The following is a 53,785-nucleotide window of genomic DNA, read 5'->3' on the forward strand; positions in this document are numbered from 1 at the left end:
GTGCTGGGGATTGAACTCAGGGGCACTGGACCACTGAGCCACATCCCAGCCCTATTTTGTATTTTATTTAGAGACAGGTCTCACTGGGTTGCTAAGTGCTTCACTTTTTGCTGAGGCTGGCTTTGAACTCCCAATCCTCCTGTCTCAGCCTCCTGAGCAGCTGGGATTTGGGGTGTGGGTGAACACACCCAGCTCTCATTCCCCCATCTCAACCCGGGTGGTGGGAGTCACCCCCGAGGCTCGCTCACCTACACCCCGGAGCCAAATCTCCAGCACTAACCCCCCTTTCTTCTTCTGTAATGGGCTCTGGCTCTGCTGCCCAGGTTGGCCTTGAATGCCTGGACTCCGGGGTCCTCCTGCCTCAGACTCCCAGGGGGCTGGGCCACAGCTGTGCCCTGTGAGTGGTCGACAGGGGGCCGTCCAGCTTCATCTTTCTGTCTCCTCAGGATGTCGGGACAGATGCTCCCTGGTCCCCTCCTGTCCCTGCCCTGGCTCGCTCCCTCTCTCCTCTGCTTGTCGCCCAGGCACTGTTCCCACCCAGGAATGAGGGCCAGGTGCTGGGTGCGGCTGGACGCCCAGGGCCCAGGCCTCGCACTGTCCACCTCTTTTGGTCCTGCAGCCTGGGAGCAGTGGATAGACCCTGCTGGACCCACAGGGCACAGTACCAGCTGCCATGCCAGCATCACGGAGATGCCTCCTATCCATGTGGGGGACGTTCATGTAAGTTGTGGGGAGAAAATCTGGCTGCAGAACTCTACAAGAATTCTGACGTGCAGGGAGGGGGCTCAGCCATGATCCCAGAGACCCGGGAGGCTGGGGCAGGAGGATCGTAGTTCAAGAGCAGCCTCAGCAGTCCTGCCGGGTGGGTCCTGTCTCAGAATTAAAAGACTGGGGCTGTGGCTCAGTGATGGAGTGCCCCTGGGTCCAGCCCAGCCCTTCAGTCCACAATGTGCTGATGCAGCTCAGAGTCCTGGAAGGAAGAGCCCTCCTCGGGTGGACGCTGACCCCGGGTCTGCTTCACCCTGCTCTCTCTGTCCTTCCCCTTAGTGTCCACGTTGCTGGGCCCTGAGGACATTCACAGCTTTCCCCATGTTCAGGAGCAGACACCTCCCTGGAGACCCCTTCAATGAGGAGGAAGGGGACTTGTGGAGGGCAGGCGTGGTCCTGGTCCCCAGGCCCCTGGCTCGTGGGAAGGCCCCGCCCCCCTCGTTCCCAGCTCTCACTGTTTATGTCTCCAAAGTGGGAGACGCAGAGCAGCCAGGACCAGGCCGCGAGACGGGCTTCATTCAGGGCTCTGGTGGCGGAGGCCAAGAGACTCGGTGTGCACCTGGACTCAGGGCACAGCTTGGCCAGTGGGGACTGACTGCCCAGGGGGTCAGTGAATGGAAAACTACTGCCAGGAACACGGAGGGTGAGGATCTGGCTAAAGCACCCAACAGGGTTCTTGCTGCAGGCCAGGTGACGAGGGTGATGGAGGAGGAGGACGAGGGAGGGGCTTCCCCACGCTGTCTCCAGGAAAACGAGGCCCTCCTCCCTGACCTCCAGGAAGAGCCTGCCCTGGGTAGGGGGCAGGAGCACAGTCGGGGTCCCAGAGCTGAGAGAGCCCACTCCCCGTCCCCTACCTGCTGTGGGACAGTCCCTCCAGCTCCCCATCCCAGCAATGCCGCCCACCCGAGTCTCGAAGTCCCAGGGGTGGTCACTTTCAGGGGCAGACGCAGGCTGCAGGACTCAGTCCCCCAAGAGCAAAGCTCATAATCTGGGCTCCAAGGAGGGTGAGATAAGGGGGCACAGGAGGCCTGGGGCAGGCGGAGACCTTTACCCTCTGACCTTTCCTGAGCCAACGTAAAAAGGCTGGGCCAGGACGGGGTTGCAGATGGGCTGGCAGGAATGGGGGTGTGGGCGGCCAGAACTCCCCTGAGTGCTGGGCCAGGCTGGGGGCAAGGACAGCGGGCAGGGCAGCTGCGGAGGGCACCGAGTGTCGAAGCCCCAGTGCCCTGCAGGCACCCAGGAGGGCAGCCATGTCAGGGATGGAGAAGCCCGTGGGTGGGGCCATGGGGGGAAGGATCAGGGGTTCCAGTGCCCCCTAAAGCAGGAGTAGAGTCCTGGAGAAGGGCCCAAGACAAAAGACTGACTCAGGGGGTTGACTGGAGGCAGGGGAGTTGTGGGGGGTGACCAGGACAGTGGGTGACAATGGAGAGAGCAGAGATTCCAGAGAAACGGGAGGGAAGCTCGTGGAGACGACTGGGCTGCTCAGGAGGAGGCCTCGGGCCAGTGCCAGGTGCCAGGAAGGTGAGGCAGAGGAGAGCCCCTGGACGGGAGTGAAGCCGCGGAGGATCGGGTCAGGGAGAGGGCTCTCGGTGGGCCTGGCACGCGCGTGTGCGTGTGCGTGTGTGTGTGTGTGTGTGTGTGTTAGGGGGTCTAGAGAGAGGGGAGAGGGGGCAGGAGGTGCCCATCCTGGAAACCACAGCCACACAAAGATCCAAGAAGAAGGCAGGACCCTGGGTATCCCAGGACGCGTACAGGCAGGAACGCTGAGGCCCAGGCCTGGCAGGAGCAGGCCTGCTGGTGCTGGGGACTGCCTGTTGGGAGGTGAGCTGGGGAGGTGACAGAGGGGCTGCAGAAGGACCACAGCACCTTGGACGTTGGCTTTGGGGGGCATGGGAGAGGCAATGTCCCCCCAGGGTGTCTGGCAGAAGCCTGTGTCTCAGAGCTTTTGGCAGTCCTCAGGAAGGGAGGCACCTGGGAGGAGGGTGGCACGGTGGCAGGGTGCAGGCTGGGCAACAGCAGGGAGCCGGGGCCCCCTCAGTGGGGCTACTCAATGGGTGTGCTGGAGGAGGCTCAAGGGGACAGAACAAGGCCCTGAGACCAGGGTGTGGCACAGAAAGGGTTAAAGGGGCACCTAGGGGATCACTTGGCCAGAGACCTCCTGGGTAGCTCACATTCCAGCGCCCCAGTAGCCCCCCACCTGCAAAGAAGGATTGGAGACAGATAATGTCGCCCAGGAGCCCGGTGGGGATAAGTAAAGGGTCACTCCCTCCAGAGAGTCAGGAAGGCCACCCAGACACAGCGGGGAGACCACAGGAAACACAGATGAAGCAAGAGGAAGGGGCCTGAGTCAGACACCCGCCAGTGCGCCCCCCTCCTCGCTGGCACACGTGTCCCTGCAGGGAGCTCAGACCTGCAGGCCATGTCAGCGGGGCGGGGATCAGCAGGGAGAGTCCACACCACAGCGCCCAGATCCACCAAGCAGGGTCCATGGGGTCGAGGACCTACAGGACTGGATGCGGGGGATTAAGGTTTGCAGGGCAAGGGTCCGCGGGGTCGCAGTCCAGATCAGGGCCTGTGCGGAGGGCCTGCTATCAGGGTCCAGCGACGTGGGTCTCAAGCGGAGAGTCAGCGGCGGAGAGGCCCTCGGGGTTGTGAGCAGGGTCTTAGGAGCGCGCTCCGGGGGCCTGGAGTCTGCGCTCGCCGCGCCTCCCGGCCGCCGGTCAGCAGCGCCGGTGCGCGGGCGGGGACCCTCGGCTGCCCCCACCCGGCGGCCGCTCCCGCCCCCGCCCCCTCCCCCTCCGCCGCCCAGTGTCACCGCCGGGAAGTTCGAGCGCAGCAGGCGCCGGGCGCGGGGCTGAGCCGGCGCGGACCCCGAGCGCGCAGCGGCAGGCGCCAGACCCGAGCGCGCGGAGGACCGAGGGAGCCTAGCGGCACCGCGCGGTGAGCACTGGGAGGCCCGAGGGCACGGCCCGGGCCGACCCCGCCGGGGCACGGGAGTGGGCGGGCGCCGCCAAGGCTCAGAGCTGGGCTCCGGGTCCTTGCCCACGTCGGACACCTCCTTTCCCAGCCCCGGGGATGCGCCCTCAGCTCTTGGACGGTCACCTGGTCCAGCACCGTCGGTTCAGGGGTCTCAATATTTGCTCTTGCACTCTTGTCCCTGGGACCGCGGCCTCGGGGACCTGGGTGCGGATGGCTGCGGGCCCTGGGACTTGCCCCTCCCTCCAGACCCTCATTCTTCCCCCCACGCGCGCCCTCGCAGCACCGAGGCGAGGCACAGGGTCCTAGGCAGCTCCGGCTTCCCACTGTGTCCTGTCCCTGCTCCCCAGGACTCCCCAGTAATACCCGGGTTTCCCAGGGTGGGTGAGGGGCACTGGAACCTGGCCCAGCTGTCCTTCCACTTGTGACTTTGACCCGCAGCCAGTGCAGGTCACTGCCCTGCTCCAGCCTCTCTGGAGTCCCCGTCCCTCTTCTGGGTCAGGGGGATTTATGCCCCACTCAGAACGGACTGACCCCTGTCCTCTTGGCGCCAGGCATCCTCTGAGGACCAGCCAGGGCTGTTTTGCTGTCCTTCTGTGTTGGGGACCTGGGGGCTGGGGGTGGATCTCAACACACTCTGGCCTGCATCCCAGGCTTGCCCTGTTGTCAACAGCAGTAAGCTGATCCCGCCCCCAGGCCGTGACCTTCCAGCCACTTGGGTTTCACAGAAACCTCCCACCTCCCACCTCCTTGGGGCTTGGAGGGTGCCTGAGAGACACCCTCCCTACCCCTTCGGATCCGGGGGCACCAAGGGCACTCCCTGCCTTCCTTGGTTAGTGGGCCATCCACTGGATCTGGGGTCCCTTGCCCCCCCCCAGTGGAAACTGGTGTGACATTGGCCTTGCCAGGAACACCTGAGTCATGTGTCTTGCTGGAACTGGCATGGGGGGTGTGCCAGCCCACAAGTAGTGGACCAGCCAGGTCAGACCCAGGTGGCTTGTGTGGCCAGATGTGTTTGCTGCGGAGGAGGTCACGAGGGGAGGAGCCTGCTGGCAGCTTCGGGTGTGCCAGCCATCAGACCCAACCCTCTGCCCCTTGAAGTCTGGGGCCGGCGACAGGCAAAAAGGAAGAAGGGTGGGTGCCGTCGGACCTGTCCTCTGTCACCCTTGCACCCTGCTCCGAGCCAAGGAGGGAATAAGGTGGAAAAAGGGCCAGGCCGGCCAATGTGAGTCCCGAGCGGCACCTCCATATCCCTGGCTGGTCCTGCCAGGTTCCTGCTCACTCACTCATTTGACAGATATCCATCACGGCCTGAAGAGCTGTCTCTGGGCACCCGTGTTGCCCCACAGTGGGGGCCTGGACAGGCTGTTCAGGTCCATCAGAGCTTCCCTGTAGGGGACAGCCCTCTGCCCTCTGGAGGTTGTCCAGCCTCGGGGACCCTAACTTGGGCAGCGTGATGATTTGCCCTTGGGCCCGAGCCCCACCTGCCTGTCCTCTTCCCTGGAGACCTCAGCCTCACACGGCTGGACATCAGCCACACCCGTCACCCCTTCCCAGAGCTGTCGCCCCCACGTCCTCACCACCCCGCGGTGGAGGACTGACCGCTTTTGTCCTCTCCCACATTCCTATCAGGGGTCCAGAGGAGGATTGCCTGGGCCTCTGATATTTTGAGGAGGGGTCTGGGGCTCTGATGCCCAGGGACCTGGGGCCAGGGAGTCCTTGAGCCCGCCTGGCCTGTGGCCTGGGACACTGAGCTTGTGTAGAGGGATGTCCTCAAGGGTCTCCAGCCCCACCTGCTTGACCTTCTGTGGGGTGGTCTGGGGGCATGGAGCATGCTCCTCCTGGGCAAGCTGCCGTGGAGAGAGGCAGGGGCCTCCGAGGGCCAGCACAGCCATGTCCCCTCGACTCTGCCTCTGAACCCTCCTTTACTCTGGGGCTCCTGGTGGCTTGAGCAGCCCCTGGAGTGGGCCAGCCACACTCTTTCCCACAGTCAGCTTCTCAGGTCCTCATAGCCCTGGGAGGTCAGCAAGAAGGGTGTCCCATGCTCCCATTTCCCAACAGGGATTGGGGGTGAATTTGGGTTCTGGGGGTCTTGGGGTCTCCTCCTTGGTTGTGTCCTTCTTCACTGGGGTGGGCCACCCTCCCTCAGTGCCCAGGCCACATCCTCCTATGCCCCCTGCCTGTCTCTCCACTGTCCATCCACCCTGGCCATCCCTGTCCTTTCCCTCTGCCCCACCAACATGCCCACCCATCAGCTCTCTTCCTCCAGGGCCTCAGTTGGAGCCCAGACACAGTGGTCAGGAGTCTTCAGATGGGAGGCCTGCTCTTGGCTGGACTGACCCCGCCCAGCTCAGTAGACTGGGCAGCAATAGCAGATGGGGTTGTTTGATCAGAACCAGAAGAGGAGACGTCCCCTTGGCGACCCCAGAGCAGGGGATACCCAAACTCCCCCTCCTCCTCCACCTACCTGCCGGCTGCCCTCTTCCCAGCAAGAGCCCTTCACTTGCAGGGCGCCACGGCCACACCTGTAATCCCAGCAGCTTGGGAGGCTGAGGCAGGAGGATCATGAGTTCAAAGCCAGCCTCAGCAACTTAGCCTCTAAGCACCTCAGCAAGACCCTCTCTCTAAATAAAATACAAAAAAAGGGGCTGGGGATGTGACTCAGAGGTTGAGGGCCCCTAAGTTCAAACCCCGGAACCAACTATAAATAAATTAATTTAAAAAAAGAGGGGTGGTTGGGGATTTAGCTCAGTGGCAGAGTGCTTGCCTAGCCCACAAGGCCCCGAGTTCGGTCCCCAGCCCTGCGGGGAGGGGAACAAAAGTGGGGCTGGGGCTGGGGCTCCGTGGCAGAGCACTGGCCTGGCATGTGTGAGGCACTGGGTTCGAGTCTCAGCACCACACATAGATAAACAAAATAAAGGTCCATTGACAACTAAAAAAAAAAAGAGCCCTTTACTCTGGGGATCTTTCATTTAATCCCGAGCCTGGATGGCTCCCCAGGGGTCAGGGACTGGGGACCTGCCACTCCTGGGTCCGTCCCTCCAGGCCCTGTGTGATCGAAGGCTGCAGCTGGGGTCAGGAGCCCCCAGCAGGCTGTGAGCCAACGCCGTGCTGCAGGATGGCTGAAGGGCAGGGCAGCCCTGTGGCCGAGCTGGCCCCAGCACTGGACTGGACTTACTGCAGAGAGTTAAAATCCAGGCTGCCCCCCTCAGCCGGGTGCCCAGGCCCACCTAGAACCCCTACCTTGGCCACAGCCGCACCCCTCTCCATCCCTACTCCCCTGTTCTTCCTCACTCTGACTTCCAATCAGCCATCTGTCTGTCCATCCCGCTGGACACTCCTCACTCCTTCCTGGAGTGCCCAGGAGAGGCCCGTCACGGCCTTCCGGCTTGCAGTGAGGCCCACCCAGCCCTGCAGACCCAGGGAGCTCCCCGCCTCTCCTGTGGGAGAGGGTCTGCTGCTTCCAGGCCCAGAGAAGCAGGGTGTCCCCTGGCCCCGTCACCGGCAGCGCTGATCTCAAAGGAATGTGCTGCCAGCCAGCCTGTGGTGCCCAGGGGACCCTGACGCCCAGCCTGAGCTTGGATGAGGGCCATGGGTCACATGGGCATGCTGGTCTTGGGTAAGGGGGCACGGGTGTGGCAGAGACCACCTGAGCATGTGCCCCCACACCGGACCCCTGGCCTGGGGAGGAGTGATGGAAGGCCTGGGCACCCCACCCTCCTGCTCGGCACCCCAAGCAGGGCAGGTTGCCTGGTGAGCCGGCTTTCCCAGGGGCTAAGAATAGGTGTGGGGTGGGGGCTGGTGGGGGCTGGGCCCGGCTGAGGCCACCAGGCTGAGGGAGGAAGTAGATGGCTAAGGGCCTGGTCCCCTCCATGAGCTCTGGGTGGCCACACAAGAGGGTGGGGGGTGGCTGCCACCCGCAAGCGGGAGGGCTCTGGAATTGTCGACGGACAGACGGCCTAGCGGGGTGGACAGTGACCTCCAGCTCCTCCGGCCCCTCACTGGCACAGGCCTCGTCGGCTCCCCGCTCTGTGTCCTCCACCTCAGCAGACTCGGAGGCTGCTTGTTGGGGGGCAGGACCCCGGGTCAGGCCTCTCCCTAGAACCCATTGCTCTGACCCTCTGCAGCTCAAGGGGACCTGTGAACACCCCCAAGGAGCCGGTTGTGCGGCCCCTGCCAGATGTGGGGGACAGCTACCCAGAGGCATGTCCCCCGTCCGGCCCTGGCGTCCCAACCTGCTGCTGCTGCTGCTGCTGGCCTGCCAGGTGAGGCTGCACAGCCTCTGCCCGGTGCGGCGGGCCCCAGTCTGCCCGGTGCTGACTGCCGCTGGTTCTCTGACTCTGTCCTTTCTGGCTGCTGTCCCCTGGTCCACCAGCCGCAGGCCCTCTCTGCCCAGGTAATGGACTTCTTGTTCGAGAAGTGGAAGCTCTACAGTGACCAGTGCCACCGCAACATGAGCCTGCTGCCTCCCCCAAATGGTGAGCCCCAGCTCCTGCCGGGCTGTGCAGCCTGGAGCTGGCTCCCGGGAAGGCGTCCTGGGTGCCCAGGTGGCCCACAAAGTGGGAAACAACAGAGAGGGCAGAGTGGCCCCAGGACTGGTGTGCTTCACTGTCCGAGCTGCTGCCACAGTGCCCCGAGCCCACAGAGGGCCGCCCGTGCTCAGGGGAGATGGCTGGCAAAGCCCCCAGACCAGGCAAGTGGGAGGGAGATGGTCAGATGCAGACACAGGCTGGTGGTCAGTCTGGTACAGGGAGAAACGGGGCCAGAGAGCACACCCTGGGGTCCTGCACTGTCAGATGAGGGACAGCAGCCTGTGGCAGCCGTAGGGTGGGCTCTGGATGGAATTGGGGTTCAGCCCCCAGGGGAAGGTGCTGGAGGAAGGTGGGGGAAAGGAGACCCAGTGTGGGTTTGGGACAGAGGTCTCTAAGGGAAGGTGCCCTGAGGGCCAGGCTGGACTGGAGACCAGGTGGGTGGGGAGGCAGAGAGCTGGGGAGGAGTCAGGGGTGGTCAGGTGAGGGAGGCCGAAGCTCTGGGCTGCAGACCTGGAGAGGAGAGAGGGAAGCTCAGGAGCTTCCAGGAGGCGGCGGCAGGGTCCTGGCCAGGCCCTCCAGGAGCCTCCCGCCCCTGCCAACCCGCCTCTGCAGACCTGGTCTGCAACAGGACCTTCGACAAGTACTCCTGCTGGCCAGACACCCCTCCCAATACCACGGCCAACATCTCCTGCCCCTGGTACCTGCCTTGGTATCACAAAGGTAACCTGAAAGGTCTGGGGGCGCTGGGGGGCTGGGCCTGGAGCTGGAGTGACCAGAGCCTGTCCCCCCAGTGCAGCACCGCCTGGTCTTCAAGAAGTGTGGGCCGGATGGGCAGTGGGTGCGTGGGCCTCGGGGACAGCCATGGCGCAACGCTTCCCAGTGCCAGATGGAGGACGAGGAGCTCGAGGGCCAGGTCAGCAGGGTGGGTGGGCACCGTGGGACCTGTCAGAGGCAGGGAGTGGCCCCCAGCCCTGAGCAGCCACTGTGGTTCACAGAAGGAGGTCGCCAAGATGTACAGCAGCTTCCAGGTGATGTACACCGTGGGCTACTCCCTGTCCCTGGGGGCCCTGCTGCTCGCCCTGGCCATCATGCTGGGCCTCAGGTACGCCGCCTCCTCCGTCCTGCGCAGGGCAGCCCCAGGGCAGGTGCCAGGCACTGATCCACTGTCCCTGCAGCAAACTCCACTGCACCCGCAACTACATCCACGTGAACCTGTTTGCATCCTTTGTGCTGAAGGCCAGCTCTGTGCTGGTCATCGACTGGCTGCTGAAGACCCGTTACAGCCAGAAGATCGGGGATGACCTCAGTGTCAGCATCTGGCTCAGCGATGGGGTGAGTGCCAGAGCAGACCAGCCTAGACTGCTGCCGCCTTGGGCAGGCAGGGTGCTGACAGCTGCCCACACTGGCCCTGCCCAGGCGGTGGCCGGCTGCCGTGTGGCCGCAGTGATCATGCAGTATGGCGTGGTGGCCAACTACTGCTGGCTGCTGGTGGAGGGCGTGTACCTGCACGGCCTGCTGGGCCTGGCCTCCTTCCCTGAGCGAAGCTTCTTCACCCTCTACCTGGGCATTGGCTGGGGTGAGTGAGGGAGTGGCTCTGTCCACTGGTGCTGGGATTGGGCGGGCCAGGCAGCACTGCAGGCCCACAACCGCTGCCCCCTACAGGTGCGCCCCTGCTGTTCATCATCCCCTGGGCGGTGGTCAAGTGTCTGTTTGAGAACATTCAGTGAGTAGGGGCCGGTGAAGGACGGGCCATGCAGCCGGGGCGGGCGGGGCGGCTGAGGGAGGTGTGGGAGGGGCTTCTGTGCAAACCTAGTGCCTGGGCAAGGGGTCACTGTGGCCTTTCCCCTTCCTTGTCCTGAGGTGGATCCCAGCAAAATCAGATGGGGGGGCTGAGAGACTTGGGGTGGGGGCTGTGTGCACCCCAGGTCGTGAGTGGCCACCCCGCAGGTGCTGGACCAGCAATACCAACATGGGCGTCTGGTGGATCTTGCGAGCCCCGGTCTTCCTGGCCATCCTGGTGAGGAAACGGGACACCTCTGTCCCAGCAGGAGGGGCTGCTGGCTGGGGCTCCCCAGTTCCCCCTTCCTTGGCCTTCTGGAGCCCTAGGAGAGGTAGCATCCGGCCTGCGAGGAAGTGGGGGCCCCGGCACTCTCCAGGACGCTGGCCTGGGCTGCCAGCAGGCTGCCTTCTTTGGCTGGGCTCCAGCCAGCCCAGGGCCACATGGCTGTGGGCCCACCTGCTGGGGCCCAGTGGGGACCACAGACCCTGGGTGGCCCTGACCTGGGCCCTCCTCCCAGATCAACTCCTTCATCTTTGTCCGCGTGGTCCACCTTCTCATCACCAAGCTTCAGGCCCGCCAGATGCACTACGCTGACTACAAGTTCCGGTGGGTGTGGGCAGTGGCCGGGGCGCACAGAGCTGCAGATGCCAGAGAGGGGGCACCAAGGCCCTGTGGGCTGACCTGGCTCTGGACAGCAGGCCGGGCACTCAAGGTCCACTCCTGCAGGCTGGCCAGATCCACCCTGACCCTCATCCCCCTGCTGGGGGTCCACGAAGTGGTCTTCGCCTTTGTGACCGATGAGCAGGCTCAGGGGGCCCTGCGCTCCGCCAAGCTCTTCTTTGACCTCTTCCTCAGCTCCTTCCAGGTGAGCCCCACGCCCCACCCTCCCCCTGCTCAGAGACCCGGGACAGGTTCCTGACCGCCCCTTCCTTCCAGGGCCTGCTGGTGGCTGTCCTCTACTGCTTCCTCAGCAAAGAGGTAGGTGGGGGCTCGGCCAGGGAGTGGCACGGGTGCCAGTGCCCCCCATATGCCCTTCCCTTCCTCCTGTGTTTGACTGAGATGGTTGCCAGGGCAGTGGGTGTCAGGACCCCAGAGTCCTCAGGGAGCACAAGCGTGGGGGTCTTCAGCCTCTGCAGGCCCTGGCTTTCCCTGTGGTGAGGGGGGGAGGGTGTGGGGGCCGAGGCTCAGGGACACCAGGTGGGACCCCTCCCCCAGGTACAGGCAGAGCTGCTGCAGCGCTGGCGGCGCTGGCACGAGGGCAGAGCGCTGCAGGACCCGCGACGCAGCAGCAGCCCCTCGGCCCCAGCTAGGCCTTGCCGTGGCCCCTCCTGCGAGAAGCTTCGACTTGTGAAGGGTGGCAGCAGCAATGGGGCTGGCCAGGACCCCTCTGCAGAGACCTCCTTGGCCTGTGGCCTCCCTGAGTTGGATGGGAGCCCCTTCTGAATCTCTGCTGGACTCAGGCACCAGACAGGGCATCACCGAACACCCCAGGACTGGACACCTGGCTGAGGCCAGAGGGGCAGGACAGCTGGACAGTGGCTGCCACTGTCCATGTCCCCCCTGCTGTCCCTGGGGCACAAGCCCAGTGGTGGGAAGTTGTGCATGAACTGCAGGCATGCCTGCCTGTTGGTCTGTCCTGTGCGTGTGGAAAGGTGTGTCCTCCAATAAAGAGCTGAGTAGTGGCTGGGTGGATCGCCAGGGCTCAGCTGGGAAGGCCCGAGTGCGTGTGGGCAGGGTGGATGGGCGCAGGGTGGATGGGCGCAGGCTGGTGCACTCCCTGGAGGGGCCCCTCTGATCCCTGTTCTACAGGGAGCTGGAAGGGTCCCCAGGGTGGCTAGCAGTGCCTGTCCTCCCATGCTGGATCAGGTCAGGGGCCCCCCTGGAGGCTTTGGCCTCACTCCCCCAACAGGTCACCATTCACCAGCAAAGGGATATGATGGGGCAGTGGGGGCTGAGGGAGGCCACAGGCACACAGCCTCACATGAACACCCAATTTACTCAGAGGGTGTCTTCCAAAAGCCTCTACCTGGAGACAGAAGGACCACGGACACTTGGCTCAGTCCTGCTCTTCCTGGAGCCCAACCTCTGCTCCTGAGCTTTAGCTACTTGGTGCGTCCTGGGCCACACAGTGTCTGCAGTGGAGAGAAATAGCTTCCCAATCACTGTGGGTCCAGGTGGAGGTAGCAGTAGGGTCTGCCCAACCTCTGCACAGCCCCTGTCACCTAGCAGATGCTCTGCCCACAACGGTCCAGGCCCATCCTGGGGTGGGTGGGCACACTCCCTGCCAGGTGGAGGTGGGGTGACACCAGCTAGAAAAGAGCTGTCCCAGGACTGGATGCAGGAAAGGCCTGGAAGTGCTTTGGGGTGGGAGGTCCAGATCAGGGGTGCACCCTGAGTCCAAGCTGAGGCACGGTGCAGAATGGTAAGTTTGCACCCATGAGTTTAGATGTGCCATCCAGGACCACGTTGCTGGGCAGAAGCAAGTCCAGAGTGGTAGCCCGTGAGGGGACTGGTCAGCCTCCGGGGTGGCCTACAGTGGGTACCATGATGCCTGGTGGTATGCATGCATGGGGTGGAGAAGGAGCCAGACAGGTGTCCCTGTTCCAAGGAGCTGGTGGAAGGTGGCCACTGGGCCCTGGGGGAGGAGTGCCACAGCCGCTGGAGCACCGGCTGGAGCCACTCAGGCAGAGCTGGGCTAATTGGAGCAGATGAAAGGACATGAGGCCTCTCAGGAAAGGTAAATAGAATGACCCGCCAGGCGGGGCCCTCCCAGGGAGGCCCTCTCCCCGCACCCTGCCTGCAGGCCTGAGGCCGGAGGGAAGTCAGAGGGCACAGACAGAGGCTGGTTTAGAAGTCGCTGTATCTGCTGGAGGCTTGAGGCACCTGACCTGAGGCTTTGGCCAGCTCTCATGCCAGGTGCCCAGGCCTGCGTCCTGACTCTCTGTGGAGCCCTAGTTGCCTATATGGGCACAAAGCCACACCGAGTTAGCACAGGAGGGGCAAATTCTCCTTCACGGCAGCTGAGCTCAGGGTTGGGGACTGCCTTGGGGGTAAGTTGCTCTCCTGGGGCCTCCTGACAGCCCTCCCTACCCCAAGTCCCTCCCCTTGTCCTCCTTCAACCCTGCCCCATCCCCATCCCCAAGGGAACTGGATGGAGCAGGCTGCTGGAGTCAAGGGTGGAGGTGGGGCCTGGCCAGGGCTGGACTCATCAACCAGTAAACACTGGTCCTGATGGGCAGTCCTGTAGATGGGCAGTGGAGGGACCCTCTCTCCAACACAGCCAGGTGCCCCCAGAGAAGAGGCCCCGCCCCTCTCATCTCTCAGTGCCCCCTGCCTCTCCTGCCCTGCTGCCCACTCCCTTCCTGCAGGGAGTCTGAAGGAGTGTGCCGCAGAGGGAGCTCCCAGGCTCCCCTGTGTGGGGCCAGGCAGCAGAAGCCCGCTCCCAGAGGGATGTGTGTGAGCGAGTCGTGTGTCCTGTGACCCCCTGGAATGGGCACTGCTGAGGAAGGGTGCACCTCAGCAGTCAGGATGGAACCTGGGGAGGGCACCTCCAGCCTGGCAGGAGGCCTGGGGGGACCTCTCGAGGACATGGAAGTGACTGAGCACACTCAGGGGAGAATTAAATGACAGGGCAGAGTTCAGAACTTATTAGGAACTCCAGGAAAACAGAGTTGGGCAGAAAATAGAAAACAAGTCTCATCTGTCCTACAGCTCAGTGCTGAGTACAAACAGGCCTAACTGAAGCACTGATGTAACTGAAGTTACGGGGAAGAGCTACACAGGGAAAGTGGAGGACAGCAAAAGCTCACATGTGTGGCCACATGTTCCTAGGGAGGGGGGACTGTAGCTCGGCAATAGAGCTTTGTTTGGGCCAGGCATTGGTGCCGCAGCCAGAACCACAAAAATAAATAAGTAAGCTTAGAAGAGAAAGAGGCAGGGGCTGTGGCTCAGGGGTTGAGCACTTGCCTAGCACCTGTGGGGCACTGAGTTCAATCTTCAGCAACACCTAAAAATAAAAAAAGGTGTTGTGTCCACCGAAAACTGAAAAATAAATATTAAAAAATTCTCTTTTCTATCTTTAAAAAATATTTAAAAAAATATAAAGGTATTGTGTTTGTGTAAACTAAGGGGGCAGGGAGCAGGAAGCCCAGCCAGGTGCAGTGGTGCATGCCTGGGATCCCAGCAACTCTGGAGCCTGAAGCAGGAGGATCACAGGTTTTGAGGCCAGCCTGGGCAACTCAGTGAGGCCCTGTCTCGAAATTGAAAAAATAAATTTAAAAGGGCTGGAAATGTAACTCAGTCACAGAGCACCCCTGAGTTCAATCCCTGGTCCCCCCAAAATAAAAAATTAACAAAATAAGTGCTTAAAGGGATAAACACTTAAGGGGTGGGGGTGGCTCAGTGGTGGAGCCCCAGTACTTTAAAATAAACAAAAACAAACAACAAAAAAGCCCCACAACTAAAATTCCCTTGAAGGTCACTGTTTCCTGATGTGTAAATGAGGGTAGTAAAACTCCCCCACGCAGTGGCCAACGAAGAGCGCTGTGTGGGTTCCTGCGCAACCGGCACAGGTGACACGGGACGGACCCTAACTCACAAGGATGCTCACCTCATCTCCCCCAGCCGTCCCCCTGAGCCACTAGGCTGGGCGAGAGTAGTCACAGGCACCTCGGAGGAGGGAGATGAGGCAGGGGGCTGGTCTGGCGGGAGGCCCACGGGCCCTAAGGAACGGAGGTGTGAGGTGGAGAGCAGGGGTGAACCTGCCCCAGCGCTGCTCTAGCTCCCTGGACCACGCCTGCGCTCTCGGGCCACTGTGGCTACAGGAACACTGGCCGCATGAGGTGGACTTGGCTCTGCAGTGGTCCCTGGCAGCCCTAGGTGGAAGGCTGGTGGGCCTGCTGCGGGGCTGGGTGGACCCCAGTGGACACATCTTGGCAGGCCTTCCAGGCAGGCTCTTTCTCCCCTTCCCTGCTCACCCCTGGCCTAGGCCACAACAGTTTCAACCCGGGACTGTCACCGTGCACTGGGCTCTGCTGCAGGAGGGTGTGTGGCAAGCCCTCCTTCCAACGCCCAGCTGTTCTTGTAGACCATGCCCAGGACCTCTAGCTGGCAGAGTGCCAGGGAAGACCTTAAGGTGTGCGAGGGGACACAGACGTGCAGGCTCAGATGGCTGGGTCATGCATGCCCCAAGGAACCCTGGGTGTGGCCAGATCCCAGGGCAGGCCCCAGAAGGCTGGAAGCCCAAGTCAGCACTCTCTCCCTCAGGCTGTCTCCAGCTCATGTCGGGCACTAACTGCCCAGTGACCATTCAAGGAGGGGCCTTCAGATCACCACAGCTCAAACTCACTTTGCACCTGGGGAACCTGAGGCAAATCATGGCCACAGGCACTAGATTCTCACCTGAAGAAGAGTGGGTGGAACTCGTTGCAAGGCACTGAGGTAGGCACTAACCAAAGAACCTGAGGCCGGAGACTTGGCAACTGGCTCAAGGACTCCTCTGCCTCTGGGAAGGGTGGGAAGCCCCCAGCAGGCCTCATGTGCAGGTGGGTCTCGCACCTTTGCTGGCCCTGGCAAACACAAGGGGTGGAAAGCACACCTGTTGGGGCCTTGCTTGCCCTGTCCACTGCCTTGACCTGGGTGGTCTAGGGTGCTCGGAGACACTGGTTGGTACAGGGTGTGGAGATGTGCTCCTACGCAACCCGAGCACGCCATGTGCCATCCTCTCCAGTAGCAAGCTTGGGTGACCCCACCTTGGGACACTCAAAGCCTCTATGGAAGGCCTTGCAGAACCCCAGGGCCTAACAAGGGCACATGTTCCAGGGGTGGGTTGGCACCTGGCTCCAGTGAGTGCCACTGGCACCAAGGTGGAGTTGATCCTCATAGGCACTGTCCTCTCCCATGGAGACTTGCCCAGCCCACCCCCAGAAGCCCATGGGGTCACTCAAGCCTTGGAATACCCTTCTGGGAAAGGGTGTTCCTGAAATACATTTCCGTTTGGCTCTGTCTCAGGGGCAGAAGCGTTCCAGGGCTGTTTCCATGTCTGAAGGTCAAGTGCAACTGGGGCTCTTGGGGGCCCAGCAGCATGCTTCCACGTGGACACTGGGGAAGCCAACTCCCTGTCAGTAGGCCAGGCCATAGAAGGTGGCAGGGCAGCAGATGGTTGCCCACTTGCCCCAGGGTCCTACCCCCAGAGAGAATGGCCTCAGGAGAGCCTCTAGTCTGGACAAGAGCTGACTGTTCAGAGCAGCTCATCTCTCCCCTCCTGGACACCCTCAGACCCCTGCCCTGTTCCCTGACTCACGCTGAGAAGTGCTAGGCAGAGCCTCTACCGTGGCTGGAGTCCCCTGTCCAGGTGTGTGGGCTGCAGGGCAGAGGGCTGACAGATGGCCAAGAGGCCACTCCCAGTGCCACCCATGTTTATTCACAGACCCCCCGGCTCCAGGGCCACACAGACACTTGGCTTCCAGAGGGTACATGAAAAAAAGGGGCCCTGGTGACCCTCCCACACACTCCAAAGAGCCAGGACAGGCCCAACAGCACCATTTCAGGTCAGCCTTGGCACCCCTGGCCCAAGGGTGCCTCTGTGGCCACTGGGCTTAGGCACCAGGCCGGGTCTGGTTGCTGGGGACCCCTTTAGGGAGGTCAGTACTGTCTCAGGCCGAAACCTGGTGCCATCCTGAAGCTGAGGCAGGGAAGGGGAGGCTGGACAGTGGGGGCAGAGTGGGGGAGGCTCCCCAAGTGTCCAGGCCAGAGGACCAGCAGAGGTCTGTGGGGGACCCAAGTTGGGTGCAGGTGCAGCTGTGCTTGTCCCACTTCCTGGTCATCTCAAGGACAAAACCAGCCAGTCCCACCAACCTGGGAAACAGGCCCCCTTTTCTCCTTCCTGATCCCGCAGTGCACAGGAACAGAAGGGAGGGGCAGCAGCAGGTGAGAAGGGACTGGGGTCAGGGCCTCTGGCGGGGGCAGGCAGGGCCAGACCCCCCTCCAAGTGACAGGGGCAGCTTGAGATCCCCAGAGAGGACAGGAGGGGCGCAGAGAGAAGTGGCCTCAGCCATCAACTCTGCTGACCCTAGGGCTTGCAGCCCACTGGAGCACAGCCCCTCCCTCCTCCTGGGAAGGCCTGCAGGACAGGAGGAAGCCAACATCAAGTGCACCCTCATCTTCCAGCGGCCAGGGGAGGGCGCTGGCACTCTAGGACTTCTTGGCATCCTGCGTGTTCCGGCGTTTCAGGTCACTCAGGTCAATCGGCTTGAAGGCTGCCGGGAAAGCTGTGGTCAGTGCTGGCACAGGCCCCTGGCCACCCCCACCTCTGGAAGCCCCTGGAGCACGTTGGTAGTGTGGGCAGGAAGCAGGTGGCTGTCCTGTGCCCCCCATGGCCCCACTCACTCTTCAGGCTGGGGTTGGGAACCTTCTCCACGTACTCCTCCACCAGGCCCCGCTCGCCACCTGATAGCTGGCTGCGCAGGTCTCGCTCCACACCCTGCCAGGCTGCCACAGGCGAGGGCAGTGGGGTCAGTGTCAGGCAGAGGCCAGCCAGGAGACACCCCTCTCCCTCTGCCAGCTGAAGGTACCTTCCAGCACCCAGCACTCCCCACCATGGGCCTGGACTCTCAGAGATGACCCATCTGACCCAGCTTGGCTTCCCAGGAGTGCTTGGCCTTGGCTCAGCCCTCCTTCCACATCCTCCACCCACCCCGACTCTGGGTCAGCAACTGCTGGGGGCACCCATCTTCCACACCTCCCTCCTCTCCCTAGCACCCCCAGTGCCGAGGACAGGCTGCCAAGGACAGGCTGCCAAGGACAGGCTGCAGAAGCCATCTCCTCTGGGGTAATGCCTACTCCCTCACCCTCCTCTGGGGCTTTTAAGTGTCCCCTGTCACTCAATCTGCCATTCCCTCCCCCCAGATTTGGAAGGACTGATGGGGCACCAACACCCAGAGTGGTGACGTGGAGGCAGGAAAGGGCCCAAGGGAGCTCCTGGGCACTGGGGCAGAGCAGGGAGGCTGACCATTCCCAGGAGGAGGAGCCCCTGCGCAGGCATACCCACCTTCATAAATAAAGCGCACATTCTCCTCGTGGGCGGGGGTGAAGATCTCACTGCTGTTGGTGGGCGAGCGCGGGCTGCTATTTCTTTTGCCGTTGTAGACGACTCTGGAGACGGGGGAACTAGGAGAGGACAGAGCATGAGGCTGGGTGCAGGGCAGAGCAGGCCCACTCTCACCCCGGGTGAGGGCCATCATGCTGCCCAGAACACACCTGGTCATAGCTGGTCCTCTGGTCCTGGTGCTCTGCTGCAGGATCCCCTCAGCCTCTGAAACAGAAGCCCCAGAACACAGGAGTGGGACAGAGCATGACCCCTCCAGCAGAGGGGCAGGGTGCAGGCATGTCCACTGCCTCCTTCTAAGCTGTGGTCAAACTATGTGGACCTGTCACCATCCAGGGGACACAACAGAGTAGGGCCCAGCCCTGGGTGGCCAGTGGGCTCCAAGCAATCCTGGGCAGCCTAAGGCTGGGGCAGGGTCAGCTGGAGGAGGTTAGGGGCACCAGGTTAGGTCAGACACATGCAGGACGCAGAGAGTGAGATGGCCTGGTGCTCGGCCCCATCAGTAGGCAGGGGCCTCTCTTAGCGCCAGGTTGAGTGCCCCCTACTGGCTGCACAATGGGGATGAGGAGCCGGCACACACCAGAGACCCCAAGGCTGCCTGGTCCCCTCGGGCTGGGCTGTGAGCAGGAACAGACCTATCAAGACGGGGGCAGTGGGGAGCTGCCAGGCCTGACCAGGGACCAAGACTGAGGGGGGTACTGCCAGTTTAGTCTCAGCTCAGGGGATTTTCACAGCTTGATTCTATTTTGGGGGTGGCCAGCTGTGGACATATGGTCCACACAGGATGCAACCCATGTGCTAGGGACAAGGCAGCCCCAGAAGGGGGCCTGTAGTATAGAACCCTACCCGCCCATCCCCAGGGTGAGGGGCTCCACGCAGCCCAGAGCACACAGCTGCAGCCCTTCATGAAGGGCAGGAGATTGACATTCTGGGCTCTCCCGCCCTAGCTGCCAAGCGGTCATATAATGATTCATCGACTGAACGCGGCACAAGTGAACATAGCCCACCACCAAAACAAGAACAAAAAGGGTACAGTTAGCTGAGGGGGCCCAGGACCCTGTGCACCCCCAACGTGCTCATGCTTTCTTGCACTCCAGGGGCTCTCTGCCCATGGTCCTCCAAGGCTACCAGCCTGGTAACGCCAGAGCACAGAGAAAGCCCTGTGGGCCTGATGAGGCAGTAGGACCAGGTGGACAGCCTCAGAGAAGGGAGGCACTCAGCACCCCGCCTCAGCTCCCAGGGCCCAGAAGGCCTGCTGTCCCACGCCGACTGCTGTGTCCAGGGACTCCTACCTCCGAGCCTACCCTCCTCTAGTGCCTCCCTTCCCAGTGAAGCCTCAGCCTCCAGTGGCTGCCTGGCTTTCACAAATGCCATGCCCTCAACCTGGGTCCCCCTGCTGGCACCAGCCTGGCTGGCAATGATGTTTGTGTTTGGCCAAGTAAGGACACCTGAGCATGTTTACTGGCCAGGCCCGAGGGAAGCATAACACCAGATGAGCAGGGTCCTGAAGACGCAGACAGGCAGGGGGCTGAGCCTGGGACCACAGCAGGGGAATGGGCGGGGGGAAAATGGCTCAGGCAGCAGAAGTGCCAGAAAGCACACACACAAAAATCCCTCCAGGCTTCAGAGAGCTATCAGGTTGCAGTCCGTTGCTCTGCAGCCTAAGCAGTGAGTGGTGGTCTTGTCCAGGCAGACCAAGGGACAGGGACGGGTGGAAGGAGAGGCTGTCAATGAGCAGCCAGGGAGAAGGCTGTCTCCAGAGCCCATTCAGCACAGCTCTCCCAGGCCTCCACGCCACTGGGGCCACCACCAGGGGAGGAGGAGGGGCAAGCTCTGCATCCCTCCCTGACTTTGCCTTCTCTCTTCCATAATCATTTCCTCAACACTGAGGCCCAACACCTCAGCCTACATGCAATTGTTCTTTATGTGCTGCCAAAGGTTGAACCTAGGCCTCCCACATGCGAGTGAAGCGTCCCACCACTAGCGACACCCCCAGCCTGCTGAATTTTAACTTCAACACAGGTTGAAAGAGTTGCAGAGTTGCTGAGGCTGGCCTTGAACTTGCAATCCTGCCTCAGCCTCCTGAGTAGCTGGGATTCAGGCATGAATCATGCATGGCAATTCTAAGATACCTTTCCCTCATGACTCTGAAATTGGGTGGCATCTAACAATCGCTAAGATGTCAAAGTTTGGCAGTTCTTTTTTTTTTTTTTCTCTACAGACCATGAAACAAGAGGAGGCTCATCAAGCAGTGTCTCAGACCTGAGAACTCCAGAGTCCCTCCACCAACAGACTTCCTCCATTCATTATCCCCACCTTGCGGACACTCAGTCCAGCCCTGCTGCATCGGCCTCCCAGAGCTGGGGACATTCTGGACACCTTCCGTGTCACTCACCAGAGAGATGCCAATGGCCTCTTCTGCCATCAAGCCCAAGGCCCAGGTGTTTCATGTTCTCTCAGGTGTCACCTCCTGCTACACCCCCACCCCAATCCAAATGCAGTCTTTGCCACAGAACTGCCTGCCACTTGCCACCCCTCAGAGCAAGTGACCTTCCAGTCTACGTGCTGTGCAGGACTCAACTGCTTGTAGTCTTGATTGTGCAGCCCACAGGGCCAGAAATACCCTGGCCAGAGGTTGTCCATCCCTCCTCTGCCACCTCCAGGAAAGTCCCTCCTGGCCTCAGCATCCTCATCTGGAGTAACACATGAAGCCCCTGCCTCAAACAAGGTCTCCACAGCTCCTTAACCAACAGAACCACGGCAGGTCATCACTCACCATTTTGCCCAAGTGGACACTTTTAAGAATGAAAGGGGATGCTGTTGATTACTAAGCAGGACACAAGACAGCTCTGAGCAGATCAGAAGATAGAGCCAGCCCACTGGTAATGACCACCACCCAGAAAAGTACAGGGTACTGAAGAGACTGCGTGGTCACAGCAGACACAAAGGTGCTTTGCACACACTGCTCTGGTACCTACAGCTGGGACAGCAAGAAGGCACCTGATGACCCCCATCCTGCCCGGGTCAGCAGCTGGGTGAGCCCAAATGCTGAGGCTGGCCCAAGCCCCCTGCAGCAGGCCTCAACGCTTGCCGGCACCCCAAGGCGGGGTCCTGGCCTTCGGACAGGCCCGATGCCCAGGGCATCCCTCCGGCTCTGCTCGCTCTGGCCGTCCACCGCAGGCTGGGAGGGGCGTCGGCGGAAGCGGCCTGCTCCACGGGACCCAGGGCTTCAGAGGCGTCCTGGGCGAGGCAGCGGCGGAAACGGCGAGAGTGAGTGCGGGGGCCGGATCGCGCCTCGACCGCTCCCCTCGCGGCCACGAGCCGGGGACGCGGCACCAGGTGGTACTCTTGTCCAGCAAAGTGACAACGGGCGTCCACGAGCAGGGCCGGCGGTGCGGAGGCCGCGTTCCTCCCTCTGCAGTTCTGAGCCGCCGCTGCCCCTCGGGGTTCTCTATCCCCTGGGGCCGACCACCGGCCGAGCGGGGCCAGCGGGGCCGGCGGCAGGCCCGGCGCCCTGTCTGCACCCGCCCGCGGCGCCGCCGCGCGCGGACACTGCCCGCCACGCGCCTCGGCCCCGGCCACTCGCTGCCGCCCGGGGGCGCGGCGGGAGCAGCCTGGCAGCAGCCTCGGGCCCGCCGCCCGCCCCGCCCCGCGCCGCGGCCCAGACCCGCCGCCGGCCGCGCCCGCCTCACCTCGCCCGCTGCGCCGCCGCCTCCCGAGGGCCGGCCGGAAGTGGCGCCCGCGCAGGCGCAGAGGGCACGTGACCGCGCCGAGGCGGGGGGGGGGGCGGCCCCGGAAGGTGGCGGGCCTGGGGGGCGCGCCGACCGGGAAGCAGGAGCCGAGCCGGGAGTCGGGCCGAAGGGGCCCCGGGAGGCCCCGGCCGGCGAGGGTGCTGAGCGTCCGGCCCTGGACCCTAGGAATCAGGCCACCACCACAGGCTTGGGAATCACGTTTATTGAAAAAGTACAAAGTGTCACAATAAAAAATCCACCTAGAGGGCTGGGGACGCAGCTCAGTGATAGCGCACTTGCCTACCACGTGTGCGGATCTGGTTTGAGCCCCAGCACCACAAAAAAATTTCACCTGGTGATTAAGCCAAGCCAGAGACATGGGTGTAGGGGACAGGGGTCGCGCCTGAGGACAAGTCCTGGCCAGCCCAGTGGCAGCCCTGAGCCACAAATGAAGAATGCCCTGTTCCCTGGAACAGGGTGCAGGCCCCTTCTCCAGGAGGCAGGAGCCCTGGAGTGCAGCTCCAACTCAGTCCATCCTGGTTCCTTTGAAGAGCTCCACCAGGTCCTTGAAGTCCGGGTCAATGAGGTCGGAGGGCAGGTCACCATCGTCATTGGCTGCATCTCTGTCTGCCCCCAGAGAGATGAGGTACCTGGATGCAGAGGGCAGCCCTGGTTGAAGCATGCTTGTCCCCACCCCAGCACGCAGGCATAGAGCCCTGGGTCACCTGTTTGTTTTTCCACTCAGGGTGAGGAGGAAACCTGACCCTTTGGAAGCTGCGGCCAGCTTTCCAGTTTGTTACGGGCCAACACAGGATAGAAACAGGGTGCCAGGGGACAACCCTTAGGGTTCATGCCTGCACCATCAGAGCTGTCTTTTGGGGACCCACCTCCTGGGGACCAGTGGATGCCTGGAGAGGTTGGGCCAGGACCTTTCTGCACCAGGTCCCACTCTCACCTGGCGATGTCGGGGTACCCATCACTGCAGGCCATGTGCAGAGGTGTCCACCCCGTCTCGTCACGCTGGTGAATGTCAGCCCCGTATTTGACCAGCAACTTTACACACTCCAGGTTTCCAGAGAGCACTGCTTCATGCAGAGCAGCTAGACCTGTGCAGGTGGGAGGGCAGGGGTCAAGGCTGGAGTCCTCCACATTGGCCTTCCCCAGTATCCCCACAGGCCCATGGCCAATCCCTCTGGGAATCACTCACCTGAGGGGTGGATGGTGTCCAGGGAGACTTTCCGAGCCCGGATAAAACGCCCTACCTGCTCCAGGTCACCCTGGCGGATGTGGTCCAAGAAGAGGACATCATTAGGGAAACGCACACTTCGGTCAGCCAGCAGTCGCCGGCGCCGCTGCCGGGGGCTGTAGCGGGTATATCGGACTGTTCTGCTGGGCATCCTGGGGGCTGGGGTGGGCTGCCCCCTGGGGACCCGACTGCACTGGGGTGAGGAGTGTTCCAGCCAGACCAGGTCAGCGTGCAGGTTCTTCTGATGAGACTTTGCTTCCGGCTTATATAGTGTCTGCGGAGCTATATAAAGCTGCGTGGTCATGCCTGTGGACGAGAAGGCTGAAACCGAGCTGCCCCCTCCCTGCGCACCGGATCATGTTTGGTGGCTCATCTTTCAGCCCACCTGTCGTTGTGTCCGGCCAAAGGGGTCAGATCCTTCCTGGCCACCGCTCCCTGCCCCACAGCTGGACCTAGAAGGTGCTTTAACAGAGGGCAGGAGAAGGACAGGGCCCATGAAGAAGGCCTCAGATGCGGGCTCAAGGGCAAGGTAGGTGCCAAGGTTGTAAGGAGGCCCAAGCACCTGGGGATGAGTGGCCTCTGCCTCCTGGAGAGGGAGGGCCTCCCCACATCCGAGGAGCACTGGTCTGTCTGCTGTGGGGGAGGCCAGGCCTAGCCATCTCCACCTGTCACTTCCTCATCAGCTTCTGGTGCTGTGGTTTCCTGGGAGCTGCCTTGATGGCTCTGTCTGCATGGACCTGTTCCCCATGCTGGGCGCTCCAACACCAGGATCCTGCCTGCCCTGGGCAGCCCTCCCTCCCGCAATTTCCACTGCCTGCCATACCTTCTCTGGGTTCTGGAATGCTGCCAGAAACTGTTCACATTGAAGGTGGTGTCCAGTCTGTGTCCCTAGTGAAGGGACTATGTGGGGTGGTGTGACCCTCAGCCCAGCCCTCGCAGGCTGTCAGTACCTCGCGCTTTTTTTTTTTTTGGATGGCTGTGGTGGGCCTTCAACCTAGGGTGCTTTACCATTGAGCCTTTCTTTATTTTTTATTTTAAGACAAGATCTCACTAAGCTGCCAAGACTAGTCTTGAACTTTTGATCCTCCTGCCTCATCCTCCTGAGTTGTTGGGGTTACAGGCCTGTACCACCGCACCTGGCTAAATCTCCTTCTCACAGGGCCAGCAGCCATAATGGACTTATGGCCACCTTACTCCAGTGTGACCTCATCTTAACCAATTACAGGAACAGTGACCCTGTTTCTAGATAATTTCACATTCTAGCTGGGCATGGTGGCAAACGCCTGTCACCCTAGGGACTCAGGAGGCCAAGGCAGGAGGATGCAAGCTCAAGGTCAGTTTGGGCAACTTAGCAAGACCCTGACTCAAACCAACAAAAAACCCATATCAAAGCACAGTTGGGGATATAGCTTAGCGGCAGAGTTCTCCTGAGTTCAATCCTAAATACTGCCCCTCTCCCCCCAAAAAAGTCACATTCCAAGGTACTGGGGGATAGGACATGAGTCGGAGACGAAGCTCAACATCCCACTGGTGAGATGCTCCAGGTGGCCACTGGAGGCCTAAATAACAGGACCGAGACTGGCCAGCCCTGCAGGCAGGGAGGAGAGGCAGTGCTCCATCATTAGCTGGGCCCCAGCCAACAGAGTCCAGTCAACAGGTGTGTCGGACCCCCTCAAGGTGCAAAGCCTTGAGCCACAGGCTGCAGGCCACCCTGCCTGGCAGCGTCTCCCTGCCGCCGTGCCCGCTGGGCCTCACACAGGGCTGCATACTCTGCACCCCACACCCAGCCTGTCTAGGCCTGACCTGTGGGGACCCTGCTGGGTGGTGCCTGGGTGCTGCATTTTCAGGGACTCGGGGAGTGCTGGGCAGTCGTGACTCCTGGCCACCTGGAAAGAGTCAGTAGTTTCTTCTCCCTTGTTTACAGGAAGCCAGGAGACTAAACATTCTGCCCGGTGGCCAGCTGGCGGCAGCCTGCTGCGGACATTGCTTTTCTCTTGTTGGGCAAGGACCTGGGTTCCAACCCTAACAGAGAAAGAAAGGTGGGGGAGGGGAGAGAAAGCTAGGAGACAGTGAGGTGAAAATGCCTCCGTCCAGCGCTGACCAGGGCCCCAGAATGGCCCTTTCCAGCAGGCTCTGGGCCTCAGGCTGGACAGGACTGAGCTGAATGGGTCAGATGAGCCTGTTTGGCAGCCCCAAGTCGGACCCCAAGTGGCTCATCCTGCAACCAGTGCCCTGAAGGCTTCTGTGTGGATCAGAGAAGGGACTGGTCCCCAAGGCCTCTCAGTCACCACAGGTTCCCTAGAGGAATGGATGTGCTTTTGTTGTAGTTGCTGGGAATCATGTGTCTGCATCCTGAGTCCCAGAGGCTGCCTGGAGCACCTCAGCAGGAGAGGACCCTCTGCTATCATGGGTGAAATGAAAAGCTTTGTCCCTAATTTGTCTCAGTTGGTATGAACTTGTGATAAAAGTGACCTGGTCTGCATGATTTTAAGTTTCAATTTTTTTCAAGGACAAATTAAAACATTTATGCAAAAAGGTTACCATCTGGGGCTGGGGATGTGGCTCAGGCGGTAGCGCGCTCGCCTGGCGTGCGTGCGGCCCGGGTTCGATTCTCAGCACCACATACAAACAAAGATGTTGTGTCCACCGAAAACTAAAAAAAAAAAAAAAAAATGGATAAATACTAAAATTCTCTCTCTCTCTCTTAAAAAAAAAAAAAAAAAAAGGTTACCATCTGCCAAGTGCGGCAGGGCATACCTATGATCCCAGTGACTGGGGAGGCTTAGGCAGAAGGACCATAAGTTCAAAGCCAGTCTCAGGAACTTACTGAGTCCCTAAGCAACTTGGCAAGATCCTGCCTCAAAATAAAAGGGGGCTGGGGATACAGCTCAGTTGGTAGGTTGCTTGCCTCATGTGCACAAGGCCCTGGGTTCGATCCCCAGCACCACACACACACAAAAAGAGTTGGGGATGTGGCTCAGTGGTAAAACGCCCCTGGGTTTGGTTCCATCCCCAGTACCAACAAGAAAAAAGAAAGTTGGCATGCTGAAGGGTGGCGGCCCAGGGCAGGCTGTAGTCCTTCCTCCCAGGAAGGCTCTGAGGCCGGAGGACCCTGGGGCAGTGAGCACCATCAGCCTGGCATTTGCTTTTTAGGTTTCAGTGGCTTCTGGTCATCTGGGGAGAGAGCGAGGGATTGGGAAGTCCCAGACTGTTAAGCCTTCACTGCCTCCCCCAGAGCCTTCAGGCTTGCCTTGCTAATCCACTGGCCAGCCAGAGAGGTTTTGGACACCACCCCACAGCCTCGGCACAGCCTAGCCCAGGAATGCACTCATCAGCTGCCTCTGCGAAGGGGAAAGGTATCCGTGACTCACTCTCGGCCCAGGAGCGCGTGATGGTGGCCGCCTGGTCCCAACATTCTATCCCGAGACCAAGCGTCTGCACAGCTGGGAAGCAGGGTCACCCACACCCTGTCCCTCAGACAGGGAGCGTAGCCCACCCCTTTCAGCTGTGGCTGGAGATGGCCCCCTGCTCTGGCCCTGCTGCCTGCCTTCCCCCAAAGGCCCCGTGGCTCCTGCCTGAGTCACATCTCCAGGGCCTCAGCTCACATTTTGGGGGGCAGTTGGTGTCCTCTCACCCCCTCCAATTGCCTGTGCCTACTTTACAATGGAGATGCACCCCACTGTGTGGGCAGGACCCAGGCACAGCCCACAAACCCTGCTGAGGCACCTGAAGCCCAACTGGCTGGAAACCACCCCCAACATGGGCCACCCGGAAGCCAGCAAAGTGGACAGGCTGGAGTGGGCAGTGTCAGGACCATGGGTGCCTGGGCAAGCCAGTGTGCCCAAGGACCTGACACCAGTCTCCATCACCTGCCGGCTGTGTACTGCGCAACAGCACACAAGCAGGGGCCCTGGGCTTGTGAGGGCCTGTGTAGCACTGCAAGGGTGGGCGTGGGGGTCTGGCCACCCACCGTGCCCTAGGGTAGGTGCCCAGTGTAGAATCATACTCCCAGTGAGCCCTGCATTGGCCCAATAGCTGGGTCTGTACCAGCACATCTGAGGGCTCTACAGGGCCACTGGCATGAGTAGGGGGGACCCAGGAGGCTGGTGGTGCTGAAGGCTCCTTCAAGAAGCAGGCCACCTGGTGAGTGTGGGACAGAAGCCTGCTGGAGGCTGTGCTGGGCTCCCTCAGATGCTGCCATGCCCCTCCCGTGCGGTCCTGCAGAGGTCCTGATGTACCCGAGTGGGTAGGGGAAGATGGCCAGGCTCAGCAGCCCCATCGCCCATTGTCTTCAAAGTGGATTCCAATTGTCCTTTTCCTGTATGTGACCCACAAGCACGTCAAATTTTTAAAATTTATTGTTGGTACCAGAGATTAAACTCGGGTGTGCTTTACCACTGAGCCAAATCCCCAGCACAGTCCCCTGCCCCTTGTTTTAAATTCTGAGGGCCTGGGTAGGTTGCTGAGGCTGGTTGAACTTTGCAAGTTGGGAGTACCAGTGTGCACTGCTGCATCAGGCTAGTGTAAAACCCAGCGAACGTCCCGTCTTATTTCTATCAAGGTTTGGTTAATAATCATGACAACGTGTCCATTTTACCTCTTCTTTTGAGATATTTTTCAGTTGTTGATGGACCTTTATTTTTTTTATGTGGTGCTGGGAACCGAGCCCAGTGCCCCACAATCCCAGTCCGTCATCTTACTTTCTTGAGGTTTGATCCACCCAAATTCTTGTCTGATCACTGAGGTGAGGGCAGGGGATGAGATGGCCAGCATGTCCCTGGTGGCCAGGGCAGCTGCACAAAGGTCGAGTCAACATCGTGGCCCTGGTCCATGGGCAAATCAACATGCCCCTGCTTGGCCGCCTGCAGGTGCTCAGGCCCTGGGTAACCCCAAGCTGTGCCTGAGCTGTTTCTGCACTGTGACACTTCAACACAGAGGTCGTGACAACAGTGGCCCCTCAAAGCTGGCTGAATCTCTTTAGCCCAGCTCCTGTGACTTGAAATACAGCAGAGGCCACAGCGGGTAGTAAAATTTCAACTTTATTTGGCCAATGTGTCCAATTCCAATATTGTGGTAGAAATGCCCGAAGAATGGTCAACATGTGATTCAGCCCCGGCATCCCCGGCTGTCTCCTGGCCTGGGAACCCAGGGCCTGGTTCTGCCTGTGTAGGCCTCAGCCATGCTGCAACAGAACCCGCAGTCAGCGTGGAGCGCCTGAGATAGGGTGGGAGCCCAGCTTGAGGAAGAACAGGTGAGCTGCTCAGGCCTGTCCTGGGCCCTGCAGCCGGCAACCACAGTGCCCTTGTCTAGATGTGAGGCATCCCTGACAGGATCCAGAGGTCTCCATTTAACCAAGAATTTTAAGAACCATGCTCAGTCGTGGCCACACTGGCACGACGTGCATGGAGAGTGACCATATCCAGTGGATCTGTCCCTCCCCACATAGGGCACAGGGGTCTTCAAGGAGGCTTGGCCAAGGTGGAGCAAATACCCTGATGTCGAAAAATGTCTAAAAGTCTCACAGATGGAGAGCACAAACCTCTCCAACAGGAAAGGGATTGCCAGTGTGAGATCCCAAACATTTTAGCGAGCACTCAGGACAAAAACCATGTACAAAAAAGTACATCACAATTTAAAAAAAGGGGCCCACCAGGATGGGCTGCCTGGAGATAATCCCTTTCCAAACATTGAAAAGCAAGGAGACAGGTTAGGTGCACACGCGTGTTAGAATGAGTCCCTGGGTTTCTGATGACACTCCCTGCTCAGGTGAGGGTCGGCGCCGAGGGCCTGGGCTGCGGGAGCGCGGCCCACCAGGTGTGGTTGGGGTGCCGAGGTCTGGCTGCGGCGCTACAGTTCGTCTTTCACAGCTTTCTGGTCGTCATCCTCTTCCACGTCTGGCTCTTCAGCTTCTTCGAGGTCTAGGTCCTGGGGTGTGGGAGGGAGGGTGGTGAAAGGGCTGGAGGCAGTGTAGCACTTGGAGGTGGCCACAGGCCTCCTGGCGGGGACATCTCAGTGGGGGAAAAAGTCCCAGCGCAGTGAGCACTGGGTGACTCAGCCCTTCGGTCCCTTGCTGTATGGCCATTGGTGACACTTGATGGTGTCAGCAGCATGGTCCTGCTGTCCCCTTGATCCAGATCCACCCCCAGCAGCCACAGTGGCTCCCTCAGGACAGACCTGCTCCCACTCTCCACTTCACACTGACTATACCCTCCACGCCCTGCCTCAAATGCTACCAGAGTCACTAACTCCCACCCCCACCAGCCTCTCCTGACTTGCCCTCCACCTCCCCCAGAATAACTACCACCACCACCCCTGGCCACGAGCTCATGTGGACAAGACTGAGCTTCTGAGGACTAGCCCAAATCCACTGTCCAGCCTGGGGCCAGCAGGGTGCCTGCCCCACAGAGTAACTAAGTGGTCACATCTGTTAAGCAATGGTGGGCTTTAGCCAGTGGTGGGACACTTGAGCCCAAGTCAGCAGGGATGTGAGGGCCCTGTGGCCTGCAGCTGAGACTTCCTAAGCAAGGTCTAGACTTCACAAGTGTCTTCAAAGTCACCCTGCAGGGTGCTGCGCCGGGGGCCTGGGAGGCACAGCTGTACCTCCCATGGGCTCCCCAGTCCGAAGTCAAAGTCTGAGTTCGCACCTCCCAAGTGGACCTAGGCCTGTGTCCCCAGAAGCCAGCCCAGGGTCCACATGACCACACTCACATCATCATCTCCTGCCCCATCCTGACCACCGCTCTCCAAGAACTTCTTAAAACCCTCCAGGGTCCGCTCCCCATTGTAGTCAATGACCTGTGGAAGACAAGGGCCAGGGACATGGAGCCAGCCCTAGGCCTCCCAGACCCCAAGGGGCAGCAGCTTCCCCTTGGTGCAGAAAGGGGGGTTCTTAAAGAGGGGTCCCTGGAGGCCTCTCCTGCCCCACTCCTTCCTGGCCCCCAGCTCTTCGTGGACAGAGAGGCCGCAAAATGGTGTGGGGACAGGACTCTCCCAGCCCCACGGCTGTCCCCACGGCCGTCGCACCGTTCTGTCTGCACGTGCAGGGAAGAACTTCAGCGTGGGAAAGCTGTGCACCCGGACAGCCTCCACCTCGTTGGCCGTGGAGTCCATCTTGGCGATGACGATGTTCTCGTGATCCTTGTACGTCTCACCCAGTTTGTCCCAAATGGGAGCTAGCTGCTTACAGTGACCACACCATGGGGCATCTGAAAAGAAGACTGGGCTGAGGGTCCACCCTGGACCAGGAGCCACCTGCAAATGCTGCCTCTGGCTCTGCACAGCCTGCGAGCTGCCTGAGCAACAGACCACCCAGGGCCCAGACACAGCACTCACAGAACTCCACAAAGACGTTCTTCTTCTCGTCAAAAGCCACCTCTTCAAAGTTCTTCCCAACCAGCACTTTGACCGGTTGCTTGTCCCAGTCTTCAGGAAGCTCCTGGCTCATCAGGTGGGGCTAGAGGGCAAATAGAGCAGGTCAGAGGCAGCGCTGCCCAGAGGTCCACAGCGCTCCCTGCCACACCCACCCCTGGCGTGGATGAGGCACACGCTGTCCTCCGAGGGCGCCAGAGTGAACAGTGCCAGGAGCCTGGTGAAAGGAGAGGAGCCGTCAAGGTCAGCCCAATGAGAGGACATGAGGTTACCCTCGCAGCCTTGAGGCCACCTCTGTGCGCGGCGGGACTGCAGTGCGAGGATGGCCAGGGCTGTATGTGGGCTCTGGTGCCAGGATCTCCAGGCTTGGAAGGTGAAGCCTGAGACACCAGGGCCCAGGGTCCAGGAGCGGAGCACATTCCCCGAGGCCAGCCATGCGCCCAAGTGGGCCCGGCACCAACCTTGACCTTGCCCTCCAGGAAGCGGTGGCAGAACTCTGTGATCCCCTCTGCCGTCAGCTCGTCCGACTCCGGCTTGTACTTGGTCATCTCCTCCTCCAGGGTGATGAGCCGCACGGCTGGGCACTCCTCCTTCTTCAGGCCAAAGAACTCGAGGATGCGCTGGTTGTCGGCGTGGTCGCTGTCGATGAAGATGAACAGGATCTTGGGGGAGAAAAGGCGCACTGAGACTGGCCCGCAGGCGGCCTCGAGCCGAAGGCCTGGCCTAGGGGACCCCATCACCTAGACCCCAAGGGGGAGCAACGAAGTCCAGAGGCCCCGACTACCCGGGAAAGCCACCCATCCCCAGGTGGCCCACCTTGCCCTTGAAGCCCCCGGCGGCTTTCTTGAAGTTGCTCAGTTTGCTGTCATAGTCAGACACACTCTTGGGCAGGAACAGCAGGATGTGAGTCTTGATTTCACCTCCAAAAATCTTTGGGGCTGTCTGTGTCACACATAGAATTGCTTCGCTAAGCCACAAGATAATATTTGACAGAATACTGTGACGACAGTGACAAGTGTGCCTCCTGCATGTCCAGGGAGCCACCTGCACCATCTGACTCCCGCTAGAGCCTGAGGGAGAGACGCACCTGCTCAGTGAACTCAATGACCAGGGGTAGCTGGTTGTGCTTGATGAAGTCCAGCAGGTTCTCTTTGGTGATCTCCCCTTCAAAGTTGTTCCGGCCCTCATCAAACTGCGGACAGAAGGGGGATTGTGAGCCAGCCGGCCACAGGCTCCTGGGCTCAGCCAGGCAGCGACCGAGAACACAGCCATGAGGGCAGAGCACGCTTGCTCCCCGACAGCCTGGACCAGCTTCAGCCACTACACCATGGCCACCAGCAAGTCCTGGTTTGTCCAGAACTCGGGTGTGACACCTCCAGGTCCTCTAGCTGCCCCCCAAAAGGGCATGTGTGGCAGGACAGTCACAGGAATGACTAGATCCTGTCCCTGTAGGCCAGACAAGGAGGCTGCTGTTCTGCAAAGCCGAGCCAGCCAAGACAGGCTGGGAAGTCACTGCAGGACCCCGTGCGAGAGGCTCCACCAAGGCCCACAGGCTGAGATCCTCTAGCAGTCGAGTACGAGGGAGTCCCTCAGGCTCCTCAACTCCAGCTTCCAGGACAGCACTCACAGAGCCTGGCCCTGAGCAGATCCAGTGTCAAAGGCACCTCCATAACCACACGTTGCTGCTCCCTGTGCAGGGCGGAGGGGGCTTACCATTATGTTTTGTATTTGAGACAGAGTCTTGCTGGGTTGCCTGGGCTGGCCTCAACTCCTGCGCCCACCTTAACCTCCCACTGGAAGACAGGCCTGCACCACAGGCCTGGCTTATTGCTGAACGGTTCTGTTCCAGGTTGGGTGGTCTGAGGATGTGGAGGGCTGACAGCACTCACCTTTTCTTACTGGCCACTTCCCATTCCTGTGGTAGGTTACGTCCAGGGGAGGCCTGTGTCAGCCAGACCCTCCAACTCAACCCTGGAAAGGTGCTAAACCCAGGTCACCTCCACATTGTGGGCCACTCCCCACCAGAGCCTGCGGGTCAGAGGCTTCCAGGCATGCTCTATGTCCCCCAAATCAGCAAATGTGGAGAGGATGATGGGGTGGAAAGGCAAGGCCAAGAAGCCCTTTGAGGGGGTTGTTGGCCCAGGTCCACAAGAACCGGTGGGCTTGGCCTGCTCTCCTCACCTACAATGCTGAGCCACAGGGCACTCTGACCTGCAGAATGAGGCTTCTGCTCCCACCAGAGCACCAGCTGTCACCCGTACAGGCTCATGCTGAGACCTCAGAGCACAGCTGAGCATCTGTGCCAGGCTGCAAATCCTCCTGGTAATGTGGCCACTTAACGTGGTCACTGTCCACTTTCTTCTTATTTTTGGGGTACTGAAGATTGAGCCCAGCGGCACACTGAGCCACATTCCCAGCTCTTTAATATTTTGAGACAAGAGTCTTGACACGTTGCCCAGGCAGGCCTTGAACTTGTGCTCCTCCTGCCTTGTGCTCTGGAGTGACTGGATTATAGGTGTGCGACACCATGTCCAGCCCATTTTTTACCGTCTGCTCTGGTTCAGCTGGGGGGTGGCTGCGAGAGGCCTGCCCAGGAGCCTCGAGTGAAGACCTCTGTGCCCCCACTTACACCTCTGGCTGTGGACACCAGTCCTGTCAGGTCACAGTGACAAGGTCTCACTAAAAGGCAGATGCTGCAGGCTGGTGGAGAGGCCCCTGGCCCCACCCTCACTCCTAAATCCCCAAGACAAAAAAAGTAAACAAAATAACAAACAGGCCACCAGTCCTAGCCAGGATTCTCCAACTCAGCTCTCCCGGTCTTCCTCAGGGAAGACAGAAACGCAGGCGCAGCTGGCTGCCTCAGAGTCTGGCCTGCTAGAAGGGAGGCCTCTGGCTCCACAGGCCAGGCCTAGGACAGTTCCCCAGGCAGAGAGCAAGACCCAGGTCACTTGGCCAAAGTGGGTTTAGCAGCCTGCAGAGGAGGAACAAAGGCAAAAATAAATAAATAAGTAAATAAATAAACCAGACATAAGCGGTGGGTGTGGGCAGTGCAATAGCCAGAAACCCGAGATGAACTCTAGCACCACGTCCTCTGTCCAACCTCAGACATGTCCCCTGTTGACCCCCTCGGCAGGACTGCCAGGAAGCAAGTCTTCGGCTCTGTGCAAGGAAAACTGCCACCCACTAGCCAGCACCAGATCCAAGGGTATGCCCAGCCTAGTGGAGAGCAGACAGCTGAGTACTAAAGAATCACAGGCACGGTGGCACACACCTGTAATCCTAGCAACTTGGGAGGCTGAGGCAGGAGGATCACAAATGTGAGGCCAGCCTCAACAACTCAGCAAGGCTGTCTCAAAAAGGACTGGGGAATATAGCTCAGTGGTCAAGTGGCCTAGGTTTGATTATAAACCAAAAAAAACAAACAAAAACAAACCAAAAAACCCCCAATAAAAAACTAACTATACACCAACAGCCTGAATAGGGGGCCTCAATGTACTTCATTCTTCAAAGGCAAGAATAAGCAACTGTCATCCTAGCCTACAAGGATATGTGATGGCCACCGCCATCCATCCAGGGTTAACATGGCTACTCAGACACAGCGCCAGGGGCAGATTGGTGGATGGAGCTGAAAGTGGAATCCACAGGTTCCTATAGGCCTCAGAGAAACTGTCCCTCAACCTCCAACTCAGGACATCGGCGACTTTCTCTCGCAGTGTTTGCACTCTGCACTCTCCCGTTCTAGTTGAGTGTCAAAGAGTCACTATGTGTCTGTGACACAGCAGCTCTACCCCCTGGTTTCTATTGAGTACAGCATGTCAGTTGGCTGGGGTTCTTTTGAGGAAGGAGTTAGCAAAATGGCTAAATGCCAAGAGCAAGGACACCCCACCCCCTAGCTGCAGCTGCTAGGAGGGGCCCTCCTCCTCCCCACCCCAGTCTGGAGGTGCAAGGTGTTCAGCCCCAGCCTGAGAACTGTTTCATAGGTGAACTGCATAAACACAAGGTCAGCACGGAGCCAGGCAGCCTCTCCCCCCAACATTGCATCCTTCCTAAACAGTTGACTGTCTGCAGGCTTCCTCCTGCTGGGAGCAGAACAGGACAGCACTCCAAGATCCTTCCCCAACCCAGGACACCCACCTACTCTGCTCCTGTGGTCTCCTTCTCATACAGCTTCCTCTCCCTCTTCCCTGTGCACTCTGCCACCTGGATGGCATTAACCCCGGAGCACACACACCTAGGTACAGCTGTGCTCCAAGCAAACCCACAGGCAACAACGGGCAACGAGGAGCCTGCTGCATCCCTGTAATAGGCAGACTCGGTTCAAGGACACTTGGCTTACAAAGAGAAAGGACAGAGTCAGAATCAGCAGTTTCCAAGGTGGGAGGCCCAGGAACTGCAGCTTTGCCTGTCCAGTGGGAACATACCCAGGGAGTTCACACCAGTTTCCATCTAGTGTGAGGACCTGAAGTAGACAGCAGTGATGGTGGCACGGCATTGTGATCACCATTAATGTCACCAAATTGGCCATTTAACTATGCTGGGCATGGTTAATGCTGGGTATGATGGAGGCTGAGACAGGAGGATCCCAAGTTTGAGGCCAGTTTCAGTGACCGATCAAGGCCTAAGCAATATAGCAAGACTCTGTCTCAAAATTAAAAAAACAAACAAAAAACAAAACAAAACAAAACAAAACAAAAAACGGTGGGATGTGGCTCATTGGTTAAGAGCACCCTGGGTTCAATCCCTGCTGCCGCCCCACCCCAAAGTAAAATAATCAACTTTGCCACAGTGGAAAAAAAAAAAGCTACCAGTAAAAAGCAACTCCCCTTGTGTCCTTTAGGAGGTCCAGAACATGGGAGGCTGGCCAAAGGCCTTGCACTCCAAAGACTCCAAAGTCCAAAGGCCACTGAGTGGCTCCTGTAGTCTGGCTCTGCCAATCTGTGACAGGACTCAGGATAGCCACAGGCCTCCAGCAGTAAGAAAAGCAACAGCACCCCCTGCAGAGCAACGCCTGCACTGCCCTGGGCCACTCACCTTCTTGAAGAGGACCACCCCATCTTTGCTGAGCTGGTATTTGGAGAACACATCACTGTTGGACGTAATCCCAAATGGTATGTCATCTATGGCCTCTGCAGCCAGCAAGAACTGCTTGGCCAAGTCTGACTCGACATCCTGTAACGGAAGGAAAACAAGAGGTGCTGCACGCCGACACCCAGGAGCCTGCCTGGCACAGCAGCAAAGCCGACACTGCAGTGTCCAAGCCATGGGGACCCCTCCTTCAAAAGTGACAGCAGATTACAAGTTCTGAAGCTCTACCTTAAAGAAGCCAATGACGGCCACCTCGCTGGATTCCACCAAGGACTCTGCAGCTGTACCATCGAGCAGCGTGGTGGCAGCAGGGCCCGTGCGCTTCTTCAGCCAGTTCACGATGTCATCGGCTTCTCTGCCAGCTGCACCCCAACAAAGGCAGGTTCCAGAGTCAGACAGGGTGCCCCTACCATGCCTGGCACCCTCTCGCCTGAGCTCCACCCAGCAGGCTGAGGACACCTGACTGACCCCTAGAACAAGCTGTTCTCTCCACAGGTAGGTCTATACCCTGGCCACCCACTTCCTGAGAACACAGTTATGCTTAAAGAAGGGAAGAGTGTCATCCTTGGGAGGTAGGATTTCCTTTTCTAATTCCTTGCATTTTCTAAATTTTCTTGGACATTAAAATTGGTTAAACTCTGCTGGGTACAGTAGCACATACCTGTAATCCCATCAACTTGGGAGATGGAGGCAGGAGGACCATAAGTTCAAAGTCAGCCAAGGCAACTTGGTAAGACCATGTCCCCCCCTCCCGCAAAAAACAAAACCAAAAAACCCCAAGACGTGGGTGGGTTGGGGCTGGGGATATAGCTTAGTGATAAAGTGCCTCTGGGTTCAACAATCCCCAATAACTAAAATAAAAATATTAAAAAAAATTTTTTTTCATTAAACTCACATACACTTTCTCCCCACAGTACTCTCATACCAAGCTGAGTCGTGGAGATATGGCGTTTTTTTTTTTTTTTTGGTGTGTGTGTGGGGGGCTGAGGATCAAATCTAGGACCTTGTGCGTGCGAGAAGCACTCTACCAACCGAGCTATATCCCCAGTCCTGAGATGTGGTTAGTTATGTCAACCTCCACGCCAGGTCTCCTTCCTTGAAAACAGGCTCAACTTGACTTTCTGACACTCCCTGGTGGGCCAGTTATTTCTAAGGCCAGCCTTACCCACTTCCCTGACTGGTAAGAACTAGAGAAAGAATATGTATCCACATGCCATCCAGGAGGCCAGGAGGCCACACAGGTATAAGGAAGAGGCCTGCTCCTGCCAGATGGAGGCCAACAAACTGCTCTCCCCTCCTTTCCTGGGGTGTGACTACCTGGCAAAGTGCTGCTCCACCCAAGAATGACAAGGATTCTTCAGCCAAGTGCCTACAAAAAGCTGAGCTGGCAGTTACCAGTGGATTTAGGAGCAAGTGTCTCATCTACAAAACCTAAGTGTTGGTGGAGAACGATGGTAACTTTGGACAAGGCACCCCCTATTGCAAGATTAAACACACATTGAAAAGTGGGGACCAGGGGCTGGGGCTGAGGAATAGCGCACTTTCCTGGCATGTGTGAGGCACTGGGCTCGATTCTCAGCACCACATACATACAATAAAAAGGGCTGGGGCTCAGTGGTTAAGCACCCCAGGTTCAATGTCTGGTACCAAAAAAATAGTGGGGTCTACTAGTGAGGCAACCAGAGTGGCTGATGCTGATTAGGATAAGACTGCTTGAAGGGTACTTCTGCTGACCCTCGGACGGGCAGCTTCAGGCTGCTCAGCACATGGGCCTGACAGACATTCTGCAGAACTGATCTGAGACCAGAAAGCACTTCTTTGCCACCAGTTGTTGATTTGCCCCGGAGGTGGCAGGACAGTAGCTGAGGGCCTGCCTGGATGCTTGAGTGTGGTGGCTGTCACCCCTTTCTAGTCCATCTCCAGACAAGCTTTGCCAGCAGGCCCCCCCAGGAGGCCATCAGACATAGCATGCTCCACCTGAGAGGGTCTTCCAGGGAGAGAACTTCCTCACAGGACCCTCAGGTGTGGATCAGTTGCAAACACAGTCCCCCCCAGAGCCCCTGAAAACGGGCCCCCACCTCAGATACACTACTGGATGAGCTTTCAGTTAGGTCGCCTCCAAGGCCTGCACCGCGGTCACACCTGTGTACTCCTTGGGGGAGGCTGTGTCTCCGTTCTTAAAGAACTTGATTGTGGGGTATCCTCGGACGCCATACTGCTGGGCCAGGTCAGATTCTTCAGTGGCATCCACCTTTGCTAGCCGGATCTCAGAACCTTCTGCCTTCAGCTTCCCAGCTGCTTTCGCATACTCAGGGGCCAGTGCTTTGCAGTGGCCACACCAAGGGGCATCTGGAAAAGAAAGTGGGACACTGGAAAGCAGCCCTCGATCCCGTCCCACGGCTTCTTCCCTTCATAAAAACCTTATCTGCACACCAAGATAAGGCCTCCTAACCCAGGAGGCTGAGCTGATAGCTGCTGCTCTTGGGCAACTTCAGGACAGAGGCCATCAACGATCGACACACCAACACCATCCCTGTTCTGCTCCGTCACCACCAGCACAGGAAGACACACCCTCTAGATTGGTAACTTCCTATAACCTGCAGGCCATCACGACCAATGTGTCCCTAGGATTTCCCTTCAAGAACCCAGGACAAGTCAAAGGTTTGATGGCCCAACCTTACACCAACCAAAAAATGCTTATGAGTATGTGACACACATCTGTGCGAGGTTCGCACCTCTCACATTCTCCTCTAAAACCGTTCTTTATAGGTGGGGATAACACAACCTGCCAAGGAAGGGTAGCAGATGTGGTGGCATAAGGTTCCCAGCCCAGAGACAGTGGGAGCCCAAATACTTGTTAACAAGCAAAAGCCTCAGACGGACTGGCTACACGACAGGAAAGCCAGGGCAGGTTAAGGGTGGCGCGGGCAGGAGCTGGGCATTTCTGGGTCAGTCCAGCTGAGTAATTAGCAGAGCCGGACCCGGCTTGGAGCCCGGCTTGTGGGGTCTGTCCGTCCAGCGTCCCCCAGCTAACCGAGGGTTCCTGCCATGTGGACGTCGGACACAAAGACAGCTCCCGGGCTCTCCGCCGGGCAGCCACTCTCGAGGAGCCCGGGACGCGAACGCTTCCAATCCGGGCAGGAAGGATGCCCTCCGGGCGGCCGGGGGCAGCGAGCTGACAGCAGGCGCGCCCGGCGAGGGGCGGGCCGCGACGGGCCAGGCCGAGCTCGGCGCGGCCACGGGCCAGCACAGCCAGCAGGCCCGCCGACCCGGCCCGCCGCGCGCAGGGCCGCACCGCGGCGGCGCCCCCCGCCCGCCAGGCCGGCCACTCACAGAACTCCACCAGCAGGTACTTGTGCGTCGCCAGCGCCTCCGCGAAGTTGCTCTTCCTCAGCACCAGGACGTGGTCCTCCTCCTCGGGGGCGTCGGCGCCCACCCGGGCCGCCGCGGCCAGGGCCAGGCACAGCAGAGCGCGGCTCAGCATGTCGGACGTCGGAGCGGGCGGGGCGGTTCGGTTGGCGCCGCCGGGACAGCCGAGGCGACGAGAGCGCGCGCCGGTCCTGGCCTCGCCTTTATAAATCCTGGTCCGGGGACGCGCCCAATAACCCGCCGCGCGCGCCAGCCGCCTCGCGCACGCGCCCCTAGGGGCCCTCCAATTGGCCGGCGAGCTGTGGGGCCCGCCCTCGCCGTGCACGGATTGGTCGCCCATGCCAGGCCCGGCCCCGGAGTCGGAAACGCTACGGAGTCCTTCCTCGCCCTCATCCAGGATTGGCCGCGGCGCTCGCGCTCGCTCCGCTCTCCAGATTTTGATTGGCTCCGAGCGGAGAACTTTCTCTCCCTCGACTTCTGACTGGTGATATTCATCCACACCTTTCGCGGTTCTGGAATGGCTACTTCTTTCGGCTGTCCGGGCTCTGTGGCTTCTGATTGGCCGAGATTCGCGCGCACCCTGCGCGTCCCTCCGTCGAACGTGGCAGTGAGGCGGAGTCCCGGGTCGGGGCGGAGCTGCGCCTGCGCCTCCGAAACCCCTCGTGTTGCATTCTGACTGGACCGCGTGTCCATAACGGGCACCGCCCCCGGACTGCCGGCCGGAAGCCTGGCTGACGCAATTTCCGTCGCGCGTGCGGCCCGTGCAGCGCCTGCAGAGGCGTGGGGTCCGACAGGTGGGCACCTTCAGTGCTTGGCGCGGCTTGGGCGGGGTGGGCCAGGCGGCGGTCTTAAGGCCTGTGGCGCCTGCGGGGTCAGCGGGCGGTGGCGCGGTTCGGATCCGCTTCCGAGCATCCCCGCGGTCTCCGAGCGAGGGCTGGTCCGTGCCAGACCCGGAGGCCGGGCGGGCGGGACACAACCCCGTCGACGGTAGCGCGGTTTTGGCCGCCTGTCGAAGTGGCGTTTTCCTCTTTCCGTGGCTCCTAGGAACTTAAGTCGCACACGAGGCCCACGCCCGGTGTCTGTGGGGCTGCCCGCGTGGCCTCGGCCGCCGCCCCTTTGGTGCGCTCAGCAGCGAGGGGCAGCTCCCCGCGGAGATGCGCCCGGCCGAGCCCCGTCCCGATGGTCGGGAGGGTGAAGTACAGGAGGGTGTTCTTGTACTTCTGAGGCTTGGTGCGTGTGGGGACGTTTGTTGGAGGAACTGGGAATGGAACCCGGGGCCTCGCACATGCCAGGCAAATGCTCTACCACTGAGCTACGCCCGCAGCCTTTTTGAGACGGGATCTGGCTAAATTGTCCAGGTTGAACTCGAACTTGTGGTCCTCCTGCCTCGGCCCTCCACTTAGCTGGAAGTACAGGCGTGGGCACCTTGCCCAGAGACTTGTTCTTTTTTGTTTGTTTGTTTTAATATTTATTTTTTAGTTTTTGGCGGACACAACATCTTTGTATGTGGCGCTGAGGATCGAACACGGGCCGCACGCATGCCAGGAGAGTGCGCTACCGCTTGAGCCACATCCCCAGCCCCCAGAGACTTGTTCTTGAGAGTGTGCATCTCACCTTTCCTGCGTGGCACTCCACTTGGAGTGTGAGTTCCTTGCCTTCAAGACCCAGTGCTACCTTCATGTAGCTCATACCTGAAACTGCTGCGACTCTGGAAGCCGAAACCCATATTGCAAGATGGAGACCAGCATGGGTCTTTCCCAGGTTCCCAGGTGTGACATTTCAGGCCTGGCGGACTATGAACCAGTGTTGCGCCCCAGTTCAATAGGATTTACCAGGTGCTTTTCCACTGAATTGCAGCTCTTCATAATGCCACTGTGGGGTGATGACTGCTTCAGATCCGATGAACTGGTCTATTTTTGTGCTTGCCTTGACTTGTTTTACAAACCAAGATTTGGGGCCCAAGACAAAAGACTTGAGTTTAGATTTTCTAACTGTGGAGGTTAGTATTTTGTCCATTGATGGGAAGTGAAGGGATTTAGGGTACTGTTGTGGATTAGCTCATGATGGTTTGAAGGCATCTTAGTTCCAGAACATAAACTATGAAGAAGAAATGTGCACATCTACATCACCAGAAACAAGCAGAGGCCACTGCAGGTGCACAGATCAGACAAGGATCAAAGTAGCTGTGGTAGAGTCTAAGGTGGGCTCTGGGCCTACAGTGGCTCGTGCCAAGGGCAGTTGAACACTCTTCAGTTTGGGGAACTGCCCAGCCAGAGTAGCAGAGAGCAGGGCTGCTGTTCTGTGGCCTAGGTGGCTGTGGCTAAGTTGATGTTCTGTGAAAATCAGGGCATCCAGCAGCACTCCCCCCCAGGTGATCATGCTGCCATGGCTACCCTGGCAGCTAGCTTTTGCTGGTACCTTGTCCTTCCTGAATCAGCCTTCTTCAACTTAAGCAGGTACAGCAAAGTTGGTTCTTATGAGCCCCGCAGGAGGCCTGAGAGACCCCTGGGCACCCACAGTGCATTCTACTTCCCTGGATATAGGCCACCCTGTCTGAATACCTGTGGGCCTCAGCCCAGAGCAGAGGGCTGATGAGATGGGTCACTCATCCTGTGCTCAGGCCTTCAAGGAGTATGTCCTTGGGGTCGGCCTTCCCTGGGGCAGTGACTGGCCATCATAGGTGCTTCTGGACATCTTCCAGGGAGTGTCACACTCAGAGTATGTTACCTGTTAAACATGGTTTCCTGCTGAGTCAACGTGTTTTGATTACTATTACCCTCTCTGGATACAGTGGTGCACAACTGTAATCCCAGGGACTTAGGAACCTGAAGTAGGTGATGGCAAATTCCAGGCCAGCCTGGGCCATTTAGTGAGACCTGATCTCAAAATAATCAGAAGGGTTGTGAGGTAGCTCAGTGGTCAGTGCTCCTGGGCTTAATTCCCAGTACTGAGGGGAAAAAGCTACTTTCAACCACCCCCTCCCTGGCGTGTGTGTGTGTGTGTGTGTGTGTGTGTGTGTGTGTGTTACTGGTGAGTGAATTAAGGGCCTTGTATATGCTGGGCAAGCACTCTGCTACTAAGCTGAGTTACATTCCCAGCCTCAAATATACTTGCATGCACAAGGCCCTGTTTTTGATCCCCAGCGCTACCAAAAAAAAAAAAAAAAAAAAAGCAAGCGTTCTTAGAACACAGCTTCCTTTAGCCTGCACCTGCTATTCTGCTAGATGTGTAAAGGGGTCACGAGCAAGTTCATGGGCACCTAGAGGGCTACTGGCTGCAGGTTTTTGCTGTATTAGGCTTCTGTGCCCAATTCTGAGACAGGCATGCGGGAGAGAGCAGGGCAGTGGTGGTAAATCAGTACCTGGCGATTGCTTGGTCACATCTAGATCCTGACCTCAGCTGGCACCAGTTATGGCCTCTTCACAGAAGAAGGGCCTGTCTGTGGATGCTGAGGAGGTGGAAGCTTGGGGATTTCTGGGGCCTGTGGATAAAGGGAGGTGAGAAGAGGGCATGGGTTGTGGACCTGGGAGGCCAGCCTTGGAGCAGCATCAAGCTGTACAACAGGTCAGGGTGGGACCAGGAGGATCAGGTTAGACTTGGGACTTGAGACACGTCATGCACCTTCTGCAAGTGCAACTTTGTTATCCTCCCCTAGGAGCTCGAGCAAAGTCTTGGCTGTTGGCCATGTGCCTGTACAACTTGGCACTCAGGGTCTGAGTTCACATGTCTAACAAGCTTGGAAAACCCCAGAGCAAAAAGATCAAGCCTCTTGGCCTGATGTGAGCCTCAGAAGTCCTTGCCCAATAAACAACTGCTGGCAATGAGATGGAACGTTTTAAGGAGCTGGAGAGGTGTGAGCCCCTGTGCCCAAGACTGCTGCCTAGACGCCCATTCCTTCTGAGCTGAGATGGTCAGCCTGGGTGAACCCTCAGGGCACTGCCTCACCCTGCCTGTCAATTCAGCTGGACCAGAACCCATTCTGAGACTGGGTAAGGTCTTTCCTGGTCTGGCTGGCCAACTCCTACAGTTCCCTGCTGTTGGTAGGCCATCCTGCTGAGGGCCAGCTCCAGGTCAGTTCTGGCTCTCACATGAACCTAGCAAGGATGACCAAGGTGGCTAGCAGCCTGAGGTGGGTCTCAGTGGGCATCTCCTGGACTAACTGGCAACAAGCTCCTGCCAAGGATCCCTGACTGCTCAGCACCAACACTTATATGGGTCCACGGAGGCAGGGTCAGATGGCTTTGTGGCAGCAGCTGCCTAAGAATCCGCCTCTCTTGAGCAGCACAGACACAGAGGACAGGTTTCAAAGCTGGCATCAGGCCAAGGGGAGTTTCTGTAGTGATTCCTGCCACTGGTGGTTGGTCTAACCCTATCTGTCCAGGACAGGTGCATGGAATGAGATCACTGCAGGTGGGAAGCTCCCAATCTGCAGCCTGTTAACCTCCAGGGTATCCCAGCAGCTCTCCTGCTGTGTGATGGTCCCCTCAATCCCAAGTAGGTCATTGGCCCTTCCATCTCAGAGGACCCTGACTACAATGGGGGAACTGACATCCTGCACCAGCCTCAGCCTCTCACCAACATCTGGCAGGCCCACACAGGGTCTCTCTGGGGTTCTTGTGTTCCCCTTTGGCAGAACTGAACATTTCCTGAGATGCCTGGGCTGTGCCATGTGAGCAACACATGGGGCCTCAGTGGATAATGGAGGGGAAGCTACCACTATGTTAGCAAAATGCATGGTGGGCTACCCACCACTCGGCTTTCTGGATTTATGGCGCTTGGTGATATGATAGATAGAAGGGGAATTCTGTGTTTCTCACTAGAGTTAGCTGTGTCCCCACAGGGTTGGGAGTGGTGGACCTCAACCCCTAACAAGGGATTGTGACCCGAGGGGCCTCTGCTTTACCTCCCTGCTAGGATCACAAAATTTCCGCAACCCCAGGCAACCCCAAGCAGCAAATCCAGTCTCCTTCAAGGGTGTTTATTTCCCGGTCGGAAGAGAAGCAGGGGAGGCTCCTCTGCCTGTCGAAGCCTGGGCCTGGCAGACACCACACGGGGACAGGGAGGGGAGGCACAGGAGACAGCTCCCAACAGTTGTGTGTGCTTGGTCCCGCTTTTGTCCTGGCTGGGTCCAAGGAGGGCCTGCCCAGGATGGTGGCACTGAGAGCCGGGGCAGAGGCAGCAGGCAAGCCAGCCCAGAGGACGGCACAAATGGAGGCAATAAATACTGACAGGCCAGGCACAAGGTTCCAGGCCACAGGGCCCAGGTGGGACAAGTAAGGCTCTGCCGCTGGCTTTATCCCTCAAGGGCTCTGAGCAGTGCCTCCTGGGTCAGAGAAGGCAGAGGTGTGAGCATACCTGCCTCCCAGATGGGGCTGGAGGCATGGAGTTTGGCAATTTGGCCCTCCCCAAACTGCTGGCATCACCTCAAACCCTAGTCCAGAGAGGGGAAGGGGCTTCCTAGGCCCTGGCAGGCTGGGCAGCAGCACACCCCAGGCCTCCCTGGGTCACCAAGATCACAAACAGGGCAGGGACAGGGGAGACCACATGCTCATGCAGACAGGGGGAGTTAAGAGTTAGTGAAGGCCCCCCAATACACGTTCCACATGTTAAGGCATCATGGTTAGACGGTGACTGACAGCAATGGATGAAGTGGCCAGGGAGTGGTGGGGCAGAGGCCAGCTGGCAGGGGCTTGCACTATGTACCCCAGTTCAACTGGGCAGAGACAAAGTGGGCTGAGCACCTGGACAGTGCTCCACTCCCTAAAAGCCAGAATCTGGGGTAGGACAGGCAGAAAGAACCTGGCAAGACACAGAGGGGGCAGTGGCCTGGGCTGGATGCCCCCCCCACCCCTGCACAGGCAGAAGCAGCAACATGACACTAGAGACCACAAGGGCCTGCAGGCGGGAGGGTGGGAGAGGGAGGGTTGAGGAGCTTCCTGTGGGCCAGGTGGGATGGTGGCAGGGAAGGGGCCCTGTCAGCACTTTGGTTTGGGATGGGGAGGGGAGTGGGGTGGGACACGTCCGTCTGTCCGTCTGCCCTGCCTGCCTCCTGGCAGGGGCTCAGTCCTTCCACTCCTTTTTAATGGTGAGATTCCACTCCCACGACAGATGGTCAGTCTTGTCATCATCTGTAAAGCGGGACTTGATGTTGTAACTGCCCCGAGCCAGCATGCCCTTGGGTGCTTCCTCCATGGGCGTCAGGAACTCATACTCCTCTGCCCTGGGTCCATAGCTCCCCACCATGTAGTCAGTTTTGTCAACTGCAGAACACAAGAAAGGGTACGGTCACCAGTGCCAATGGCCCTCTGGGGAAGACCACAGCTGCCCGCTCTTACATGCCCCGCCAAGTCTTGGGGATTGATCCCAGAGGCACTGAGCTACACCCCCAGATCTTTTTAAAATATTCTGAGGCAGGGTCTTGCTAAGTTTCTGAGGCTGGCCTCAAACTTGTGATCCTCCTGCTCCTGCCTCCTGAGTTACCAAGATTATAGCTGAGCACCACCACACCTGGCCCCTTACTCACTCTTGACACCTTTCCTGTATGTGTGCTGGATGTACTTCATGCCTGACACGATCTCTCTGTTCACCTGTAGGAACCCAGGGCGAGGTCAGCCAGGTTCTCCAGCCATATTCCCCCAGTGCCTCCCCAAGTCCTGGCCTTACCCTGAAGGAAATTTTTATCCGATATTCCACACCCTCCTTCAGCACAAAGGACTGCTTCTTGAAACTCTCCAGATCACCTGTGTCGGGGAAGAGGCTCAGCTGACTGTCCAGCTCCCTCACTCCCACCCCCTCCCATCTCCTCCCCCCAACACAAAGCAAAACCTCCAGTAGCACCTCGCTGCACTTCCTGCATGCCCCACCAGAGGGCCCCTGTGCTACAGGAAATTATTTTTAGGGGCAGCAGCAGGGTGCCAGCCAGCCCCACCCAGGGACCTCAGTGTCCCCTTCCCCCTCTCACCTGTCAGGTCCAGCTCCAGGGGGCCTGGCGCAGTGCTACACACCAGGGTCAGGCGAGTCACGATGACGTTGGGGACGTTGGGGTCTGGGGAAAGACAGCAAGTTGGAGCCCCACTCCCACCCACTAGGTCTTTCTCCTTCAGCAGATAGGCAGGCAGTGGAGTGGAGCAGAGGCTTAAGCAGAGTGACAGGTGTCCTTGCAGGAGAGCTGCTGCTCTGATGGGCCCCCACTCTGTCCCTACTCGGGCTACTCACCAGCAGAGACAGCCACGCGGCCCAGCAGGGCTTCCTTGTACTTGCGCAGGCTCTCATCATCCTTGTCCAGCTCCTGGATCTCCTGGATGCTCTTCTGGGCCGGGGGTTTGTAGTTCACTGAGTGTTCGTCTTCCTCATTCTCAGCTGCAATCTGGGCCAGCTGCTCGGCTGTGGGTTCCTGTTCTGCCATGCTCACCTCTAGCTTGGGTATGGGACACCTGTGGGTAGGCAGGATTATGACAGCCTGGACAGTACCAGGCCTCAGAGTGCGGGAAGCAGGACAAGGGGTGGCTGGTGAGTCTGAATAGCAGGGGCCGCTCCCTCAGACTCACCAGCCACCTGCCCCTCCGGCTCAGGGGGGCATTCTGAAAGGACCCCACCCCAAGTAGGAGACTAAATGGGAACGCAGCCTGCTCCTCGGGGAGATAAAGGCACATCTTTCCTTCCCTAGCAGAGGCACCGACCCCAGACCCAACTGGAGGGCCAACACTAAACCCCTACTGTCTGCTGTGCCTCTAAGTTCCAGGCCCTCACCCAAGGGATCCCTACTGAGCCCTGGGGCTGAGAGCCCTGAAGAGGGAAGCCAAACGTGCAGGCAAACATGTGCTGTGCTACAGCTCGGATGTCCGGGACCTCCGGACCTCACAGGCCCCAAAGAGGCACGAGGTCGTCACCATTCCTGGCTACAACTTGGGACTGCTGCAGGATCAGTCTTCTCAGGACCCTCGGACAAGTGGAGCAGCCGCCTAGGGCGGTGCCAACCAAGCAGCGACAGCGCTGTCGCAGACGAGCCTCCTTCGGCCTGGGCACGGATCAGCCCCCAGGGGCTCTAAGAACACCCGGAATCCCACTCGGCAATCTCCGAGGGGGTACGGAGGGGTCGGGGCGCAGCGCCTCCCTCCTCGGGCCCAGGGAGGGGCCTAAACGCGGGAATATAGGGCCGTCGGGACTCGCGAGGCGGGGGTGGCCCGTGAGCCCATCCACGCCACCGCTTCCCGCAAGCCCGCCGCCGGACGCCGCCCGACCGTGGCCGCAGGCGATAGCATCCCTGGGCGCGGCCCGCGCTTCCGCAGGGCCTGCAATCCGGGCGGGGCGGGGCGGGGCGCGGCCTGGCGTCGGGAGCAGGCGGCAGGCGCCCACCCCGGAGGCCCGGCGTGCAGCCCTGGGGGCGCCCCCACCCCAGCCTCCGCGCCGCGGCCCAAAGAGAGGCGCCCGCACAGGCGGGGCCTGCGCAGCGCCCCCGGCCCGCCCCGCCCGCCGGGAGGCCGCCGCCGCCGCATGGCCGCCGCCCGCGAGACCCTGCGCGGGCCAGGCGGCGGCACAAAGGCAGCCCCTCCCCTCGCCGCGCCGCGCGCCGCCGGCCACTCACCGGAGGCTCGACCGCCGCGCTAGCGCTCCCTCCCGCAGCAAATGACGAACGTCGTCGGCCGCCCGCCGCCCGGACGGCTACTTCCGGGGTCACGCGACTTCCGCTCCCGCGGGCGGGGCCGGCGCGCGTGCGCAGAAGGCTGTGCGCCCGCCATCTTGCGTCGGCTTCGCCGTCGCGTCTCGCGTGGGCGGTGTCGGTTGAGAGCAGCACTTTCCCGCCCTGCCCGGGTAGCCTCGAATGGGCGCGACCCTGCGCTCAGGGCCCGCATCCTCGGCCCGTTCTGTACCTTGGCTGCGGTGCCCGCGACTCTGTCCCTTTGTCCCACGCCCACCTAGGGTCCGCTGGAGGGAGTTGGGCCCTCCCTTTGTAGGTGCCGGCTTGAACTCGGGCCCCCCGTCACGGAGCCGCACCCCAGCCCTGTTGGTGTGATGGCAGAGTCGGCCTCGGGGAGCTGCCTGGCCTCCGCCTCCGGGCCGCGGGGATGGCCGGCGTGGCCCCGCGTCGGGGTTCGGCCCCCTGGAGGCCGCGCAGCACCTCTGGGCTCGGGTCTCCCAGCGGCCCCCGGCCTGCTTGACGCCCACGCCTAGGGGCCCCGAGCGGCCACAGCGCGCGACTGCGTGTTCTGCCCGGAAAGGACCATGGCGCGGGTGGCCTCGCTTTCCGCCCCGACGTCGGGTGCGCGGCTGCCGCTTCCCGGCCAGGTGCCGTGGAGCCACCGCCCAGAGCCTCTGCGCGCGGCGGTCCCTCAGGGCGGCCTGTGGGCGCCCGGTCGCCGGGTCTCCGACCTTGGCCTTCGCTGTCCACCTGTGAATGTCAGCAGTGTTGTTTTTTGAGGCGCGGGTTCGGGGATGGAGCTCGGGGCCACTCAGCCCCAGAGCTCCATCCCCGGGACGGGGTCTCCCTGAGTTGCTCGGCGCCTCGCCCTTGCTGAGGCTGGCTTTGGACTGGCGATCCTCCTGCCTCAGCCTGCATTTTTATTCCTAATGAGAAGGGCCCTCGCCGATCTTCGCCTGCTTCAGGTGTCTGCTGCTCTGTGACAAACCGTTCCAAATAGCGGGGACTCTGGTGTTTTGTTTTTTAGTACTTGAGTGCGTTACCGCTGAGATATACCCCAGCCCTTTAAATCTTTCTCTATTTTTTAGTTATCAATAGATGTTTGTTTATACGCAGCGCTGAGAGCCCAACCCAGCGCCCGGCACATGCTAGGCAAGTGCTCTACTGCTCAGCCCCAGCCCACCCCGGCCTTTTTTTTTTTTTAATTTATTTTTTAGTTTTCAGTGGACACAACATCTTTATTTGTCCGCAGTCTGGCTGGGCACCAAATCCGGAGGTCAGGAGCCATTTGTAGGTTCAAACAGGATCCACCGGCACTCCACGCAGACTCCCCGGGAACTCTCAGCTCTCTCCGGGCTCAGGAGGAGCCGCCCTATTGCCGACTTCAGGGGTCTTTATACAACTGAATACACAGCCCGTTTCAATCCAGCATCGTGCAGTCACAGCAATTATACACAGCTTAACTTAATTATCGTCATCTTAATGGCTCGCTGGCGTCACCTCTCAACCACTCCTTCTGGCAATGCCAGGCGCCATCCTGACTCGGCTGTGGCTCTCAACATTTATTTTATGTGGTGTTGAGGGTCCAACCCAGCGCCCTGCGCATGCCAGGCGAGCAGCTACCGCTTGAGCCACATCCCCAGCACCCCCAGCCCTTTTTTAAAAAAAATTATTTTGAGGCAGGGTCTCTCTAAGTTGCCTAGGCTGGCCTCACCTGGGATCTGCTTGCCTCTGCCCCGAAGTAGCTGGGGTTACACACGTGTGCCACTATGCCCAGTTGGAGTTTTTTACAGAACAGGTACCTGGTTTAGCGATCAAAAATATTTACAAAAATCTTAAATGTCTGGTCAATATTTCCTTGGTTGTATTGTGAATCTTTTTCTACTTTTTCTTTTCCCTTCTTTCTTTGGTACTGGAGATTGAACCCATGGGAAATGTACCACTGAGCTACATTCCTAGTCTTTTTTTTTTTTTTTGAGACAGGCTAAATTGCCCAGGCTGGCCTTCAACTTGCAATCTTCCTGCCTCAGCCTTCCAAATAGCTCAGATTTAGCTTGTGTGCCAGTTAGCTTGTGTGCCACACACTATTTCTTTCTTGTTTATTTTTAGTTCATTTGTTTTTTTATTTTTGTAGTTGTAAATGGACAGAATGCCTTTATTTTGTTTACTTTTATGTGGTGCTGAGGATCAAACCCCATGCCTCTCACATGCCACTAGGCAAGCGCTCCACCACTGAGACACAGCTTCATTTGTTGTTTTTCAGGCTCTTTTTTTCTTCTTGGAACTGGAATTAAACCCATGGGTGGTCTACCACTGAGTCACTTCCCCGGCCCCCACCCCCTTTTATACTTTTATTTATTTTTAAAAAAATTTTTGTAGTTGTGGCTCAGCGGTAGAGCACTTGCCTAGCATGTGCAAGGTGCTGGGTTCGATCCTCAGCATTACATAAAAATAAATAAAGGTATTGTGATACCAACTACAACTAAAAAAAAAAAAATTGTAGTTGTAGATACAATGCCTTTATTTGTTTATTTTTATTTGGTGCTGAGAATCAAACCCAGTGTCTAACACATGCTAGGCAAGCACTCTGCCACTGAGCTACAGCCCCAGCCCCTTTATTTATTTTTATGGGGTGCTGAGGATGGAACCCAGTGCTTCTCATGTGTTAGGCAGATGCTCTGCCACTGAGCTACTGCCCCAGGCCTTCCCTGCCTCCAACCCTTTTTATTTTGAGTCTGGCTAAATTGCTCAGGGTCTTGCTAAATTGCTGAGGCTGCCCTTGAACTTGCCTCCTGAGCTGCTGGGATTACAGGTGTGCACCATCATGCTGGCCTGTGTTGGGGATTGAACCCAGTGCCTCATGCATGCCAGGCAAGCGGTTACCACTGAGCCACAACCCCAGCCCAGAATTTCTAAGATTCTAGGGCTGGGGATTTAGCTTAGTGGTAGAACACTTGCATACACAAAACCCTGGATTTGATCCCCAGCGCTGAGAGCCATACAAAACTGCAGTGCAGTTGGCTGCGATGTCTCCTGATGAGGAGGCTCAGTCCTGTCTTGCTGAACAGGACCTGAGACTGAGTAGCTTACAGACAACAGACATTTACTTAATTCTCCAGGATCTGCAGGCTGGAAGTGGAGATCAGGCACTGGCAGGTTTGGTGTCTGGTACAGACTGCTTCCTTCCCCAAGGCAAGGATTCACTTTCTCCCAAAGGCCCCACCTAGAAGTACTGCCACCTGGGGAGCTGTGAATCCAACACTCGAGTTCTGGGAGGACAGGTTCCAAGCACTAAGGCCCTCTTTTGCTCCTCCTAATGTGAGAGGATCAGTCTGCTGGCGGTGTCTGCAGCCTTGAGTTGAGACCCTCACTTGGCATGGTGTTTCCTTGTAAGGGGGGTCGCTGGTTTTGAAGAAGGGAGAGAGATTGAGTGCAGAAAACAGGAGCTGCTGCTCTCAACCAGGCAGTGGGGTTCACACCACACCTGGGCATGTCTGGTTGGCTCAGTGATGTCCCCCTTCTGGGATGCATCCTGAGGGAATGGCCTTGGAGGAAAAGAACGGTTTCATCAAGAATGTTTACTGCAACTTGCAATCTTTCTGCCTCAGCCTTCCAAATAGCTCAGATCTAGGGCTAGGGATGTGGCTCAGTGGTAGAGCACTTGCCTCGCAGGTGCGAGGCACTGGGTTCAAGCCTCAGCATCACATAAAAAATAAAGATATTGTGTGTCCATCTACAACTAAAAAAATATTTAAAAAAAGAATGTTTACTGCAGTATTTTTGTTTTGCTACCCTAGGGTTGAGGAGGTTTCTTCACAGGCAGAGACCTCTGTTCCACAGAAAACTGTGATAGCAGTGGTGGCCCATGCCTGTAATCTCAGCAGCTTGGGAGGCTGAGGCAGGAGGATCACAAGTACAAAGCCAGCCTCAGCAACTGAGACCCTGTCTCAAAAAATAAAACATGGGCTAGGGATGTGGTTCAGTGGTTAAGCAGCACTGGGTTCAATTCCTAGTGCAAAAAAAAAAAGGACAAGTCAGGTTTTAGCAAAGAGTTTTACTACCAAGTGAAAGATGAGATGGGCATGGTGGTACACACTTGTTATCCCAGTGACCCTGGAGGTTGAGACAGAAAGGTGGCAAGTTTGAAGTCAGCCTGGGCAAAATAAAAAGGGCTGGGATGTAGCTCAGTGGTAAAGTACCCCTGGGTTCAATCCCCAGTACTGTACAAACATAAAAAGAAACATTCTCAGAGCAGAATGTGTGTTATCTGGAGAGTAAGAAGCATTATGGGGAACTAGAGATTTTCTTTTATTTACCTATTTGTGGCATCGAGGATCAAACCCAGAACCTTGGGCACACTAGGTAAGTCCACCACCTCATTTTTGTATAAAAAGTGTTAAAAACAAGGGGGCTGGGGCTGGGGATGTGGCTCAAGCAGTAGTGCGCTCGCCTGGCATGCATGCGACCCGGGTTCGATCCTCAGCACCACATACAAACAAAGATGTTGTATCCGCCGAGAACTGAAAAATAAATATTAAAAAAAAATTCTCTCTCTCTTTATAAAAATAAATAAATAAATAAAAACAAGGGGGCTGGAGATGTAGCTCAGTGGTAGACTGCTTGCCTTGCATATGTGAGGCAATGGGTTTGATCCTCTGCACCACATTAAAAATATATAAAAGTATCATATCCATCTACAACTAAAAATATATATATTTTAAAAAATGTTGGGGGTGGGCAAAGGAAAAGACAGTGGAATGAGTGGACATCATTACCCTGGACACATGTGTGACCACACAGTGTGACTCTACTTCATGCACAACCAGAGAAACGAAAAATTCTGCTCCATTTGTGTACAATGAATCGAAGAGCTTTCTATTGTCATGTATAGCTGATTAGAACTCATAAGTAAATAAAAATTTAAAAAAATTGTTAGCATGGTGAGGCACTGGGTTCAATCCTCGGCACCACATTAAAATGAATAAGTGAAAAAAAAGGTACTATGTCCATCTACAACTAAAAAAAAAAAAAAGTCAACAAGGAATAGGGAGGGCTGAATGGCTGAGAGGTAGAGCATTTACTTGCATTATGTGAAGCCTTAGCTTCAATCCCCAGTACTAGAAAAAGAACTAAGTAATGGATATGAAAACAGTGCTCGGTGACACACACCACTAAACCCCAGTAATAAGGAGGCTAAGGCAGGAAGACTGCAAGTTCAAGACCAGCCTAAGCGATTGAACTTGGCATGTGATTTAGATAAAAGCACTACCCCTCTTCAGTACTGAGGACTGAACCCAGGCCCTAAACAAGCCCTTGCTGAGCTATATCCCCAGTCCCTTTTTCTTTGGAGAGAGTGTCTTGCTAAATTGCCCAGCTGTCCTGGAACTGCCTCAACCTCCACAAGTCTCTGGGATTACATATGAACCACGACAGACACGCCTCACTGTACAAACCACAGGCAGCTGGCGGGCGAGAAGCACTCACCTAGGTTACACTGGACAGCAGTACTTTGGACCCCATGAGGCCAAACGCAGGAGCACTAACCTGCCAATACTGTGGTCGAAAGTGCCCCTCACATGGGTTTGGGCACACCAGAAACTGAAATTGTGTAAGTAAATGGCGTGCACCAAGAGCCAGGCTTCTCCGTCACAGGGAGAAAATACAGATAAGAAAAGGGCAGGGCAGGAGTGCCCTGTGGCACTGGGGTGGTCAGACACCTGTAGGAACTCGTGGCTTTCCAAAAATGTCTACATCCAGCTAGATATCCACAGAAATCAATCCAGCAGTAGGCAGGTGTGTTTTAGCACACTCCTTGTGCTGTGCCCTGAGGGCCAGAAGTAGCAAACATGGCCAGTGCTGAAATCCTGGTTGATAAATGCCAGTCTCCATGGGAAAGCACCAGGGCTCTTTGGAGAAGTTGTGACTTCAGGTGTGGGATTTCTCAAGATGTCTGAAGTGCTTAGTGAAGGAAATGAGCATGTCCGAACGGCACAGGCCACCTCAAAGAGTACTCCTGCCCAGAGAAAGTCACTGGAGCAACGGCGTCCATCTTGACCTGACAACCACCTAAATAAACACTGGATAAGGAGTGCTGCCGCTTATGCAAGAATTCCAATTAGTAAGTGTCAAAGGATGTGGAAAATATAAAAAGCCATGACAGTTGCTTCCGAGATCCAACAGATGCTAAA

The 53,785-nt window shown here is 58.5% G+C and overlaps 5 protein-coding genes and 1 long non-coding RNA gene across 11 annotated transcripts; 2 read left to right on the top strand and 4 right to left on the bottom strand.

Annotated features, from left to right (window-relative positions):
* Positions 1-3,632: 3,632 nt before the first annotated feature.
* Positions 3,633-11,504, top strand: Gcgr (glucagon receptor). Of its 3 annotated transcripts, XM_071603132.1 has the most exons (14): positions 3,633-3,708; positions 7,872-8,009; positions 8,120-8,222; positions 8,889-8,996; positions 9,068-9,189; positions 9,272-9,378; positions 9,452-9,608; positions 9,693-9,852; positions 9,939-9,999; positions 10,224-10,293; positions 10,574-10,662; positions 10,783-10,921; positions 10,993-11,034; positions 11,272-11,504. In XM_071603132.1, exons 2-14 carry the CDS (start codon positions 7,950-7,952, stop codon positions 11,497-11,499), a joined length of 1,446 nt encoding a protein of 481 aa, XP_071459233.1. In that variant the 5' UTR covers positions 3,633-3,708; positions 7,872-7,949; the 3' UTR covers positions 11,500-11,504. The 3 variants fall into 3 exon arrangements, with proteins under 3 accessions (XP_071459233.1, XP_027811370.2, XP_071459234.1); XM_027955569.2 differs by lacking the exon at positions 3,633-3,708 and having other exon boundaries at positions 7,797-8,009; XM_071603133.1 differs by lacking the exons at positions 3,633-3,708; positions 7,872-8,009 and having other exon boundaries at positions 8,155-8,222; positions 9,073-9,189.
* Positions 11,505-16,455: 4,951 nt separating this feature from the next.
* On the bottom strand, positions 16,456-21,897 carry Mcrip1 (MAPK regulated corepressor interacting protein 1). 4 transcript variants are annotated; one of them, XM_027955506.2, is made up of 5 exons: positions 21,853-21,897; positions 18,313-18,367; positions 18,104-18,222; positions 17,443-17,544; positions 16,456-17,312 (listed from the first exon to the last, which is right to left on the bottom strand). In XM_027955506.2, exons 2-5 carry the CDS (start codon positions 18,318-18,320, stop codon positions 17,248-17,250), a joined length of 294 nt encoding a protein of 97 aa, XP_027811307.1. In that variant the 5' UTR covers positions 18,321-18,367; positions 21,853-21,897; the 3' UTR covers positions 16,456-17,247. The 4 variants fall into 4 exon arrangements, with proteins under 4 accessions (XP_027811307.1, XP_027811306.2, XP_027811310.1 ...); XM_027955505.2 differs by lacking the exon at positions 21,853-21,897 and adding an exon at positions 21,135-21,674; XM_027955509.2 differs by lacking the exon at positions 21,853-21,897 and adding an exon at positions 21,161-21,666.
* A 520-nt stretch (positions 21,898-22,417) lies between these two features.
* Positions 22,418-23,288, bottom strand: Ppp1r27 (protein phosphatase 1 regulatory subunit 27). The gene is made up of 3 exons (XM_027955609.2): positions 23,099-23,288; positions 22,847-22,997; positions 22,418-22,541 (listed from the first exon to the last, which is right to left on the bottom strand). Exons 1-3 carry the CDS (start codon positions 23,286-23,288, stop codon positions 22,418-22,420), a joined length of 465 nt encoding a protein of 154 aa, XP_027811410.1.
* A 4,870-nt stretch (positions 23,289-28,158) lies between these two features.
* P4hb (prolyl 4-hydroxylase subunit beta) lies at positions 28,159-39,173 on the bottom strand. Its single transcript, XM_027955480.2, has 11 exons — positions 38,924-39,173; positions 37,733-37,939; positions 35,819-35,952; positions 35,537-35,674; positions 31,593-31,697; positions 31,322-31,447; positions 30,967-31,167; positions 30,470-30,590; positions 30,161-30,342; positions 29,846-29,932; positions 28,159-29,062 (listed from the first exon to the last, which is right to left on the bottom strand). Exons 1-11 carry the CDS (start codon positions 39,072-39,074, stop codon positions 28,985-28,987), a joined length of 1,530 nt encoding a protein of 509 aa, XP_027811281.1. The 5' UTR covers positions 39,075-39,173; the 3' UTR covers positions 28,159-28,984.
* A 492-nt stretch (positions 39,174-39,665) lies between these two features.
* On the top strand, positions 39,666-42,783 carry LOC139702288 (uncharacterized). The gene is made up of 2 exons (XR_011704872.1): positions 39,666-39,753; positions 40,439-42,783. It is a non-coding gene; the product is annotated as an uncharacterized lncRNA (long non-coding RNA).
* Positions 42,784-44,876: 2,093 nt separating this feature from the next.
* Arhgdia (Rho GDP dissociation inhibitor alpha) lies at positions 44,877-47,650 on the bottom strand. Its single transcript, XM_027955490.2, has 6 exons — positions 47,544-47,650; positions 46,175-46,392; positions 45,921-46,004; positions 45,623-45,699; positions 45,483-45,546; positions 44,877-45,219 (listed from the first exon to the last, which is right to left on the bottom strand). The coding sequence occupies exons 2-6, from the start codon at positions 46,362-46,364 to the stop codon at positions 45,020-45,022; spliced, it is 615 nt and encodes a 204-aa protein (XP_027811291.1). The 5' UTR covers positions 46,365-46,392; positions 47,544-47,650; the 3' UTR covers positions 44,877-45,019.
* Between the last annotated feature and the right edge of the window lie 6,135 nt (positions 47,651-53,785).

The sequence above is a fragment of the Marmota flaviventris genome, chromosome 17 (genome assembly GCF_047511675.1).
Source record: "Marmota flaviventris isolate mMarFla1 chromosome 17, mMarFla1.hap1, whole genome shotgun sequence".
NCBI classification, from domain to species: Eukaryota; Metazoa; Chordata; class Mammalia; order Rodentia; family Sciuridae; genus Marmota; species Marmota flaviventris.

Bases quoted from the DNA above. Each gene is read 5' to 3' on its own strand.
- Gcgr (XM_071603132.1), top strand. From the start codon at position 7,950: ATGTCCCCCGTCCGGCCCTGGCGTCCCAACCTGCTGCTGCTGCTGCTG. The intron at 10,000-10,223 runs GTGAGTAGGGGC...GCCACCCCGCAG, and splicing joins TGTCTGTTTGAGAACATTCA to GTGCTGGACCAGCAATACCA. The intron at 10,922-10,992 runs GTGAGCCCCACG...CCTTCCTTCCAG, and splicing joins TCTTCCTCAGCTCCTTCCAG to GGCCTGCTGGTGGCTGTCCT.
- Mcrip1 (XM_027955505.2), bottom strand. From the start codon at position 21,174: ATGGGGGTCATCAGGTGCCTTCTTGCTGTCCCAGCTGTAG. The intron at 17,545-18,103 runs GTGGGTATGCCT...CGCCTGTGGCAG, and splicing joins TGTGCGCTTTATTTATGAAG to CCTGGCAGGGTGTGGAGCGA. The intron at 17,313-17,442 runs GTGAGTGGGGCC...CTTTCCCGGCAG, and splicing joins TCCCAACCCCAGCCTGAAGA to CCTTCAAGCCGATTGACCTG.
- Ppp1r27 (XM_027955609.2), bottom strand. From the start codon at position 23,288: ATGCCCAGCAGAACAGTCCGATATACCCGCTACAGCCCCCGGCAGCGG. The intron at 22,998-23,098 runs GTGAGTGATTCC...CCACCTGCACAG, and splicing joins GGACACCATCCACCCCTCAG to GTCTAGCTGCTCTGCATGAA. The intron at 22,542-22,846 runs GTGAGAGTGGGA...CTCTGCATCCAG, and splicing joins GGGTACCCCGACATCGCCAG to GTACCTCATCTCTCTGGGGG.
- P4hb (XM_027955480.2), bottom strand. From the start codon at position 39,074: ATGCTGAGCCGCGCTCTGCTGTGCCTGGCCCTGGCCGCGGCGGCCCGG. The intron at 35,953-37,732 runs GTGTGACCGCGG...GTTGGGGTGCAG, and splicing joins CTCCCCCAAGGAGTACACAG to CTGGCAGAGAAGCCGATGAC. The intron at 29,063-29,845 runs GTGAGTGTGGTC...CCCACACCCCAG, and splicing joins ATGGGGCAGGAGATGATGAT to GACCTAGACCTCGAAGAAGC.
- Arhgdia (XM_027955490.2), bottom strand. From the start codon at position 46,364: ATGGCAGAACAGGAACCCACAGCCGAGCAGCTGGCCCAGATTGCAGCT. The intron at 45,700-45,920 runs GTGAGAGGGGGA...TCCCCGACACAG, and splicing joins CCTGGAGCTGGACCTGACAG to GTGATCTGGAGAGTTTCAAG. The intron at 45,220-45,482 runs GTGAGTAAGGGG...TGTGTTCTGCAG, and splicing joins ATACAGGAAAGGTGTCAAGA to TTGACAAAACTGACTACATG.